This window comes from Natrix helvetica (genome assembly GCF_964273705.1).
Source record: "Natrix helvetica genome assembly, chromosome: Z".
Classification (NCBI taxonomy): domain Eukaryota; kingdom Metazoa; phylum Chordata; class Lepidosauria; order Squamata; family Natricidae; genus Natrix; species Natrix helvetica.
The window spans coordinates 66,224,192-66,295,569 of record NC_138554.1 but is presented as its reverse complement, the minus strand read 5'-3'; the positions used below and the strand labels follow the sequence as shown (position 1 = coordinate 66,295,569).

Below are 71,378 nucleotides of genomic sequence, written 5' to 3'. Positions count from 1 at the left end.
GGAGTATTAATGGAAAAAGCCTGTAAAGATACTGATATTAGGAAAATGTATTTTATTTATCTTTAATTTACCAAATTATCTCTTTAAAATATTGCCTTTATCTGTCATATCATTTGTAGCATTTACTTGAGTTTCTGTCTTTATTCACTTTTGCTTATTTAAATATTGTTAGATGGCTAATATCAAAAGCTTGGGGTAGCATAGAATTAAGAAGAAAAACATGCAAGTAGTCTTCAATATACAATTATAATGGAAAACCTGCCCTTAATGGTTGAATGTTGTAGTGGTCATTAAGAAATGCCATAGATGCTAGTTGCATCAGTAGTTCACCATGGATGCAGTTTTACCAACAACCAAAACTAACTTCCAGTTTTTGGCAAAACTATTGTAAAATGTGGTCACATGACCCCTAGATCCTGCAAATAGCCTTAAATGCCTGAAGTTTCATCCCATGACTACAGAGGAGGCTTAACCATTCAAGCTTTGGAACCAGGGTCTACCTATTCCAAGATCGGTTCATTGTAACTTTCAATGCTTGCTAAGTGACCAATCATAAATAAACATTATGAATATATCCTATTTTCTTTGTGTTTCTTATATATTTGATATGATCAATTGACAACGTTTATACCATAAGTCAAGGACTACCTGTAAGATGTTTGGAGAATAAAATGGTTTTGCCCAGTTCAAGAAGGAGAATAGAGCAAGCACTAAACAGACTCCTTAGAAAATTTGGTTTTGTAAGTGGAGGACCACCACTGAAAACAAATGCTTCCCAAACACATTGAACACATTGAGTTACACAAAAATAAACTGGCAGTGAAGCAGGATAACACAATACATACTAAAATGATTCATAACTGGTTCCATTTAGTGTTTTGCTGCTAAATTTTATACTCCCCAAAATGACTGCATCAATGACAACTCCAATGGGCAACATGCTAATCTAAATAAGCAATATCAAAGCATTAATTGCTAAAGCTAGCCCAAATTGGTAAAAGATCGTGTGCTGCAGAGAGCATGTATGAACGAACCTCTTAGTTAAAAATATAACTGCAAGCAATCATCAGGGAATTAAATATCACTTGTGAACACCTTTATAGTAACTGAGTTTATTAGAATAGAATAGAATAGAATAGAATAGTGCCTGTGTGAACTGTGGCTGTGTGAGCTGTGGCTGTGTGAGCAGCACGCATGCACAGACAGGATACGCGGCTCCGTGAGCATGTATGAACGAACCTCTTAGTTAAAAAAATAACTGCAAGCAATCATCAGGGAATTAAATACCACTTGTGAACACCTTTATAGTAACTGAGCTCATTGATAGAATAGAATAGAATAGAATAGAATAGAATCGTGCCTGTGTGAGCTGTGGCCTGTGTGAGCAGCGTGCATGCACAGACAGGATACGCGGCTCCGTGAGCAGCGTACCAGTAGCAATAGGGAGAATAGAATAGAATAGAATGACAAAGTTGGAAGAAACTTTGGAGGTCTTCTAGTCCAACCCCCTGCTTAGGCAGGAAACCCTATACCACTTCAGACAATTTTCACTACAAGAACCCTTTGAGATGGGTTGATCTGAGTTGGCTTGGCTCTCTACCAATCCATTAAACTAATCCCTGATCAATTGCCAGATTAAAATTGTTTTATCAAGCTCACTTGAGCAAATTGCACATTGTAAGATGTTCAAGTAATTTTATTCATTTATTTATAATTCACTTTTACTGTTTCTATAAATAATTCAATTTGTCAAACATACCTAACAGACCTTCCTCTTATTTTCCTCACATCAGTAACCCTGTGAGGTAGGTTGGGCTGAGAGACAGACTGGCTGGCTCAAAGTCACACTGTTTTCAAGTCTAAAGCGGGACTAGAACTCACATTTTTTTTGGTTTCTAGCTTTGTATCTTAACCAGTAAACAAAGCTGCCTTTTTCAATTGACTAATAATGATTTCGTCAATGCCAATGGTGCTTCAGATGTTTTGGAGTTGCATCTAAGGAGCCAATTTGCAACCTTGGATACTAATACTTGCTTTCTTTTGCCACAGTCATTCTACCTCTGTTTGCAGGTCTTTGCTTTTTGCGATTTTTTAAAATAGTTCTTTCATTTCTGCTGTCTCCAGGTATTTCCATGTCCACTATCCAGACTTCATCTTTATATGAAATATACTAAATAGATCTAAACAATTTGGCTTTCTAGAATCAACCAGAGGCTGCCACTTGCTGAAACACTGATTAAATGTGTTACTTAAATATTATGAAAGCCTTACTTAAATATTATGAAAAAGATAAGAACTGACACTATGTCCTAAGGGAAACAACAGATTAAACAGGCTTCTCCTAACTGATACTAGAACAAGAAACCTTGTGAAGTACTTGGATCTTTGATAAACTTATAGCGAGGACAAGAAAAGCTATTAAATAAATGGAACTGGTATTTATATATTATTCTATAGATACTATAGAAGCCTAGTTAATTTTTTATTCTTTCTGTGAAATTCTGAGAGCCTCCTACTTTTGGATAAAGGAGCAATTGATACTTGGACATTGGTTATTATAATGGACTGTTCGATTGTCATACAAATGATCACTCAGCATAGATAAATATAGCATGTAAAATAAAACCAATTGAAATGCAAAAGAATAAATGCCAACTGGTAAGGCAAAAATCTTCTAAGATAAGGAATTCTATATTACTGATTCAAAGCTATTGCCACTGAATTGCTGCTAATAAGAGCCTTATTGAATGCAACAATCTTGCTTACATTCCTGGTGGCATCTAACAAACAGAAGGAAAGTAAAGACTGATCAATCAAACTACAGCTAAAATAGGTATAATTCAGTGGTGGGTTCTGGCTGGTACGGCCTGGTACGGCTGTACGAATAGTAGCCGGGAGCAGCTAATAGCGTATGGGTATGGTGGTTCGTTTGGCCCATTCGCCAACCCATGTTCTATACCTGTTTTTAAGGCAACCAGCCAATTGCGCATACACGCATAGTGTGCGGTGCCTGTGTGATACAGTGTGCAGTGCCTGTGTGAGCTGTGCCTGTGTGAGCTGTGGCCTGTGTGAGCAGTGTGCATGCACAGACAGGATACGCGGCTCTGTGAGCAGCATACCGGTAGCAATAGGGAGAAGAACCCACCACTGGTACAATTATATTTTCAGACTCCAAAACAGAAAAAAATAGTTACTACATATATCAATTTGCACAAATACATCTTCCCAGTTATGTGCAGAGAAGCAAATGCAAAATAAAATCCTGCATGCGTCCCGTCTCCCACGCATGCATGGCAGAGACCCAAAAATCAGCTGGCCGGCAGGAGGCATGAGTGCATGCACGGTGGAACTGGCTGCGGCGACGACTTCTGTACCCGCACAGAGGGTTCCATGATCCATCTTCGGTACGCATGCCATAGGTTCGCATCACGGCTCTATAGTGATGCTTTATTTATCCAATTTAATTTTTGATTTTAAAATATTCGTTTTGTAGTAAGATGCTTTACCTTTTGCATATTTGTAAGAATACCATACTATAGGTGCAAATCTAGTTGCAAGTAGGGTTATATTTGTGAAAAAGAAACATTACATCATTTGAATTGATAAATAGGATTTAAATATTTATTATACTCTTGGTCCAATTAAATATAAGAAGGAAAAATCTTATGGATAAATATGTATATTACATACATTGCTACCTACACGGTAGAATGATAGAATAAAAATTAATATTTTAATAATGCTTGGAAAGGTATCAGAATTCTCACTGAAAGGCTACAAGAGATGATTAACAAAATCTGGTAATTGCAGTAGTTTATGCTTAGCATAAGAGTGTACAGACTAGATTTTTGTTCTCTAAATGTAAAAGTACAGTAAATTTAAATAGGTTAAAGTGAATAGACTTGAATTACATAATTGAAAATTGGTTATTAAATGTAGCATACAATTTAGAATAAAATTTAGCTAAAGACTGAGAAACCATAAATCCTGCTGAGGCACAAGGCCAAAGGGGTAGTCTTGTCCCCAGTCACTGTCTCTCAGGCCTAAAATAAGACAATGGCAAATTTACTTTGAGGGGGGGGGGGGGAATCTTACCAGTAAAACTGTAGGAACTAACAGGCAGTTGCAAGAAGTCTAAACAGATTTGAAATCCTACAGGCATATACAAAAAAAGAATGGAGTGAGCAACTGGAAAATATATCTAAATGTTTTAAAAAAACTTAGAACAAGCAGAATTGTATGGCTCAATAAATGTTTATTAAAAATTGGAAAATGGATGAAGAAATTGAAAATAGGTGATGGGTTATATGTGGCACATTTGAACAAATGAAATCAGGCATGTATAAATCAGGCATGTATAAATAAATTTTAAAGAGAGAATTTAATTTTCTTTGATCAGTTGGATTGGCTTTTTGGTATTGTCTTACCGGTTTTAAAACACCAGTGATAGAATTATTACCCCTAGTACTTACTATTCTAAGACTCGGTAATGTGTGGAATGCATAAATTTCACTCTTCAGACACAGCTGGGGGATGTAGCTCAGTGGTAGAGCGCGCGCTTCGCATGTGTGAGGTCCCGGGTTCAATCCCCGGCATCTCCATTGATTTTGTCAATCCAATGAGTGCTTTGAAATATAAAGTTTCGAAGTCTTTCAAATGCGTTCAAGTTTTTATTTTTGTCTTCATGTTACAGACTTATTTCAAATACATTGTTTATATTATTGCAAAACAAGTCCAAATTTAGGCAATCTTTTTTTCTGATTTCTGGAATGCGAATTTAGGGAGATGTTTAAGGAGAAACCTCCTATAAATTGCAATCCTTGCCTTCACCCCCCCCCCCCCCCCCGAAAAATAAGTATTGCAGTAACTGGAAATCAAACCCGGGCTTCCCACATGGTTGGTGAGAATTCTATCACCAAACCATCAATGCATATATGAAACTGTTTTAAAGTTTCTTTTTGGAAAAAAATCTATGCATATTTCAGTAAGGTTACCATTATTTTAAGTTGATTTTGTATATGATTATTCTCAGTTATAAAATCTTGTAAACATAATAGAAATACATAAAAAAGGGAGTTAAAGTAGAAATGAAATGCATATAATATTCTTTGAACAGTTATGCTAATGCTTAAATGTATAGAGAAAAATGGCAGTCACAACAGCTTTAGCTTCTAATCAAATAAAATAGCTGTATTAATTTGAATCCACAGGGATTAAAAATCATTGTTGTGATGCAGCTTTACAACTGCTAAAAGACATTATATTGTATAAAATTCAGCAGGTTTATATTTTCAGAATTTCTCTCAGAAGATTTACAGTGACAAAGCAGTTATATTCTGGTAGGTTAAAATAAAACAAAATGCCAATAATTTTATCAAATAATAATGTATTTCTTTATAGTGACAATAACTTTAAAAATAGCCATAGATTTTTAAAGTTAAAAAAAACCCAAACAATTATAAGTTGGATGCTATTGGGCCCAAGGTCCTGCAAGTCTGTTGGATAGCTGAGTGGGAAGTAGATCGAGGCCTAAAGCTGTAAAAGCTCTCTGTGTGCTGGTAACTTCTGCCTGGCTTTAGGCTCCTTTGAAGGACTGGATGGGAAGCAGACTGAGGCCTAGAAGCTGTAACCATCCCTCCCTGCATTGGTAGTTTCTGCTGCCTTTGGGGGACTGAATGGTCAGGTAGGGTTCTGTCAAAGTGGGGGGAAGAAATGGTTGTGGGAACCCAATGGGATGGGTGAAGGCTGGGGGACACTGTAGCATCTCTGTGGTCAGTTGTAAAGGTGAACAATCACAGATGCACTGCAGCAGCTGTAACTTTTAAACTGGGTCTAACCAGTGATCACCAACTGATGATCCATGGAATATTGGTGGTCTGTGAGAAAATTTTTGTGGTGTGTAGAAAAATTATTTGCATTTTTTAAACTGCACTAAATACTATTTATCTTTTTTAGAAAATTCATATTAGTGGTCTGCAGGATTTAAAATTATGAATTTAGTAGTTCCTGAGGTCCGAAAGGTTGGTGACCCCTGGTCTAATTTAGTATAAGGGTGGGTCTGTGATAACTTTGAACAGTCTCTAAGTGACCAGTGGTAAATTGAGGATTACCTGTATTTGCTTACAGTCCAGATTGAACTCTATGAAAACATGTCTTAGAAACTATTTTGTCTCACTACTAGTTTTAAATTAAACATATTGTTTCTTCCCACACAGATGCAATTAGCAGTTTTCAAGAACATTCATTGTTAATTTTGTGTAATAACTTTGAACAAAAAAGTTATTTAAATAAAATATTGGCCATATCTCCATGTAAAATATTATTCTTCCTCTGACACACATCATAGCATTTAAAAACTTAACCATGGTTTATTAAATAAACAATGTTGTTGCATTCACACAAACCCTCCAAAAGTGAAAGATATTGTGTTTTATGGATTAAAGATAAAGGTAAAGGTTCCCATCGCACATATGTGCTAGTCATTCCCAAATCTAGGGGGCGGTGCTCATCTCCGTTTGAAAGCCGAAGAGCCAGCTCTGTCTGAAGATGTCTCCATGGTCATGTGGCTGGCAGGACTAAACGCCAAAGGCGCAAAGAAAGCTGTTACCTTCCCACCAAAAGGTGGTTCCTATTTTTCTGCTTGCATTTTGCTTTTGAACTGCTAGGTTGACAGAAGCTGGGACAAGTAACAGGAGCTCACTCCATTACGTGGTGCTAGGGATTCGAGCAGCTGAACTGCCGACCTTTCTGAACAATAAGCTCAGCGTCTTAGCCACTGAGCTACCGCATTGCCCTCTTTATGGACTAGCAGGCAATATAAAATAAGTTAATTATGATTTTGTGAACAAACTGGTTAAAAAGCAAAGCCAGCATATTTCACTAAACTGACTTGATTTGTCTATAGATTACATTGTTGTCTAAAGCATGCTTTACAAATCACTATGTCCTTGTTTTTACCTCATACTGAAATAAAATCCATTCACAATATGATTTAATATGTTTATGAGCTTAGCTAGTGATGACACTGGAACAAAAGGGCGGGTTAGCATCCAAATAATGATAGGAATTTATTATTCATTTGTTTAATTGTATTCCACCTGAAAGAGAGTAACTAGCCCAAAGTCATCCAGCTAACTTTCATTCTTAAGGTAGGACTTTAACTCAAGTGTTTTTTATCTTGGTGCTTAACGATTACAATGAACCGGTCTCTGTTAAGCTCCTTCACTTTGTAGAATCACAGGTTAGGCTTACATATCATGGCAAGACATAAAACAGAATAAAATAACAGAGTTGGAAGGGACCTTGTATGTTATAAATTGGAAGGGATCTTGTAATCCAACTCCCTGTTTAAGCAGGAAACAACAAGTTTTGGTTTATTGTATTATAAGTGTATTATGTCACTGAGGTTTAAAGATTATGTTTTATGAATGTTGTGCAACCCTAGCCAGTTGTGATTTATGTGGGATAGTAGTGAGACAAACGGCAGGTCAAATTATATGAACCTAGGCTTTAAGTATTAGCAGATTTGCTAAATTGGAAGCTAGCTGTGGGTAAGTTATTTCTTGATGGCATTATCAGCAGCTATTTGCCACTTAAGAGCTTAATAAGCAGTAACTGGACCATCTTTGGAATATGTAACTGGATCACTTAGTGGTTTAGTGGATTTATTAATGTTCCCCAACAATTCTCTTCATCAAAAACCCTGAACTGTCACAATCAAGTCCAACCACAAGCAGACCAACGCTAGTCCACGGAGCAATAGCCAATGAGTCCACAAGGCACTTGAAAGTGTCCCAATCAAAATAAACCCACCAGGCAAAATTAAATCAACAATACAAGAAGGTTCATGAGGCATGATCCAAGTCAAGGCACAGTGTCAATCCAAAGCAAGACAAGAATCACAACAGCCAGAAAACACACAGCTAGAAAATGAACAAATTGTTCCAAGTATTGTTTCTATTTGTCTGCAGTGCTAAATAGCCAGCTTCTGGTGCATCCATCAAGAAGGGTAAGGCTTTCTCCTCACAAGTAATCTGACCTTCTCTGCTCCTGCCTGTTTTCCGCCCTACATGTTCTTAAATCAGATGCAGAAGGCAGTTCATCTTCCTCATCACTGACTGGCTGCAGCTGCATACTTTCACCTGAAGCTTCAGGATTGTCCTGCTGCAGCTGTGCCTCAGCCAAATCCCTCTCAGATGGCTGCTTGGAGCCATTGCCAACTCCTTTCCATACGTACCTGGAACTGGTTCATCTTCCTCTGAGCTAACATCTGGAAAGACATCTGGGGAAGTGTTCAGGAAAGCCATCACAATAGATTAAAAAGCACATGTTTTAGTAGAATATTACATTCTCCTAGATATATTAATCTAGGGGGATTATTCTCCGAGAGAATATTAATCTTTTCAGTTTAGATTGGATACCAAACCATGATGATGTGCTGTCAAATTATTTTCAACTCTGAGAAAACACAGATAGGTTTTCTCCAAGAAAATCTAATGTTATCTTTCTTTAAAAATTCCAAAGCAATACAATTATTATCACCTACTTTGGACTTGGTTGTCCTCTTTCCTTCAGCAACTAGAAATCCTGAAGGCTTTAATCTAATCACATCATAAAAACCATTGACACTCTAAAAGGTCTCCAGATCTTCCTTGGGAACATGTTAATTGTCATTGACCCGAAGAGACTATCATTGTGTCAGCATTTTATATGTTCTTTCCATGTGGTTTTTTTTAAAATTGTTTTATCTTTGCCTTCTCTGGGCAGAAGGGTATTAATGCCTTTGCCACTAAAGTGACCAAATAAAAGAGGAGATGAGTTGCCCTATATATAAGAAATAACTACATCTCTACAGAAATTGAGCACAATAATGATGAAATTGTTTTGAACAAATTTGGGTCAATATTAAAGGGGGAGAAATGACATTGCCACAGGTGTATATTATAGGTAACCAATCAAACAAAGGAAATAGAAGAACTTTTTACTAGTCAGTTAACTAAGATATGTAGGAAACACATCACAATAAAATAGGTGACTATCCTGACATCAACTGGGAGAAAAACTGTGCACTAAGTGGAAGATCAAACAGTTCCTGACAAACTTAGCAGACAACTTTGTCTCAAAAAAATAAAGAAGGAATTAGGGGATCAGCCATATTGGACTTAATTCTCACTAACAGAGATGAAATGATAGAAGCTAGTGAAGGTATAGGAAATTGTGGCGGGGAGTGATAATACAATATTGGAATTCAACATTAGAATTCTCTAGGGTTCATGGCTTTCCCTATCTCATGTGCGCTGAATGATCTGCACATTCAATTAGCAAGTGCATAGGTGAAAGCAGGGAATGATCACAGTCAGGTTGTGCAATTCATTCCTATGAATTATCAATTATCATGAATGTAATTGGCTCCATTATATTTGTAACTCAAGAACTACCTGTAGTAGGTTGACATCTACTTATCAAATGTGTTGCTGAAGTCCAAGTAAATTATATCTACAGCATTCCTCTAGTCCAGTGTTTCCCAACCTTGGCAACTTGAAGATGTCCGGACTTCAACTCCCAGAATTCCCCAGCCAGCATTTGCTGGCTGGGGAATTCTGGGAGTTGAAGTCCGGACATCTTCAAGTTGCCAAGGTTGGGAAACACTGCTCTAGTCCACTACTTTTGTCACTTTGTCAAAGAATGCGATAAGATTTGTCTGGCATGATCTGTTTTTGACAAACCCATGTTGGGGAAGGTTGTTGAGAAGGGGGTTGCTCAGCAGCTCCAGAGGTTTCTGGATGAAACAGATTATCTCTTTTTTAAAAAAAATATTTTTATTGAATGTTTTAATCTTTAAGAACAGAAAGAAAACACCACAAGAACAAATAAACACAAAACATACATAACAATATAAAGTAAATTTTACAGCCTTCTGTAGCAGCTTTCCTGTTTAACCTTTATAATTCTCCATTCTGCATTGCCTACCTATTATTTTAACCTTGTCCTATAATATAACAACAGTAGTGCTAACACTTATAATAATATTGATTATTTCTATCATCATATATTTACATTCTCTATTTTCTGTTTTAGCTTCTGTTTTCTAGCCACTTATAAATTTTATTCCATATTTTATAAAAATCTGATTCTTCTCTTTCTTTTAGTTCTATTGTCATTTTGTCCATCTCAGCACATTCAAGTACTTTTCTGATTATTGTTTCATCTGCGGGTGTATTGATATTTTTTTCCCCAGTTTTGTGCGAAAGCAATCTTGGCTGCACTGAGTATGTGTATGATTATGTATTGAGATTGTTTATCCATTTTTTGGTCTAATAGTCCTAGTAAGAATGCTTCTGGTTTCAGTTCCATTTTTCGCTCTGTAATTTCTTCCAACCATTTACAAATTTTGCACCAGTATTTCCTTATGATGGGGCACGTTCACCACATATGGTAGAATGTTCCAGACCTATGGCTACATCTCCAACATTTGGGGGATAAATTTGGGTACATTTTGGCCAATCTCGCTGGAGAAAAATGCCATCTATAAAACATTTTATATAGGTTTTCTTTGTAAGCTACTGCCGTTGTAAATTTATAATTTCTTTCCCATATTTATCCCATTTTTCTATTATGGCCAAAATTTCTTCCCTAGCTAATCATTGTCTCCTTTACCATCTCTTCCACCATTTTATATCATAAAACAAAATTATATAATTTGGTAATCATTTTTCCTCCCATTCCTAATATTTTATCTAATTCCATTTGTTTCTTGTGTATTCCATATTGTTCCAAATATTTTTTAAATCTTGTTTTAATTTGTAAATAGGGCCACCATTCTATATTTATTCCTTATGTTTTCAGATCTTGTACTGATTGTAGTTCTCCTTTTTCATCTAAGAGTTCTACATAGCTTACCATTTTGCTGAGATCTATAACATTTGGATGTGTCATTGCCTCCATCGTTGATAACCAGATTGGAATTTTGATGTAATGTTTTTTTTAAAAAATCTTCCCAGACCTTAAACAGAGCATCCCTTACTATGTGTCTCTGGAAGTAGGAATTAAATTTATTCTTTCCCTCCCAGAGGAAGCCATGCCAGCCTAGTTGGAGATCATGGCCTTCTAGCATAAGAATTATTTTATTTTTTAGGCGAATCCAGTCCTAGAGCCATGTCAGGGCTGCTGCCTGATAGTAAAGCTTCCAGTCTGGGAGGCCAAAGCCCCCTTTGTTTCTATTATCTTGTATATGTTTGTATTTAATATGCAGTTTTTCCCTTGACTAGATAAATTTGGATACCATTTTATTTAATTGTTCGAAAAAGTTTTTCTCTAATTTAAACAGTATTGTTTGGAAAGGATAAAGTAGTTTGGGTAATATATTCATTTTAATTGTTGAGATTCTGCCAATTAGTGAAATCTGTAGTTTAGTCCAATTTTCCAAATCTTTTTGTATTTGATGTAGCAATTTATTATAGTTATCTTCTTTTATTGTAATGCATTTTGCCAATAACCATATTCCCAAATATTTAATTTTCTTAGCCCTCAAAATTCCCAGCTTCTCCTCCAGTTCTTCATTTTGTCTTTTGGTTAAATTCTTAGTTAATATTTTAGTTTTCTCTTTATTTATTTTAAGTCCTGCCACTTTACCAAATTGGTTTACGTCTTGTAATAATATTAGTCCAGTTTCCAGGGGTTCCTCTATGATAAATGCTAGATCGTCCCCAAAGGCCTGCACTTTGTATTCCTGTGTTCTAATTTTCAATCCCTTTATGTCCTTGTTTTGTCTAATTTGTAACATCAATGTCTCTATTGAGAGGATAAATAACAGGAGGGATGGAGGGCATCCATGTCTTCCCCTTTGGTATTGCTGAAACTTTCTGTTGCTTACCCGTTTAGTATTATTTTTGCCCTCTGACTAGAATATATTGCTCTGATCATCCCGATAAATTTCTCTCCAGAGTTCATAAGTGCTAGTTGATTTATAAGAAAATCCCAATTCAGGTTATCAAATGCTTTTTGTGCATCAATAAATATCAATGCTGCTTGTTTTCCTGAATGTATCTTATAGTATTCTAATGTGTCCATTATTGTTCGTATATTGCTTTTTATGTGCCTGTTGGGTAGAAATCCATTTTGGTCTGGGTGTATGATTCCGTTTAGTATATTTTTAATTCTTTCCACCATTATTGTCATAAATACTTTATAATCAGCATTTAGCAGTGAGATTGGCCTATAATTTTGGATCTTTTGTTTTTCCGTGTTGTCTTTGGGAATTAATATTAGTGCCAAATCCATCCAGGATTTTGGTGTCTTAGCTTGTTCTAGTATTTAATTATACATTTTGAATAATATGTTCTCTAATGGTTTTTGCAATTCTTTACAAAATTCTGCTGGAATTCCATCAGTGCCCGGGGTTTTGTGATTTTTTTTGTTTATGGATTGCCCTTTTTAATTCTAGCCTCGTTATTCTCTCATTCAGTGTTTCCTTTGTTGTTTCTGGTAAGGTACCTTTTAATATCCTTCTCTTCTATTTTCTCTCGGCTATATAGTGTTTGAAAGTATCTTACTGCTATGCTTTTTTTCCCTTCCTTTTGGTAGTGTATCGCCCCTTCTTCATCCTCTAGTTGCTAAATTAATTTCTTTCCTTTTTTTTTAGTTTCTAGGCTAGCCATCTTCCTGGTTTGTTGGCATTTTTGAAATAATTTTGTCTACTTGATCTAATTTTCTGGGCCACTTCTTGTGTAATTAAATTTAGTCTATGTTTAATTATTTCTTTTTCTTCTTTGACTTCTTGGTTTTGTGGTTCTTTCTGGATTTTGTATTGTAATTTCCCCAGTTTCTCCTATATATCATTTCTTTTTATCTTTGTTTCTTCTTATTGTATATGCTATCGTAATGCCACGCACATAGGCTTTGGTTGTATCCCACAGGTTTTGAATGGTTGTCTGTTCGTTCCAGTTTTCCTTAGGAAAAACACTAATTCTTTTTCCATATATTGAACATAGTTCTTTTCTTTCATAATCCTCTGATTCATGGTCCATCTCTTTTTCCTTTTTGCCTCTCCTTTCCATTTGTATGTGTACATCTCGGCCCGTGGTGAGTTAAATGATGCTGTGTCCTCCCTCTCGCAGTGCCTGGAGGTTGTTAGCAATGTTCCCTCTAATTTTTTTTCGATGTGAGCAGAAAAGTATAGTGTTTGAGCGGCACATTTTCATGCCTGAGCACCTGAATTTTTTTCACAGATGTCACCTAAGACAACAACGAAATCAGTATCATTTGAAACTCAAAGTTATGTTTCTTCAAGGTACCCGCTTAATTCAAAGTGTTATATAATATCAGTATCACTTAACAACGCTCCTGCTTAGCAACCAAAATGTTGGCTCAGAAACTCTGGCATTTGAAGCACGCAACTCTTAAAGCTGTCAAGTTACAAGACCCTTGCACCCCTAACCCTTTAGGGAAAAAAAACCCCAGGGGTCTTCAAACCTGACAGCTTTAAGATTTGTGGACTTCAACTCCCAGAATTTCTCCTCCAGTCCTGTTGGCTCAGGAACTCTGGCATTTGAAGCATGGAAGTCTTAAAGCTGTCAAGTTACAAGACCCTTCCACCCCTAGAAAAAAAATGCAGAGGTCTTCAAACCTGACAGCTTTAACACTTGTGGACTTCAACTCCCAGAATTCCTCCTCCAGTCATGTTGCAGCGACGTCATCTGCGTGGATCTGCTCCATCTTTGCTTTCTTCATTGTGGGCAGGGCTTCTGCTGAAGATGCTGACGAGTACGAGTTGCCACCAGAATAACTGCTGCTACCTCCTCCTCCTCCTCCTCCAACAGAATCACCAGATTTGCTCCTGAGCTCAGCGCTGGGTTACCTCTGCCCCCTCCCCCTCCTCCGTGCTTTTGAGGAGCCATGAGGCTTTTTTTCCCCTGCTCCCCCCCCCCGCCTTCCTACTGGCTCCTGCAGCCTCATGGCTCCTCAAAAGCACGGCGGAGGAGGAGGAGGGGGCAGGGGTAACCCAGCGCTGACTGAGCTCAGCTGCTCCGAGCGGAGGGGAGGCGCCGCTGCCACGTGCGGAGTTGCCGGCTGGAGCTTTGGCGGCTTCATCTCAGCCGCAGCGCCGGGCGGCAAATCCGGCAGTGCTGCCTGTTAGAGGAGGAGGAGGAGGAGGAGGTGGCAGCAGTTATTCCGGTGGCGGTGGGGGCTTTGGGGCTTCACAACTAGCCTCAGTCGCCCCGTGCTCCTCAAAGCAAGTCTGGGGAAGTCCTTTGCAGGCGGCCCGTTCTAGCTGCCTGCAAAAGACCTCCCCAGCTTCCAAAGCCTGTGGCAATAGAAATCACTGCGCGGCAGTTGAAAACTGCTGCGCGGTGTTTTCTTGCCACCTGCGCGTTAGCGCAGCCGCGCACCTTAGAGGGAACGTAGGTTGTTAGTGGTTGGATGGGGAACAACGGGTTGAAACTAAACCCTGGCAAGACTGAGTGGCTCTGGGTTTGGTGTTCATTGGCTCAGGGAGAATTGCCATCTTTGGTCTTGGATGGGGTGGCACTATCCCAAACATACCTTGTGCGTAATCTGGAGGTTCTCCTGGATTATTCATGAGTCCTACTTGAAGAGCAGGTGGTGGTTGTGGCCAGGAGGGCCTTTGCGCAACTGCGGGTGGTGCACCAGTTATGCCCTTTCCTGGACCAACAATACCTACTCACAGTCACTCATGCCCTAGTCACTTCCCATCTTGGCTATTGCAACACGCTCTACATGGGCTGCCCTTGAAGAGCATCCAGAAGCTCCAGTTGGTGCAAAATGCAGTGGTTTTGTGCACACCCTAATGTGCATTATGTATCACTTCTGCTGGGGGAGCTGCATTGGCTGCCAATTTGCTTCAGGGTGGAATTCATGGTACTGGTTGTCACCTTTAAAGCCCTTCATGACTTGGGACCATCTCTTGCAGTTCACATCTACCTGACCGATCAGAGTGGGGAGGCAGGAAATGTTGCGGGTCTTATCCCCGAGAGATAGGACTTCAAGCCTCCCATCAACTTGCAAATGCTCTTCGTATCAAGACTGGGATGGTGCAAAAGACATTTGTAAGCTGATAGAAAGCTTGAAGCAATGTGATTTCACTACACCAAAGTCTCGTTGGCTTGCAAGCGCTCTTCATCCGAATCTGGTACAGGCCTTGATTCGCAGAGAACAGAGGCCTGCATCAGTTTCATGGCAAAAGGCTTTGTAAATGGAGTGGCCTTCCTCTGTTTGCAAAGCCTTTTGCAGCAGATCTCGTGTATTTTAGTGTACTAATGTACTATAGTGCGAGATCATGCAAGATCAGTAACATGAGATTTTGTACTACATATTTCACATGTTCTCTCACTACTTTAGACCTCTGTTTTCTGCAAATGCATTGAAGCAGGCAAAGGAACTGATGGCTTGCTAGATTGTCGCAAAGTGAATCTCCACAGGCTCAATGCATCCAACCATGATTTAAGAAAATAATAAATTAGAGTTTTCCAATATATGATTAAGGAAGAATATTTACCCTTCAACATGATCGATATTCCAGGCTCATATTTCATATCAGGCAGTGGTGGATTCAGCCGGTTCACTAGAACAGGTAGCTAACTTTTTGTTCAGTTTGGTGAACTGAATCTTGCCATGCTTGCCCCCACATTAGTGGCTAATTTGTGGCTCGGGCAGTTCCTCCTTAAGACAAACCTCCACCTCATCTGAGACACTATTGCCTCTCTTTCCTTGCTCTCTCCATCCTCCCAATATCATAAGCCGCCTCGTCCGGTATTCCAGAGGACGCACTGAAAATCTGGCAGACCGGACCGTACCAGTAGTAATGGTAGTTCTCCTGTCAGAAGCTTCTTCAGAAGCTTTTTGATTTTTAAAGCCTTTTTTCCCTGCCGGAGTCTCCAAACTGAGCATGCCTGGCTGTGGATTCTTAGAGTTGAAGTCCACAATGCTGCAAACTTTGGAGTCCCCTGCTTTAAATTGAAAAGCTGCTTGGAAAGAGGTTTGCAAAGTGACATTTAGCAATTTGTTTCTGGGTCAGCTGAACAACAAACTGGATAAAGAAGGATTCTTATATGGTTCTATGTTTTTGAAGTTTTGGGCTTTGTGCAATATGGGCTTTGTGTTTGGATGATTCCCTGCTTGTATGAATGGAGCCAAACTTTCTATAGGCTCATTATCTCATTATCTGGCAGGAATGTGGAATGAGTCTCAGGCAGGTTTCATTGTTAGCAGCTTGCTTTTTCCTTTTCTGGGAGAAAGAAGAAAGAAAGAAAGAAAGAAAGAAAGAAAGAAAGAAAGAAAGAAAGAAAGAAAGAAAGAAAGAAAGAAGAACAGCACAGCAATTTAGGGCTAAAGGTAATCTAGTCCAACCCCGTTGCAACAGGAAAGCTTACATTGTCTGGATTATTTTGGTGCCTCTAACAGAAAGGAAAATTGCCAGAAATTTGCCGAGTCCCCTTGGGGAGAGGGGGCAATTTATAAATCGAATAAATGAAAATGAAATGAGAAAGGAGAAGGAGTTAACTAGGACAAGGCTGCCATGCAAAGGAAGGCAGAGATATTCCTTGATTTATGACTACAATTGAGCCCAAAATTTTGGTTGCTAAGCAAGAGCGTTGTTAAGTGAGCTTCACCACATTTCACAAGTTGGCCATGCCCACCCTGTCACATGACCACCAAGCCACACCCACAAAATAGGCCACACCCACAGAATAGGTAGTAAATTTTTTTGAAACCCACCCCTGATCACATGACTTGGGAAATTGCGACTGTCATAAATATGAGTCTGTTACCAAGCTTCTTGATTACATGACTTTTGATCACATGACAAATGGGGATGCTGCAATGGTAGTAAATTTGAAAAGTTGTCAGGTCACTTTTTTCAGTGCCCTTTGTAACTGAATGGTCAATAAATTCTAAGTCAAGGACTACCTGTTGGTTTCTTATAGTTCAGCTAGCTTGTTCCTCCTCATCTCTTGACATTCTTTCTAGGTTCTTTCTGACATTGTCATTCATCCCAACATAAAACAAAGGTTGATTAATCAGGTATCTCTCTTCATTACACCCTTGTAAAAAATTCTCTCAAACAAGTGATGTATGAAGCAAACAAACAAGGAAACTAGTTTTTTGTTAATTCTTAAGAAGCATTTTTTACATTTATTAAGATCATATTTTTTGCAGGGATCATAACAATGATCTCTTTTTGTTATGGTGCAGTACATCTTGAATGGAAGCCCTGATCTTCTCCCAAGATATATCATACAAAGCTTTTAAAACAAACAAATAAACAGATGTTTGAACTTTGGGGGCTTTATAATTTTTTTATAAAACATTCCTTAGGTTTATTAAGACCTTACTAAAAAAATTCATTTATCACCATCGTGGTTCTCAACGTCCATAGACTTGTTTTTCCTGATTGTTTAAAACTTCAGTTCAGTTATACTCAAAGTTTAGTGATAGAATAAAGATCACATGATATCCCTTGACCTTGATCAAGATCAAGGGATAGAATCAAAAAGTGTTAATACCACTTTATAATGTCTTGGTAAGGCCACATGTGGAATACTGCATTCAGTTTTGGTCGCCATGATGTAAAAAAGATGTTGAAACTCTAGAAAGAGTGCACAGAAGAGCAACAAAGATGATTAGGAGACTAAACATATGAAGAATGGTTGCAGGAACTAGGTATGTCTAGTTTAATCATCAATCCTCAAACTGTGGCCCGCCAATGCAAAGTATCCAGCTCTTGGAGTGGTGGGATTCAGCCCCTCACCCCACCCTTCACCGTCAGCCTTATCTTCCAGCGAGCATCCACTCCAGCTACACTTCTGGTTAGTTATTTCACCAGTTGAGCTGCACCTTTGATCACATCGCTGCTGCCAAAGGTAAGGCCGAGAGGTGCTGGGGAGTACCAGCTGACTGAGGGATGATCTTGCCAGTGCAGCTACATGATTCAGGGCCGGTGGGTGAGTTGGGGAGGGGCTGCTGCTGGCTTGAAAAGCAGCTCTACGACCAGCTTGTAAAATAATGCTTTAAAAACATTTAAAAGTGCTTTAAAAACTGCCTTTCAGAATGTTTTTCACAGCCATATGCTCCAGGGCCGAGTGAGTAGGGGAGGGGCATATAGAGCAAGGACAGAGGCAAAATGGATTGCTAAATTGGCCACGCCCACCCAGTCACATGACCACCCAGCTGGTCCAGCCCCCCAACAGTCTGAGGGACCGTGAATCACCCCCCTGTTTAAAAAGTTTGAGGACTCCTGGCTTAAATGGTCCATCCCAGCTGAGGAGGGAAAGCGAATGTCCCTCAACTCCAGCTGCAGAGCTTGGGGTGCAGGGCTGTAGGATACGACTGCTACGGGAGAAGAAACTGCATGCTTGGTCTTCTTGTAAAAATATCCCAATAAAGAGGAACACAGGCAAACAAGCAATAAATCTTACTTTACGATCAGAGGTTTATTTCATGAGCAATTTGAAACATGAACAGCCACATAGCATTATTTGCATCAATGACCCTTTGTAATGAGGTCCACTGACATACCTGAGTCCAGCAAAGATTAGCTACGGCAAGTATTCCTGAACTCATCCCAAGACATTCTTTTCATATTTTTTGCACCCATTTCACAATTTACTTCCTTGTTCTATCTTACTGACAGTCATTCTCCACATACACTCGTTTACATCTCAAAACCTCTATCCATCGGCTACTTTCAGTTACCATATTTTTCGGAGTATAAAACACACCCTTTCCCCCCTCGGCTACTTTCAGTTACCATATTTTTCAGAGTATAAAATGCACCTTTTCTGCCCTAAATGAGGGTGAAAATTTTGGTGCATCTTATACACCGAATGTAGTCCTGCTCACCAGTGGCGTAGCGTGGGGGGTGCAGGGGGGGCCAGCCGCACCGGGCGCAACATCTGAGAGGGGCGCACTCGCGGGAGCGCTTGTCTGCCTACACCTGCGGCTCGTAGCTCTCACGGTACTGCCCACTCCTCCGCCGCCAGTTCGGCAGGAGGAAGGCGGGGTGTCCAGCAGTCTGAAAACGGGGCGGGGACAGCGCCTTAAAGACACCACCAGCGCCTCCCTACGCCAGACATTTGCCCCTTGTCGGTCCTTCGTGGCCGCTCTTGGCCTTCCCCCCTCTCCACCCCCGACGGACCTCCTGCGCCTTTAAGACGATTGCAGAGCTGCTACTTTTGGGGCCAACTTAGATCTGCTGGGGGTGGGTGGGTTGGGCTGAAATCCACTCGGTAGAGCTTTGCCCTCCCGTTCATGCAGCTCTTCGAAGAATAGAAGTCGTGCCAGGGTGAAACATGTCTGTCCCGGCTGACCTTTTTCTCTGATACTAACATAATTTGGGTTCCGCTAAATGTTTGTGTGGGACTTCAAAAGTCTCTTGCATCCCTCAAGTAATCTGGAAGAAACCAAAGCGGGCAAACATATTTATGCAGCTGTGTAAAACAGGTGGTGGTTTGCTTACTTGTGGCTTGTAAATCAAGATGTGCATTTAAGTCACACGTTATGTGTGAGCGGAGACAGGTCGGGCTTAGCGAAATAATTAGGAGTAAGCAAACTATGGATTTACCGGGGGGGTGGGTGAAATCTGTTTCCATGAAAAGCCATAGTTGGCTTAGCTGTGGTTTGTTGACTAAATTGCATTCATACAAATTCATGCCTAATTAAAGAATAAGACGTGTGCAATCTGTGGATTCAGGAATAAAGTAGTATGATTCTAATAAAAGAGAAATATTTGTACCTCAGGGTTGATATGAGGGGTCCTTGGTGCTCCCTGAAGTTGCTTGCGTTTCATTACCCAAGCTAGGTAACATCAGTGCTAGTGACGCCACACTCCTTACTAGCACTGATGATGTTACCTAGTTTGGGTAATGAAACCTCTGCAAGAAAACAAGCAAGCTCAAAGAGCACCAAAGACCCCTCATAATATGATTCTTCTGCAAGCAGGCGTGTTGACCAATCTTGGCAATCCAGTTTCTGTTCTTGGGAATTTAAATCAATAGTAAGCAAAATAAAGTGTTTGGACATTAGGATGGTCTTGTGAAAGTCTCTGTGTTTGGGAGTACATAAAACACAGCTGCTATTGAGTAATATAATCCTAAAGTTGCAGACACAATAACTGGAGCATATTAAATTCCCTTGCATTTATTTCTGCTGTTATTTTCTGAATCTGTCTAAATCCTTCTTAGTGTGATGCTCTAAATTGTACACAATAATTCAGCATGCGATTTGGCCAACACAGAATGAAAGGGAACACTTCCTTCCTGTGATTTGAAAAGTATACAAATTGTGCTTGCCTTTTTTGCAGCCACATTGCAACATTCACTCATATATTGTATGCAGTTATTTTATCTTTTCAAAATGCTTGCATAAGTTCTATTACCAAGACATCACCATGTCCTCCATCCTATACCTGTAGATTTGATTTATGATTTCTAAGGGAAGAAATGTGCATTTGATTCTGTTAAATATCATTACGTTATCTTCAGGAAGAAAGTATTCAAGCAAGGAATATAATTATGTAATTATACAAAATACTAGATAATTGCAATAGAAAATACCTAACTTTGATGACTAAAAAGCAGAGGCTGACATCTTAATTAGATGCAATACTCTTAAATAATAAATTCTTCCTAGCCAAGTGCAAGGTAGAATGTAGGAAATGACTAAAGAGATTCAAATTAAGCACTCTCTGTTAATTGTGACTGTATACAGAACTCCCTCAAAGGTCATTATGAAAATATTAACAAATATCTATACCTAGTGAGACAGACTGAAGTCCTTGACTTACAACAGTTCATTTAGTGACTGTTTGACGTTACAACATCACTTTAAAAAGTGACTTATGACCATTTTTCACACTTACGACTGTTGCAATATCCTCACGGTCACATGATCAAAATTCAGATGCTTGGCAACTGACTCGTGTTTATGACTTGCAGTATTGTGGGATCATGTGATCCCCTTTTACGACCTTCTGACAAGCAAAGTCAATGTGGAATCCAGATTCACTTAACAACCGTGCTGCTACAGTGATTCACTTAACAATTGTGGCAAGAAACTGGCCACAATTTCTTAACATAGGACAAAACTCACTTAACAAATGTCTCACTTAGCAACATAAATTTTGGGCTCAATTGTGGTTGTAAGTCAAGGACTATCTGTAATACTTATAAAAGGTAAAGGTTATGTCTGATTCTAGGGGCCAGTGCTCATCTCCCTTTCTTAGCCGAGCGAGCCATCATTGTCCAAAGATGCTTCTGTGGCAGTGGCGTAGCGTGGGGGGTGCAGGGGGGGCCGGCCACATTGAAAGGGGGCACGCTGGTCTCTCTGCATTGAAAGGGGGCATGCTGGTCATTCCGCATTGAAAGGGGGCATGCTGGTCATTCCGCATTGAAAGGGGACACGCTGGTCATTCCGCATTGAAAGGGGGCACGCTGGTCATTCTGCATTGAAAGGGGGCACGCTGGACACTTAGCAGGGCATAGGCAGGATCACTAAACTCAATAAAGTGTTTGAAAATAAACTTGTATTTAGATGCATTTTACTTTAATTACATCAGTATTTTCATAACAAACAATACATGTGCTTAGGGGTAAGGGTTTCTTTAACTAATCTAGTGGAAGAGACTTGAGTGCCAAAATCCACGGGTTAGGGGGCGCAAATTACTTGCCTTGCCCCGGGTGCTGACAACCCACGCTACGCCACTGCTGCTCACCACTGGCCTCTGCCTCCCAGTAATTTACCACCTTGCAGCAAACAGAGAAAATGGGGCTTGCGGAGGCAGCAATAGGCTATTGCCGGGATGACGAATCTATAGCACGTGTGCCACAGGTGGCACGGGGAGCCATTTGTCAGGGCACGCGAGGCGTTGCCCTATCAGCTGGCCAGCACGCATGTGCACACTGGCCAGCTGAATTCAGCCTTTTTAAAGACATTTTTCGCCCACCCCAGGCTCCAGAGGCTTTATAGGAGCCTGGGGAGGGTGAAAAGAACCTCCCCCCCCCCCACGGAGTCCTCCGGAGGCTTCAGGAGTTTCCCTGAAGCCCCTGGAGTGCAAAAAAACAACCCTATGGGTAAACCGGAAGTTTGGGAACTAAAAAGCTTGTAGGGTCGGTTTAAGCCCTCCGGAGGCTTCAGGGACCTTCAGGAGGCTTCCCTGAAGCCTCCAGAGGACTAAAAAGGACCCTCCGAGCAAACCGGAACTCACTTAAGCTCGGAGAGTCCTTTTTAGTCCTTTGCGGGCCTCAGGGAAGCCTCCTGAAGGTCCCTGAAGCCTCCGAGGGCTTAAACCGACCCTACAAGCTTTTTAGTTCTCCGGAGGCTTCAGGAAAGCCTCCCGAAGGTCCCTGAAGCCTCCGGAAGGCCTCTGGGGGGGGGGGGGAGGCTGATTTTGCCCTTCCCAGGCTCTTATAAAGCCTCTGGAGCCTGGGGAGGGCAAAAAAAGCATGGAAAAATGGGGGGGGGAGCGCCTCTCATGTGTGCATGTGCCCTGGGGGAGTCACACATTGCATTATGGGTGCGGTATGCCTGTGCACTATCCCCCTGCGCTCTCCCCCTTATGGCACACAAGCCACAAAAGGTTCGCCATCGCTGGGCTATGACAATCCCCCAGAGGCTGGTGCTGAAATTGAAAGTCAGGCTTTCCACAGGCTTTTCTGAAGCTTGGGGAGGGTGAAAACGGTCTCCCCTGGCCTCTGGAAGGCCAAAAATCAGCTGGCTGGCACATGCATGCCCACTGGAGCTGATGGCTTGCATGCCAGCAGATATGGCTGTGCGTACCACCTGTGGCACGCATGACATAGGTTCACCATCACGGTTCTATACAAACCTGACTGCTGTTAACAGTTTTTCCTTTGATCTAATTCTACTATTCAGTACAGGGGGGAAATGTGCTAGCACAGAAGTCCAATTTACGAATGAAGAATAACCAGTTATAGGAGCTGATGCAAGAATTCAGGAATTCCGCTTTTACTCACTCTATCACACCCCATTGACAAAAAGTTTCATGTTTTATGAAAGTAATCTTTACAGATTTGATATTGCAATAATGTTCAATCAGTTGATTTCCTGGATATTATCTGTGAAAATGGGATACTGTCTAAGGATAGTCGTACAATTATATAGGCGTACATAACTTTTGCAGTCACAAAGAATCTAATATTTGCTGGCTTCATATATATTACAGTAAACAATGTATCACAGTATGTATTTTCTTTTTGGCTTCACTTACATTTACCTCCACTTTTAAATAAAGTCCTTAATAGTATCTACAAATGCTAGTTATTTGAGCAACTTAATAAAATCCAAATTGCACTATGCTTTTTGAATATCCAATTATTTTCCTTCTACTTTATGAATTTGTTGTTTCTAGAATATTCTACAAGACCTTTTATTCTGTGGAACACAGAATAACCTTTATTATGTGTAATAAAACTTATAAAGTCACTAAATAATAGTTTTCCTTTACAGTGTCTGCTATACAGTGTTATCACTCATATTCTTAAATAATTCTTTGGAGGGTCTCTGGGCTGATATCTAATTCTTGACAGAAATTAAAATACTTCTCTGCTATTGGATTTTTTTGCCTATTTATACAGATTAATAAAATAATGTCCCTAAATTGATTTGTTTTTGTTTTCTTGTAAGACTAAACACAACATACTTTATAATGGCTTTTCTTCTGTTTTATTTAGCTATGGATTATGCTTATATTATTTCTTTTCCATAATTTAGTCAACTGTTGCTTGGCATGATACATAACAAGGTGAGCTTTAGAACAAATAACATATTGTTCCTTAAGTCATTGCTGCCTGTAGGAACAGCTATATGAAAATAAACAAAATTCTCTATGTTTAACACTTTTTATTATTATTATTATTATTAGTTGTGTCACATTTCCACTTCTGTGGATTTTATCTCACTTTTTATGAGAGTAGAGTTTATATTTCAATGTAATGTTTTTCATTTTTCTAGGAAAAATAATCCAATTTTCCAAATTTGGTGTTGCTTGCTATTGCTTTGCAGATAAATGTTTTATTTTCAAATCATGAGAAAAAATAAAGTATATTGATTTTATTGATCGTTCACATATGATACTAACACACGGTATATGTATGTAATTTTGCTTGAAATTCAAAACCTGAAGATAAAGTGTATTTATTAACATGATCAAGGGAATGTTTATCCAGTATTTTCCCCAAAATAAGACAGGGCCTTATTTTCTTTTGACTGCCGAAATAAGTGCTTGGATTTATTTTCAGGGAGGTCTTATTATTTTTGAGGTGCAGGAGGCGGCAAGTGTGGTCACTTCATGACTGCTGCTGTGTTGCAATATTTTCAGGTAGGGCTTATTTTCAGGTGAGGCTTATTTTAAGCACATGCGCTCAAAAGCCCAATTGGACATTATCCAAGAAGATCTTTGTTACGTACGGATGCGGCCCGCCCTCTTCTGCCAATCAGGCAGGGCATTAGCAGCTGATTGGTCTATTTTGGGTTGTGTTCAGGTGGGAGAATTGGAGTGTTCTTATTGGCTAACGCTCTGACAGCTGCGAGTATAAAAGAGCTGTCGGAGCGCGCGTTGTTGTTCTGTTCTGGTTTCAGTTGAAATAAAGCCATTGTTTGAACCCAGAGTCTCCGCATTCCCTCAGACGCTAAGTACATAAAAGTCTTATTTTGGGGAAATAGGATAGAATTTGCAACTAGAAGCTTTCTGGATTGGATAATAATATTATTCCTGTTTAAATATTAAAATTATAAATTTAAAAAAGAAGTACTCGAGAAATGAAAAAATCTAAACCCAATTGTTTAGAGTATATGATCTGGCTCATCAATTTTTAATATACATCTTACTATATTAGGGACTCTATTCACATTGATCCCAGTCATTACCAAAGAGAAAAGAATTCAGTATGTTAGATATGTTTTATTTCAGCCATGACAAAATTGTTTTTAATGCAAGTGAAATGAGATACATTTACCATTGTCTAGTCAAAATTTCTGAGCCCTTGTTTCTACATTTAAGACAATCATAGAGCATTTTGAGTAGCAATCTCATTGAGCAAAACATCATAATCATGCAATGTAATGTGTATTAATATTGCAACAATCTATGCAAAATATAACATTAAACCAGAAGATCCACAATCTTGAGCACATTCAATATAGTAATTATAATAGCATTTAAAATTAAATTCAGTTAAATGGTTAGGATCTAAATAGTAGCTTTTATACAATAATACAATACAATAGTAGAGTTGGAAGGGACCTTGGAGGTCTTCTAGTCCAACCCCCTGCCTAGGCAGGAAACCCTATACCATTTCAGACAGATGGCTATCCAACATCTTCTTAAAGACTTCCGGTGTTGGGACATTCACAACTTCTGGAGGCAAGCTGTTCCACTGATTAATTGTTCTAACTGTTAGGAAATTTCTCCTTAATTCTAAGTTGCTTCTCTCCTTGATTAGTTTCCATCCATTGCTTCTTGTTCTACCCTCAGGTGCCTTGGAGAATAGTTTGACTCCCTCTTCTTTGTGGCAACCCCTGAGATATTGGAACACTGCTATCATGTCTCCCCTAGTCCTTCTTTCTCTTAAGCTAAACATACCCAGTTCCTGCAACCGTTCTTCATATGTTTTAGTCTCGTCCCCTAATCATCTTTGTTGCTCTTCTCTGCACTCTTTCTAGAGTCTCCACATCTTTTTTACATCGTGGCGACCAGAACTGAATGCAGTATTCCAAGTGTGGCCTTACCAAGGCATTATAAAGTGGTATTAACACTTCACGTGATCTTGATTCTATCCCTCTATTTATGCAGCCTAGAACTGTGTTGGCTTTTTTGGCAGCTGCTGCACACTGCTGGCTCATATTTAAATGGTTGTCCACTCCAAGAAAACTGTTATGGTGAAAACTGTTATCAGAGCAATTTCTAGTTTGATTCATACTGTATTACAATACTTTGCGTAACTCAATAGTTGCATTAGTATAACCCCTACAAGATGGATAATTAAACTGCAAGCACAGCATCCATTAGAGAGAAATTATTTCAGATACATAGTACAATATATATTACCATGTTTCCCCGAAAATACGACAGGGGCTTATTTTCTTTTGCCCCACGAAATATGCCCTTGGGCTTATTATCAGGGAGGGTTTATTGTTTTGGGGCTGCCGGACAGCTGCTCCCTTGTGAACTGGCTCCCGAAGAGCCACAGAGCACAGCCTCAGGGGCGAAGCAGCCATGAGGTAACCATGCTCACGAGCAGCCGCCCGGCAAATCCCCTCTCCAGCCAGGAAGAGCGCCATTCACTGATCTAGGGGGTATCCCTAAGGCGCCAAGCCATGTGGTGCTCTGCCCCAGCTCCCGCGGCTTGGCACATTCGGGATAACCCCTAGGTCAGTGCATGGAGCTCTGCCCGACTGGAGAACGGGGTTGTGCAAGCGCCTGTTCTACCCGCAGCCTCACCAAGCCCTTGCGCAGCTCTCCCAGGCCACCACCGCAAGCCGCTGCTGCCCGCCGCCGCCCACTGCCACCCCGCGCATTACTTTCAAACTCCAAAACTCGGGGCCGAGTCTTCCAGCATCGGCCGCTCTAGGAGTGCTCTCTATGGTGGGCCGGCTGCCGGACAGAGAGTCTTCCGGACAGAGTCTTCCAGCAGCCGGCCCACCATAGAGAGCACTCTTAGAGCGGCCGATGCTGGAAGACTCGGCCCCGAGTTTTGGAGTTTGGAAGTTATGCTCGGAGCGGGGCGGTGGCGGGCAGCAGCGGCCAGCAGTGGTGGCCTGGGAAAGCTACGCAAGGGTTTGGTGAAGCTGCGGGCGAACAGGCGCTCGCGCAACCCCCTTCTCCAGCCGGGCAGAACTCCATGCACTGACCTAGGGGGTATCCCGAATGTGCCAAGCTGCGGGAGCTGGGGGATGGGCAGAGCACCACATGGCTTGGCACTTTAGGGATACCCCCTAGGTCAGTGAATGGCGCTCTTCCCGGTTGGAGAGGGGATTTGCCAGGCGGCAGCTCATGAGCATGGTTACTTCATGGCTGCTTCGCCCTTGAGGCTGTGCCCGGCTCTTTGGGAGCCAGTTCACAAGGGAGCAGCCGCCCGGCAACTCTCCCCTCTGGCCAGACAGAACGCCACTCCCCAACCTAGCGGTATCCTGAAGGCGGCAAGCAACGTGAGCACTCCCCCCCCCGGTTCCAGCGACTTGGCGCTTTCGGGATAATGCTAGGTTAGTGAGCGGTGCTCTGCCTGGCCGGAGGGGGGGTTGTCCAGGGGGTTTATTTTTGGGGGTGGGCTTATATTTTTGGCCACGTGAAAAATATGGTAAGGCTTTAGTTTCGGGACAGGTTGTATTTTCGGGGAAACACGGTACTATCATTTCCCTCTTCTGTGTTATTAGACTTTCAAAATAAAAAATAAAAAGATCTAAAGGTGCATACTTAAATATTAAGCAAGTTCTTGAGATACAATCTTCAATTATATCTTGCAATCTGAAAACAGAAGCACACCAAAAACAATAGTTATACATTTTAAATATATATTTGGAGTATATAGAGATGCTTTACTTGGTTTTAAACAATATAAATAAATATAGCAGTTTAATGTATTCAGTAGAAATTCTTCATTTGCTGAACAATATCACACTGCAAATTTACTCTTACTGCTGACAGATGGATAATGATACAAGAATAATCATCATCTCCGTGGTAACAGTGTAAAATATGTCAGAGGAATATTGCACATGGAGCTGTTGCTGCTTTTATTACAGTCCTGCCTCGGCTTCCTCAGTTGTATACTCTTTGCAAACCTAATATGCCCAGAGTACAAGTTAACTAAGGGCAATTTCAAGGCTGCAGACTTAAAGAGAACCAAGAAATTAATTGTATCAAGTTCTAAAATTGCTGATTAAATATGCTCTTGCCTACAAAAATTTAGATCACACAAGACACAATCTTGAATGTCTCGCAAACATCCATTGTTTTTCTTGTAGATCACTAGTTACCTTTTTAGAATTTTGGGGAAACATCTTTTTTTTTTAAAAAAAAAACGTTGTTGTGATGGCTGGAATTTGAACATTTTTTATAGAACAAATCATGCTGTGATGCTTGTTCTCAATATCAATCTATGATTATAATTTTTTTTTACCTGCATTCTCAGCAGCAATAATTATTGAAATAAGTCCCACCCCTGAAATAATATTACTATTTAAATACAGGTAATCCTCAGCAGTTCGTTTAGTGATATTCAAAGTTACAACAGTACTGATAAATGTGACAGGACCATTTTCCATAGTTGCCTTTGCAGTATCCCCATGTTCATGTGATCAAAATTCAGATGCTTGCCAACTATAGTAGTTCATCTTTATGACGGTTGCAGTGCCCCAAGGTCATGTCATCACCTTTTGCAACCTTCTGGCAAGCAAAGTCAATGGGGAAGCCAGATTCAGTTAACAATCAGGTTACTAAATTATCAACTGCAGTGATTCACTTAATTGTGGCAAAAAAGTTGTAAAACAGGGCAAAAGTCACTTAACAAATGTCTCACAGTAGACATTTTGGCTCATTTGTGATTGTAAATCAAGGATTATCTGTATTACAAATGCTATGGATCATAAATACTTATTTCTTCAGATTTACTAGTTATGATAGAGATCTCAAGTGTATCAATTCCAACTCAGATATTTTCATTAGTATTAATAAGGTAAGAAAATACCTGTATATTTCTTTAAAACACATAATTTAAATATCCCATTTTTTTCAATCCACTTATGGCATCTCGTTGCTAATTCCAGTATAAATAAGTCATGAGACAGACCATCTTTTAATGATAGTGTAGCAGTGTCTAAGTTCACTATAGTCATGTTTAGGTCACATTAACATATGCATTCTCAAATCATAGAAATTTAATAACCCCAATAACTGTTATGTGTTCAGAATTATGAATTTTGAACAGATAACATGTGACTCTTGAATTTTTTTCCCATGCCAAACTTTACTGTCTAATGCAAGTCTTTGCAGGTATCTGCTCCAGCATGATATGTTTAGCCTTGAGATAAGATGATTGAGTAAATATAACAAACTCAGGAAGCACATCTGGATATATACAGAAGACAAAGACAGCATTTAAACTATAAGACTGGCTTAATGATGTTAGTATGTATGATTAAATGGACACTGCAAAATTGTGACACTGCCCTTTTGGACTTCAGTGAACTTTTACACAAATACTAAAGAAGTGAATTTGTATCATGTTCCTTCTCTCTGGTAGATGTTTGTATCATCATCATCATTGTGACCATTGTCTGTGCACTGCAGGATGGAGGCCTCTTCCTCTTGATTATAAACAACACGGTCCTGAGCTTTCTTTTGCCAATTGGGCCCGCAATACTTGCTATATACATGGCTATTAAACGGGTAGGTTGCCCCCGTTTTGCACAGGTATTCAGAAGGGGTACCCCAAGCATGTCCCGTTGTTGTTGGAGCCACTTTTGCTGAATCCAGTGTGGCGGCGATGGCAAGAAGCGGCTGCCAGAGAAGCTCTCAGCGATGGCAAGAGTCCTGCCACTGCGCTGGATTGAGCAAAAGCTGCTCTAGCAACAACGGGAAATATCTGTTTTCCAGCTGCAGGAGGAAAGGAAAGAAGCCGGTCTTTGGAAAGAACCTTCCCTCCTCCTCCAGAGAGCCCATGCCCTTGGCTATCGCATGCCTCCTTTCTTTCTCCACCCGCCTGAGCAAAGAAGGTGGGCCACTAAATCGCCCGCTTGCCCACATTCAAACCAGCCCCCCCTCCTGTCTTTCGGCATGGGGTCTCTGGAGAGGGAAAGTCCCTCCCAAGACCTCGCTTGTCCTGGCGGCACCCCGGCAATAGCAGCTGAGAGGGAAGGAGGAATTCTGGGAGTTGAAGTCCACAACAGGACTTCCTGCCCCAAGCCTGTAAATGACTGCTTGGGATTGTGTTTCAGCTGCCACAGCCATTTCTGCTGCTGCAGCCACCAGAGACTCCTTCCTCGCCGCCGCTTTGTTTCGGGCCAAGAAGCGGAAAGAAAGAAGAGCTCCCCTCTCCCCTTCCTCAGCCTACGTGCTATTCGGGAGATGGGGGAAAGTGCCCCTTGGCTTCCCCTCCAGGAGGATCACCACATATCCTCCACGGATGGGAGGTTGAAGGGGTGACCGCAGGTGAAGAGCACCGAGGGTTTTGGCAGCACGAGAGAAAGACTTCAAAGTCAGTGGAGGTGGTGTGTGGCTGGTGTGCCTTGTTCTGGCTTTCCCCGGGTGCAAAATGCTTTAAAAAATAAGGTTTTAGTTTTTTGGGAGGGGAGGTTGTAAAGGGTTAGGGATGCAAGGGACTTGTAACTTGACAGTTTTAAGACTTGCATGCTTCAAATGCCAGAATTCCTGAGCCAACATGACTGGAGGAGGAATTCTGGGAGTTGAAGTCCACAAGTCTTAAAGCTGTCAAGTTTGAACACCCTGGGGTTTTTTTTCTAAAGGGTTAGGGGTGCAAGGGTCTTGTAACTTGACAGCTTTAAGACTTGCACACTTCAAATGCCAGTTTCTGAGCCAACATTTTGGTTGTTAAGCAAGAGCATTGTTAAGTGAGTTTCACCACATTTTATAAGTTGGCCATGCCTACCCGATCACATGACAACCAAACCACTCCCACAAAACAGGCCACACCTACAGAATAGATTCTAAAAAAATTTGAAACCCACTACTGCTATTAAACTTAAAATTAATTAGCTCCACAACAGAAGAAATATATAGGCCTGCTGCGTTAACCTGATATAATCATTTACTTTGAAACTGGAAAATTTGGCGACATCCATTAGGTAAGCCATTTATAGAAACCTGGGAGTTGGGAGCCAGACTGCAGTAGTCCCCGTTCCTCTTCTAAAACTTGCTTCCATCTCAGGCAAACCCTCTCCTCCCCAAGAACCGAAACAAAGAGTAACGCCGTTACAGTATCAAGATGCCCTTGATCTTATACAGACGACAGTTATGATTCATCTTAATGCACGCTACCTTTCTGTTAGTTCAATATCTGCCCAGCATGCAAAGAAAAGTGCCTCCTTATCATTCTTCTTTGGAGCAGAATTTCAAAAAAATAATGTTGTAAACTTCACATTTCAAGATCCTAACTCGCTCTATCTCCTTGCTTACTTACTCCACACGCCAAAGAAAGACCCACGCGCCCATTCCTTCACAGTCGAAAAAAAACCGCAACGATGCTTTTACAGTAAAATATTTTAAAGGCCCAACTCAGAGCGCTGCAATTGGACCTTGAGTTCAGCTAATCACAATGTAGAAGCGTAACTTGGTTCCACCAGATTGGTTCACAGCGTAGGGCTAAAATGCAGGCAGCCTTTCATAGCTGCTGCCAATATCTTGAAAAGTGATTGACACCAACTTCTACCTTTCATAGAACTACTTTGGCAAGCGGGCGGGACCAGCTGCCCCAATCAGTGCTTCTGGGTGGCCCCAAGCGTGGAAGGTGGCTCCAGAGGAGGACGCTTCGGCAAAGTCGAGGAGGCGACCCCTGTGGTGGTCATGATTGGGTCACTTTGCCGACTACCCATAGCCTTGCGGCTGGCTGGACGCTCACGACCCTCGGGATATCTTGTGCAGCAGCTCAGTCAGGGAGGACCGAACTCCAGTGGCGAGGGCGATGGGTCGAAGGAGGCGGTGGAGCGACTGGTGCGCGCACATCCGGTGGTGGTGTTCATGAAGGGGAGCCCGGCCCAGCCCCAGTGCGGCTTCAGCAACGCGGTGGTGCAGATTCTGCGCCTTCATGGTGTTAATGATTATCGTGCTTACGACGTCCTCCAGGATCCCGACCTCCGGCAAGGTAGGCGTCGCCCTTGCTCAGCCTTCCGATCCAACTGACTTGAGCCCCACAGAGCTCCGGATCTATTCAGCCATTGACAGCCCCCCTTTTAGCCCCCTCCCTGCATTTCGTTAATAGTTTTTAGGTTATATGCATCACTTTTATTTTCCTCCAAAGCAATCCGATAATTTATTGTTTTCGCCTCCGGTCCAATCTTTTGTTTTTCCTCAGTTACCTTAAGAAGCAAGTTAGACTTACTTAATGACTGGATAGGGGACAGCCATTCTTGCTGACCACACCAAGAATGTTAAACTGCAAACAATTTTCTGTTGCAAGACTTAACCATGCAGGGAATGGGGGAGTGGGGGATGTTGGACAATGGCAGTAATGGTCTCTGTTCAGGCCTGTCTTTTCACAAGAGAACATGCTCATTTGTGCTCCGCTTGCTTGGCTTCATCATGACTAGGACTATCAGAAGAAAAATGCAGACAACTGCTAGGTGAAGGCAGATACATTGCTACTATAGATGTAGCCCACATTTTGGGGGCTTAAATTTGAGATACAGAGCATTCTAGGCAGCTTGTGGTCTTTTCTGCCTGATTAAAACAATCATTTTTGTTCTCCTTTGTATTTAATTTGACACTAATTCAGAAAATAGAATCACATAAACAAAATAGCATCCATACAATTTGGCTTACTAAATATTAGGACTCAGAAAGTGCATGCTATGTTCAATGTTGGTCTTTCTTAAATAGATCACCTCCTCTCTCAAAATTACTTTTTTATTCCAGCTTAAGCAGGCTAGAACAAATGCCACCTCATATTGCACTGGCAAATTGCCACTGCTACTGTTCTGCTGAGATTGTTAAGGTATTTTCTTGTTTTCTGAAGAGAGTGAGGGTTTGTTTGTGTGGGAGAGAATATATTAACACTTAAGCCTAGCAAGACAGATAACACTATTAGGTTACTCAGGCAATTCCAGTGGTGATTTGATGTGAAATACTATCTTTGAAAGGGTAGGTCTGCAACTTGAGAGTCCTCCTTTACTACCTGGAGCATATTATACCTGTTATATTACACCTTTACATTAGGTTTGTATAAGCTGCCAAGCCCAATTTAAAATGTGTAAATTTAAAAGGTTATTTATGATTTTGCAGTATGCTCCCTTGAGGACCATATTTGCTCATTTGAATTGGCCTGACCTTGCTGGAAAAAATAGCTATGGTTCCCTGTTTTGAGGGGAAAATATTAAATCATTGCTTTATAATTCCCTGGATTGGCTTCACATTACTCCCTTAATTATTCCCAAATTTACTTGCCTGAAGATGGAGTTCTTCCAGAAGATGCTTTAGAAACGCTAAACAAGACCTGAATCGGCAAGTGATTTAAGGCATTTCTTTCATTTTCATAAAATTATAAAGATTTGTTTATTTATATAATTCAGGTTTACATTAGTAAAATAGAAACCTAAAATCCAATCTGTCCTGTGCTAACTTAAATATGGTTTTGTTTTTATTTATGTGTATCAAGGAATTCTTCCTTGTTTTCTCTTCTTCGCTTTTTAGCATAATATCCAATTACACACATATACCGTGGGTGTGCATGTATGTATGTATACACAAACACACATATTTATGGTAACTACGAATTAGTTACACTGCATTATTTATAACTGATTTTTGAACTTATGGAATAGTACCATACTTAAGAGGTTTATAGTTAAGAATGCTGTAACTTTTCTTGACTTTCTGTGCTTTGTGAAATGAGAAAAGTTATGCCATATATACATAACAAGCTACACCACACTGAACTACCCAGGATCTGTTAGAAAGAGATAAGAATTTGGATGAAAATAGATTGGCAAAAAGAACTGAAAGCTTCAGCAGGGCATGGTGACAAAACCACTCTTTTTGCAGCATTTTTTAAATTAGTACATAGTGATAAATTTTATAGCTCCAGTGGGTACCATAATATTTAAATATTTCAAAATATTTAATATAAAAACTTAGGTTTAATTTTAAGATATAGATTTTTGAAAAAGTTTTTTACACATCACATAATTTTTTAAATAATTCTGTAGTTCTTTGACAAAGCAACTCTGCTGGAATTTTAATTGATAGCCAAATATTGTTTCTAAAATTAAGATCAATTATGAATGTTAATAAGTTAATAATATGCACCAGTAAATAGGACAAATAGGTATTGTATTGGTTTTTTTTAAAAATGGGAGAGATCATACAAGGAATAAGAGTAGTAGATTATTGTGCTTGAAAGAAATAGTTTGTGGAATCTAAAATAAAAATATTCTTTTTGGAAAGAGAAATACAGTAAAATATTTTATTAATCTTACCATTTGTATATTATTATTTAAAACCTAGATTTTTCATATGCCATTCCCAGTTTTAGAATTGCTTGAGTCTGTATATTACAACAAATGCTAAAAACAAAATGATTGTTTGTGTGTAATGTAGCTGGTTGGAATGGGTACACCTTTGTTCAGACTGTAATTAACTATCTAACTGGTTTAGCCACTTTATACTGCCATCTTTCAGTATTACAGGTGAAAAACATACTAATAATTGTTTTATGAAATTATGTAAATTATAACAAAAAATATAATAACCAAGGGGGATAAAAGTTGGCATTCTTATGCTGCGCATGGAGATCTCTTTTAGTTTTCCTACATAAACCTTTCCCCACTATTAGACTCATAAATGCTTTGCTTTATATATACACTGTCAGCTCCTGTATTCTTACATTAATCCATTTCCCTATGCTGCTTCCATTCTAATCTGAAACTATTCCCTTTGCAACATTTTAAAATTAGTACGTGGTGATAAATTTTATAGTTCCAATGAATATGTTATTTAACTTCCTTTTACTTTTTGATTTAGGAATTAAAAATTATTCCAACTGGCCTACTATTCCTCAAGTGTACCTCAATGGTGAATTTGTGGGAGGTTGCGACATACTACTACAGATGCATCAAAGTGGAGACCTAGTGGAAGAGCTTAAGAAATTAGGAATTCAATCTGCACTTCTGGAATCTGAAAAAGACCATGGCAAAAAATAAAATTACTGTGACTTTGACAAAGACATCTTTTGATAATTTGTACCAGAAAAGCCTTCTGTACTTTAGTTTTTTAAAAAAGGTTTTGAATTAGTGAGGTTTATCATTAAGCATTCTGTTGTCTGTTGCACAGTATGATCCACTGATACATGAATATTTTTATTTTGCCACTGATACATGAATATTTTTATTTTTGACAATACTATCAAAGTAAAAAAAGTAATTCCCTTCTATTTTGCACTGCTTCATATTTGATTATTTAGTCCCCTTCGTGCTAAGAAATTATTCCAGAATAGTTGAGATCATTTGTCTTTTAAAAAAAAAATCTTTATGAAACATTTCTTTGGAATTAGTTCTGTGGACTTTGGGATCTTTAATTACATTTCTTTCACATTGCAGATAGTGTAACCTCTTCACAGAAACACCTGATAATAGTGGTGCTCTTCCAACTTGTTAAAGAAACAGTTTTTGACATACACACACTGATTCTTTGGGAGGCTAGGTTGTCTTCTCTCATCTTAATTTTTCTTTATGTTAACATAATTATTCATATTAATAATATTGACATTGTTTCTATTAAGAGATAATGTACTAAAAGTTGATAGCAATATTTCAAAAAGGAAAATAGGCAATTTGTTAAGATTTCCAGAATCATCTAAAGAATAAAGAGTGCAGGTTAAGAGTACAGTTGTTCATAAATATTTGAGTTTAACATTTGCCCCCTCGATACTTTTATCTGGTAGGTTGCTCTTTGCCTTGTATTATTCACTACTATTAAGAGCTATAGATTACCTCTTCATTTTGACAATAAAAAAGAATATGTAGGTTTTAAAAACAGCTTTGAATGTTGTATTAATGCGCTGACTATAAATGAAAAAAGTTAAAGATGTTAAAGATGAAAGTAGGAGAAAGCAATCTCTTTAAACAACTTCAAAACTTTAAGACTTTGCTAGCTTAGTTTTCCCTTTAAGAAAGTGAAGTGGAAAGAGAAAGAAAAGTTTAGAATTGATTTTCATTCCAAGGGAAAGCATCCTTGAGACACTAAGTAAACTTAAGATAATGGTAGAGGCTTATCAATTATTTCATTGTTCTTATTGTAACTTTCTCTAGTTTGCTTAAACAGTGCTACCCAAAGAATAACTATTATTGAACTCAGCATGACCTGAATTAACACATAAATAGGGATTATGGCTATTAGCGCCACATATTCATTGATGTATTCTTGCAAATAAGAATTAAAAATATAATGGTGAGAAACTTCTTTTTTTTAATTTGGAAAACTATTTGCTAAACACATATCCTTGATAAATATTTGAACTCTGTGTTTCTTAAATAACTCTAAAGCTTTCATTGTGATAATCCGTCTGTTTATATATATCCAATAACATGGTATATACATTAAAATATTAACTCTTTATTTTGTTAGAAAATAACAAAACTATTATTTTGTTGCTCAAATGTTTTAATGGGAGTTGGTTATTGTTGACAAGTTTTGAAATAAAAGCTTCTACCCAAAAGATTGCAAATAATCATGTTCAGCTTTACTTTTGTTTATTTTCAATTTAAAATAAAATAGAGGATTCATTTTGGAATTAAAGTGTTGTATCTCTGAATTTCTGCATTAGTACACAAACTACTTGGATATTGGTTACAAAATAGTTTTTAGTTTTAAGATTCTGAAATTGTGACAAAGACACATAGAAACACGTTTTAAAATAGAAGTTGGATACAAGGTTCACTAATTTTTTTACTTTACCCAAGTTTATGCACAGCCCTAAAGGTGTCCCACTTTTTGGTGTGCCATAGAAATTGAACATTGTGATTGATAATTTATTATACCTCATATTACGTTCATTGTAAAGTTTATTGGTCATTATTTATATAAATATTCTCTTTTATAGCCAATATTATTTATTTGAACATGTTTTATGTAGTTTGTAATTTACTCAGATCAAGCTTATAATAATCATAATTAAAGATATGAAACTATTCTTTAAAAATAATTCACTATGATGGAGATTTGACACTAAGTATAGGCCTATGTTTTATCAGGTAATTGGACCATAAATTAATGTTTACAAAAAGTATAAAGTACTCATTTTATACAATATGCCAGTTTAATGCATTCGAATGATTTTAAAAAACGTAAAGCATGTATCAGATCATGTCATTGATCATTGGAATTCAGCCATGCTACTTACGATCCTAATGGCAATGTATAGCTAATGTGACCAATAATGTCAAGAAAAGATATTATGAAAGCCTTTTTATTTATTTATTTTGCATAACCCCTGATTTCCAAAGACACTCAGCATATAGAATAGAATAGAGTTCTTTATTGGCCAAGTGTAATTGGACACAAGGAATTTGTCTTTGGTGCATATGCTCTCTGTTTACATAAAAAGAAAAATACATTCATCAAAAATCATAAGGTACAACACTTAGCTGTATGTTACTAAATAAGCAATCAAATCATACTAGGAAAAAAATAAACCAATATAAATCATAGAGATACAAGCAACAAGATTATAGAGATATAAAAACCAAGGTGTTTTTTGGAACCCTGACAAGAAGTTAGGTAATAGGAAGGATGAGAAGAAGAATAGTAATGCAGTCTTAGTCTGACAGTGTCGTGGGAATTAATTGTTTAGCAGAATGATGGCATTTGGGGAAAAACTATCTTTGTGTCTAGTAGTTCTGGTGTGCAGTGCCTTATAGTGCCATTTTGCGAGTAGAAGTTGAAATAATTTATTTTACTATCAAATTACAATAAAACTTTTTGAAAATGTGGCAAGCATACCTTGCAGCTCCTAATAGCTCTTCTAAACAATTCAAGAACAAGTTTCATCAAAATTTCAGGGAGAACCTCATTTTAAAAGGCAGGCTCTACTTTTTAGACAATTTCTGGAGTCTTCAGAGATCACATTGTGCAATCAAAGAAAATTGGAGCATACAAATCATGCAGGGTCAAATCAGTGTCATGTTTTGTCACTTTTTAATTGTTTCAGTTTTCACAGCTGTGCACGGATAGTAAGTGATGCCTTTTCCCCAAGGATTTAAAACATGGATGGGCTTATGCTGTCAACCACTAATGCTTCAGTGAACTAGGCATATTCCACACACATTTCGACACAGTTTATTTAATTTCTAACCACAGTATCTAAACATAACTAGTTGAACAAAGATCAAAGATTAGAAGAATCACCTTTCAAATTATAACGGTAGGGCTTTTTTTTTACTTTAAAAATTAATAGCAAAAGGCAAAATAAAATTCCAAGTAAATAATTACACTTTTTTTTAAATGGAAAAAGAATCATCTGAAAATTAAAGCTATTGAGTTTTTTAATCTTAGACTTTTTCCTGCTTGAAGCAAAAGATGGGGGTCTTCCAGTCTACGCACAAAATATTGAATATTATATGGTACAGTATCCTCTACTATTGTACAATAGTCTTGTTTCTATGGTAAAGGCAATTCAGTGATACGCATAACTGTCCAGCGCGCAAAGTCATGTGCAAAGGTAAATTGCTTTATTCTTTCTAAGGAATGAAATGATCATAAACAATCAAGGATTCAGGTCGATAATCGGAATTTAACAGATGATCTGAACAGATGAACAGGCTTGCTAAAATTGTAGCAGTTTACAAGAAGTAAATCCTGAGATAAGATTACAAAATATATTTTCCTTCACAAAGAAAAGCACAAACAACTTTACAATCAATAAGGAAATAAATAAAATCATGATAGCCTACAAAACTATCAAATTAAGAAAAATACAATGTCCATTATGGAAACGTAAAGTACATATAGCTACACAGTATTTGAATTGCATATACAAATTCATACTTTCACCCTTCCTACCCTTCCCTTCAAAACATGGTGAAGCATTTTAGATAATCACATTTTGCTGATAATTTCAACCTGTTTTATTAATGGCCTTTCCTATATTTCAGTGCTCATATAAGCTTTGATAAATATTTTAAGCCATTATGTAAATTGTATTTAAATCCTGATCTTCTGCTTGTTATATGGAAATATGTCAGGATGTGACTTGCTTTCAAATATATTAGGGCTGCTATCTGCCTTAATAGCTACATTAGCTATCTTAAAAATCCTATGTAACTGTACTTTAATGCAATATTATGCGAAACTGCTGCTTCACATTTGTATCAGGAAGTGTGAAATGCTGCACACCCAGTAGGTTTTTCTGATTCCGCTGTACAAGTCTAGTTTTTGCTATTGCTTTATGTTTCCCTGGTTGTTTTATAAACTTCCTAAAACTTACTGTCCTATAGTTGCTATTTTGTAATTACAAAAATGCCTTGTTTCAAATGTACACAAAAGTAGCACTTCAAATAATCATGCTGTGCTTAGTTCAATGGTATATATATATATATATATATATATATATGTATGTATGTATGTATGTATGTACGTACGTATGTATATAGTATAAAATTTAAAGCTATTTTTTAAAAGATAGCATGTATAGTAAACAAATGTTATCAAAAGTACTAAAAGGAAACCATGAAATTAAAAAAATTGCATAGGATACAGTTTGCTTCACAAAAGAAACTTTCATTGTCGGCAAAACTGACTAGTAACATTTGGAAGAGAATATGCAAATAAAGAGAAATCCAGAATATATTTTGGTAATAGCTCTTTTATAAGTTCTCTTGGAGTATTACACATGTAGTAATGCAGAGTTTCTGGACTTATAGGCTTATACCATGCTTGCCGTTCTGGGAAATGTATAAAGGATGGTGCTTGTATTCTCTCAAGAACAAAATTGGCATCTTCTTCAAGTCTCCCATAGGATCCTATGAAATCATACTTTATAGCACAGGGTTGACACAAGTTGTAAATTGGCATCCAATGTTCATTCATTTTTTCTGTTTCTTCATCTATGAGATACTGGAGAAATTCCGTAAAGGTGACATCATCACCCATGCTTTTTCCAGAGTTTTTCCTATACCTTTTGACTATTTCTACACCATATTTTAACTGATATTCTTTAATCTCACCAAATTTATTCCTATAAGCAGACAAAAGTCTTTCCATTGGGTCTCTGACAAACAAAAATTTGAAATAGTGGTTTAATCGATAACGAATCTCATCTGGTTTCATGTCATTTAAAAAAACTAAGTCCTTTTTATGATCCATCTTAAGTTTAACATCTACATTCTCCAACACACCATCTAAAACTTTCAAAATTCGTTTCCAGTTGGAGCAAGCCACTTTGGGAACATAACAATATAAAAAGCGATGCTTGTCACTAACCAGGATATGTTTGAGCACTGTCCTCCTCTGGCCTGCTGATAAATCCCAAATGGTGCGAGGCATGTTTTTTTGTCTGCAAATGGTATGGATGGTCCTATTTCGGATGTCCTGCAGCACTTGATAATCCATATCGCCTGCTGTTCTCCTACTGCCAGTTCTCCAAAACATTTCTTTAGCAGAGGGGTGGAGGGGTGGAGACTTCACCTCAGCCAAAATTCCCTTCTCAATCATAAGGAGTAAGCCACTAGATGCCACAATTACACCAAACATCAACATGGAAGGCAGCAGCATAGAGTTATTGGTACCACGAGAACGATTCTTGACAGACAAGGTCGTCCGACGCACTGAAGACACCATCTCTTTAGCTCTTGTCACTAAAGAAACAGGGGCTGTGGAAACATGACCTGGAATCTCAGGTGGTGGCAGCAGAAATTTGAGGCTGACTATGCTATTGCCACTGATGTTGCTTTGGATGGATTGGAGACAAAGGGCCCTGGCTTTATATCAATAATAGTGCTGTTGCCAACTGCCTTAATTAGTCTGGCCCAGTTCAGCTCAACAGATGTCTTTCATGGAGCAGCAGTAGGGCCCCAAAATTGGTGAGCTGGCATATTCCATGACAAAAGAAAGAAAATGGGAGATTCCAGGCTTCTTTGCGCCTGCAGGGCAGCTGTCGAAAAAGATTGGATGGCCTTATTTTTTTGCAATACCAGGAAGGGCGGCTGCCGGCAGTGACGGCTTCGTAGGGAGGACCTATTTCTACAATTGGAGCCTCATTTACCCCTCCTCTTTCTCTTGTAGCTGCTGCGTTTGCAGACTTCCTGGGGAGAACATTCAAAGAATGAGTGAGCAGGCAAAAGACAAACTCAAATAACTGCCTCCCTCCTTTCATATGCTTTCCTGCAGAATCTCTCTGGGCAGCAGAGTGAGATGCCAATTCCAGTTTATTTTAGACTTTCCAGGGAAAAGAGAAAGAGGCAAAGATCAAAACAACTTAATGCAGTCTCAGCACAATATCCATAATTTCCTAAAAAAGATCATTCACAATAGGGAAGTACAATCATAAATGGCAACAATTTGCATACCAGAGGAGATGCAAGGGGGAAGAAGGAACAAGAGTCACTATTAAATGAGTATTTCTTAATGCAGACAAATTATCCTCAGCTTAATCTATATCCAAATTCAATCCTAACACCTCCATCTTTTGGTGACAACATGCCTATGTGTTTAAAATTGCTTATTGTTACACAAATATAAATACAGTGGTTATATGATGGTATCTTGCTGCTAATGGGACAATTAAGTAGGATGTAATTGAGTCGATTTCACTGTCTTCCAAATGAACATTTGGAAATATACCATTATAGTTTATCTAACATAACCAGCAAGCAGTGTTCAACATAGGACAAATGGGACAAACTTTGAGCAAAAGGATTAATGAATAATTAAATTTTAAATGAGGACCAAAAACAAGGCTATCAGAGCATTTCAACATCCTTGGATACTCCATAGACCTAGGAGTGATTGTATCATTAGTTTGCTGAAAAGAGGAAGAACAGTGTTCTCGTGGAAGCATTTTGAACAGTCTGCCTGAATGCTTGTAAAATTCTATTTTTCTTGTATCCCTGTTTTATCAGGATACCAAAATGGCAGAAACAAAGTGCTAAGTGGCAGAGAGAACAGAAGGAATCAAACACATGGGGAGCAGCTGGATAAAGAAGTTACCAAAAAGCTACAGTGGAGAATCTTGGACTATAGGCTGCTGAGAATAACAGGCATAATAAAACAACTTCTTCAATTCTTGGCATTTCTATAGTAACACACTTCTGAACATATTCCATAAATATTTCGAGATAAAATATGCTGGGCACTGCTTTAAAAAAATATAAGAATTTGAATATTTTAGATAATCATAATGCTATCATAAAATCTGTACTGCTGGCTTTAAAAAAAATAGAAAGGGGCACAAAAGAATCTGAATAACAGCCATCTGGGCAGAAAGAAGTTCTGGATTATCTAAGACTATTCTTCAAGGAATTAAAAGAATTTGAAAACCTAGGAACAAGGAAAGGAAACATTATATTTTTAGTGTGTGAAACAATGTGATAAAGTGTTTATAAAAATTAGTCAACTGGGGAAATTGCTTGAGGGAAATCTAGAAAGAAAATAGATTGTATACTTTGTGGAAAATTCTTTTGGTAAGAAAAATTCTTTTTATATGTTGTCCTTGTAATATATATACATTGTGTACATCCATCATGACTGTTCTCCAGCCAAAGGAACATTAAAGCTCCAGAGTACCTTGCTCCTGAAATGGAGACTCTACCATATTTTTGAACAAGTCTGCTTCCTCTATTTAGCTAACTGGCACAAAAAGGAAAAAGACCACTACGCGATTTTACTATATGATTTCATGATATATTGAAAAAGGATTTTTTTTTAAATGAAGAAAGGAAGTTCCTCATGTAGTACATCGTCCCATCCCAACTTTTGTAGTGTGAAGTCACCCAGAGTCGCTTGACTGAGTTGGGAAGCATATACATTAAATAAGTAAGTCAAGAGTTCTGTGGCCTGGTCCTGCTATGATGACTGGCTTGGATGAGATCATAAGCATAAATTCTAAAACCAATAATGATAACACTGAAGAGATTTCCCTCTCCCCATTTAGTGGCTACCCATATGGGCAGGAAAGACTTTACCTTAAGTATGTCTATATGACTATTAGTTTACAGTTGCTTTCTTTGTACTAACATAATTTCTAGTATCTGTAAAACAACTATCTTATCAAAAGTCATGTCCTTAAATCTCTAGGTCTAAGTTCCAATATTGGAGTGGTGAAGCCTGACACTCATATCTCTTGTTCCTCTTTTCAAAACACAGGGGTCTCTTCCCATAAGCAGGGAGATTCTCAAGACACAAAACTAATATCTAACAATATAAATGTTTCCTTCACCAGCATCCAGCATCAGCTCAGATGCTGCTCCCTTCCTTCTGCTTGCTTTTATCAACCCCCTCCCTGCTTTCCAGACCCTCAAATGGAAGAATTTGTTGAGATAAAATTTTTTTGTGACCTATATAATGACAAAGGAAAAAAATAGTGAGAACGTAATCCAATAGTTTGAGGAACAAAGATGAATTTAAAGTTTTGAGGAAGGCTATCCTACCTAATCCACAAGAATCTGGATGACTATTGTATGGCAGCAAAGACAGAGAGAAAACTCTTAATGTATGTTGCCACTTAGTGGTCATCTGAATATTTGCAGCCCAGATATGGGAACTAGTTTTAGAAACCTGGTACTAATACATTTACGGAAAAAATGATAAAAAATAGAAACCATACAAAAATTGCAGATTAATAAGAACTATGATGTCACAATTATTTCTGAGAGTATTCGGGAAGGAATACTGCAGTATCACTTTTGTATTGCAGTGTTCAATTTTTATTTTTTGAAGTGAGATCTATATTTTAAACAATTTAAATGGCCATCTATTTCACTTGAATGGGAAATAGAAGTTTATATTCAGAAATAAAAATTATGCAATATATCAAAAAAGTATAATCCACAAATTATGTGCCAAAGGTCCAAACAAAATCATTCCATTTTACCAACACTAAAAAATAATAACCACAATGTTTGCAATTCCTTTCATGCTAAAGCAAAAAATAACATTCCTATTTTTATTTTTTTAAGTTCAACGTGGAACTGACATGAATTTTAAAAATTGCTAAAACAATTTTCCATTAATACACAAATCAGCCTGCATGTATTGTCTGGAACCATTTCTCAATTTGGATTTAGAACTTTATGACAATACACATTTTATTACCTTTAGTTCCTGCCCTCTTCCTTACACAAATTGAGCTTTTAAAGCTCCTCAGCTATCAGCCTCTTTTTTTCTTCTGTAAGATAGACCGGGGAAACTGACTATTTAAGTCGACGCATCTTTTCTACAGTATGTCATATCCGGAGGCTTCTAAAAAGGCAAGAGAAAAACCAAGCAATCATCAGATTCCCCAGCAAGCGACAGGACTTTTTTTCCTCTCAGGCTAATTAAGGGTTAACACCATAGATATGACTCTAAAGGACGTAAAAAGGGGAAGTCTGGGTAGAATAAAAAGTTTTAGATTTCAATTTGATAGGAAAAGAGCAAGGAAGGATAAAGGGAAACAACTTTTTGAAAACGTTGATCTATGCTGGAATGCTACATCTCCAATAAGAAAAGAAAGTTCCTTTGGCGTATAAGAAAAATCCCAGCCAGCCAACGATAATTACATACCAAAAGATTCCTTCCAAAATATCTTCTCAAAGATTGGTTTTCATTGCCCACGTGATCCAGCAGAGGCTTATGACTGGTTATTTTTTGCGCGTGCTATGAAGACCATTCACAAAGGGCAAATGGGAGTGGGACAGACGGTTGGGTGAGGTGAAAACTCTGGGAGGGGGGGCGCGGGGAAACCGCCTGACTCAGAAAGTTCCCGCCTACAGTTGACTGCGGAATTGCGTTGTGGCCTTTGATTGGGTTTAGAAATGTCAGGATGTAATTGTATGTGAGTGACTGACAAAGATTGGAGCTGTCGCCATAAGAGTGGTTTGCATCGCCAGGAGTTTCGTTTTCTACTGAAAACGACTCGGTTGTGGGCAAGAAACGGTAGGCGCCTTTTCATTTCCCTTTCTGATCAGGACAGGGGAACTCGAGGGGATTTCTTCCGTGCTGGCGGAAAGGGGTATCTTTTCGCTGTCAAAACCGGGATTCCACGAGAGTTGATAGTGGTAGGATTCTGTGGAGCCGTTCATAAATTGCCTTTGTGTAAATATCTTTTACTCGTTTTCTTTTTGAGATTAGCACAGCAACACGGTATATGTGCGCTAAATACACAAGTCTAAACTAAAAAAATAGGTTGGCTTTCGTGATCGAGTTCTATCATAGGCGTGTACTCCAGAGGGCTGCCTTAATTTGGGTAACCCTGTCTGAATAAGCCTCTTTGAATACAGTGCTTCTAAAGCTTCATTTTAGTTCATAGGTGTATGATTTTCATTCCTGCAACCCCTCTCATATTGCAGATATGAGTACAACTAGTCCTCGACTTATGACCACAATTGAGCCCATCATTTCTGTTGCTAAGTGCGACATTTGTTAAGTGAATTTTGCCCCACTTTACAATCTTTCTTGCCACAGTTGTTAAGTGAATTATTGCAGTTGATAATTAGTAACATGGCTGATAAGTGAATTTAGCTTCCCCATTGATTTTGCTTGTCCAAAGGTTTCAAAAGGTGATCACATGCTCTGGGACACCGCACATGTCATAAGAATATACCAATTGCCAAGCATCTGAATTTTGATCATGTGACCAAGAGGATGCGGCAATGGTTCATAAGTGTGAAAAACTAATGATATTAGTCAACTTTTTTTCAGTGTGTTGTAACTTCAAACAATCACTAAATGAACTGTTGTAACTCAATAACTATATGTACTTGATTGTGTAATTATGTGTAGGATTGCATTATAAAATGTTACTCCTTTCAAAATGATAATTCCTATAGTGAAACACTTTTTGTCTTAATGTGTGGATTTTTCTCCATCTAGGAATTTCCTTTTCAAAGTGAATGGTGTTTAAGTGGACTAATTATTAATTAATATGGCCTGTAGAAGAGAAGGAACTCAAGAACAGCTTCTTTCTTCCATCATTTCAACTATGAATTCTCATAAGTCTCCAGCATGTGCCAGTCAAGTTCATAGAATATGTATGGTGTCTGACTTTTTTTACCCAAACATGGGTGGAGTGGAAAGCCATATTTACCAGTTGTCACAGTGCCTAATTGAAAGAGGGCACAAAGTTATTGTAATCACCCATGCTTATGATGATCGCAAAGGCATTCGATACCTCACTAATGGACTAAAGGTCTACTATTTACCATTAAGAGTAATGTACAACCAATCTACAGCCAGTACTCTTTTTCACAGTCTGCCTCTTCTCAGGTACATATTTATTCGAGAGAGAATCACCATTGTCCATGCACATAGTTCGTTTTCTTCTATGGCTCATGATGCACTTTTTCATGCTAAGACAATGCAGCTACGGACAATTTTTACAGATCACTCACTTTTTGGATTTGCTGATGTCAGTTCGGTGCTTACAAATAAACTCTTGACTGTATCACTATGTGATACAAACCACATAATATGTGTTTCTTACACAAGCAAAGAGAATACTGTATTGAGAGCAGCACTTAATCCAGAAATAGTTTCTGTCATCCCTAATGCTGTTGATCCTACTGACTTCACTCCAGATGCATCTGAACGTGACAACAACACAATAACTATTGTTGTGGTTAGCAGACTTGTATATAGAAAAGGTAATAAGGTTGGAAGTGTAAGATGTATTTAAATGTTTTTTTTAATGTGTATGGATCAGAAATTACTGATTTTGCATTTTAAATATAATTAAATATTTTGCATGACAGTAATTTTTTAAAGCCCTATGATGTTTCTGTCCTGTCTGAACTTGATTTTAGGCCCATGACTGATGTAATTTAATTCTGGATTAATATATAATGTGACATGAATTGAATCTATAAATTGGATCAACTGTAACCAATTTGAGAGAGAGAGAGGGAGGAAAGAGATGGTGTTACTTTGCATGGTCTTTAAATTTTAAGCAAAGATCTTAAATGTAATTTAAATGTAGGTAACCTCTGCAAAAGGAGAGGTAATATATCATCTGACTTACTGCTCCAGGATGCCATTGATACATTCACAGCTCTAATTAGTAGCTGGATGATGCAAGGAGTTGAGCACCTGAATGGTCCCTAAAAGTTTTAGGAACTCCTGCCAAAATCACAAAATTCAGTACTCTGAGATTGTTCTTTCTGGAGCACCATGCAGCTGGTAGACTTGCTGCATGAATAATTTAGCCAAAGTGCACACAGAGGAAATTCTTTGACATGGTGTAAAGTTCACTTGCTTGTAAACCAAATCAATTATCACCCAAATTACCATATTACCTGAGCTTTCGGGCAGTTCTAAGATAATCTACTGCTATATCTTTCCATGGGGTTTTAAGTACTGCTACTGGCTGGAAAAGCCCAGGTGTTTTTCCTTGGCAGAGGCACAGGTGGGGCAGGTAACCACACAGGTCTCTATATCCTTTTTCAGTGATGGCCACCAAAATTGCCACTTGATTAGATGCAGGGTTTTTACAAAATCAAAATGCCCTGCCATTTTTGAATCAGCTTTTTTGTAGAACCATTGGCTTTGTGGGACGTATAGTTTGACTCCCACCAAGCTAGACCATCTTGCACTATACATTCCCCTTGTGGATTTGGAACCATTTATCCTCCTCCAAAGCTGCCTTCAGGGTTCTCTTTAAATCATCAGCTAGTTGGGTTTTCATTTTGGCTTGTGCCTGGTGGTGACTGGGGCTGCTAGTTTTCTGGAGGGGATGACTGGTTTAATCTCCAGCTTTGAACTATTGCAGCATTTTCTCTGCTATTTAAAATAAGATACAATAGCACTGGGCCTCTTCAGATCAAGCATTTATTTTAAAAAGCTTCTTCATTTTGTTAAATTGTCTAGAACAATAATAAGTAGTCTTTAAAAAATAAGTCTAATAATTTTAACATTCTATAGGCATTTATAGTTATTGACTTACCTCCTTGCAGGAAACAGCCTAATTAGCACAAGAAAAAAAATCTGCCTCTGCCTCAGCAATTTGCCTCTGTGCAGCAACCAACAAGTTTCACTTTCAATTTCAGCAGGGACCTCCCGATCATCAGCTGTTTCAGGCTGCAGGGATTGCCATAGCCTATTGCCAATTCTGCAAGCCCATTTTCCCTGTTTGTTGCAAGGAGGTAAATTGCTGGGAAGCAGAGGCCAAAGGGTGGGGGTAGGTGGGTTGGGCTACATTCGGTATATAAGACGCACCCAAATTTTCACCCTCTTAGGGGGAGAAAAGTGTTTCTTATACTCTGAAAAATACGGCAATTAAAAGGTGACCACTAACTACTAACTTCCAAAATTAAAATGATCTCTTGCATGATATTCTTGATATTCAGTACATTTTAAGTGTTTAAATAATAAATGCTTTATTTCTTTTTAAATATAAGGCATAGTGGTGTTTTTACCTTAAAAATTGCCAACCATTAGTCTGGAGCTTTAGGGTTTTTATTTAATTCTAAATGAAATGAAGAGTGTTATGGAAAATAAGATTGTTTTTTATAAAAAGAGTAGGTTGTATACCTTTGACCTCAGAATTTTGCTCATACCTTGTTATAATTCAGTGGGTCACTATGTTACTTGACTCAATTTTATGATTTTTTTTTAGGATAGTTATAGAACAAACCACCTCAGTTATTAAGCAAATCATGTCATTAAGCAAAATGAGCATATCTAATTAACATTTTATGCTGGAAAACAGAAGTTACCATATTACACTCTCATGACACCAGGATATTGCAACTGGTCATAATTGCAAACTGGTTGTCAAGCACTGAAAATGCAATCTACAACTACAAGGGGCGGTGGTGGTATAAGAATCATAATTTTCAGAAAGGGTTGTAAGTAGCTTTTTCAAAAAATGCAATATTAACATAATATGAATTAGTAAATTATTAAGGTTTCTAATACTTGAAAAATTGTACTTTGGTATTGAAATTCTAAGATTATTGCTTAATAAATCATTTTATTTAAAACTGAAAAAATATTTTTCTTTTAGGTATTGATTTACTTAGTGGTATAATTCCTGAGCTATGTCAGAAGTATCCAGATTTACATTTCTTAGTTGGAGGAGAAGGACCAAAAAGAATTGTATTAGAAGAAGTACGGGAAAGATATCAACTACATGAGAGGTATGGTATAGTTATAGTATATAGGTAATCTTTATTGTCATTGTATTTAAATACAATGAAATTGGTATGTTTTCTGTATTGCATTTAATATTGCTAATCAAAGATTTAGCAGGGAAATGAAGAAAGAAATAGGATTATGATTTTACACAATGGATAATATTGTTTTGTTTACACATGCATACCTTTCATGTTATTTTATTCCATTTTAAAAATGTAGAAAAGGTATAAGAACTAGTAAATAAAAAAAACTTAAAACATGGAACAGAAAAGAAATTATGGCTAAATCTAGTTTATATCAGTTGCATTTACTGTATGCCTTTCATACTCATCTTCAAAATATATTTTAGTTTTCTGCAATAATGCTGCCCTGAGATGATAACATTGATTATGGTAATTTTAAACAATCTTTGATTGTTTTATAAATTTATATTTCTTTGGAGATGTCACAGTGTTTTCTATGCATGAACCTCTGTGCTCATTGGTGGCAGTATATGTCTTTATATTGTAATAAGTCTTATTGGAAAAAGTAGAGAAATGAACTGGATCATCCTTAAATATTCTGGCATTTGTTATTCATAAGCTACTTTTAATTGTTTTCTTATGATTATTTGGAGCAGCTTATCATGCCATGTTTCTTTTTTTTAGATCATTATAAATTATCTTCCTGTTCAGGATGATATCTTCTGAATACAGGTAGTCATCGACTTACAATTCCCATTGAGCTCAAAACTTCTGTTATTAAATGAGACGTTTGTTAAGTGAGTTTTGCCCCATTTTATGACCTTTCTTGCCATAGATAAATGAATCACTGCAGTTGATAAGTTTGTAACCCAATTGTTATGTGAATCTTGCTCCCTCATTGACTTTGCTTGTCAGAAGGTCACAAAAAGTGATCACGTGACCTTGGATGCAGCATTGGTCATAAGTATGAACCAGTTGTCAACCATCTGAATTTTGATCACATAATCATGGGGATACTGACACAGATCGTAACTGTGAAAAATGGTCATAAATCACATTTTTCAGTGCTTTGAATGGTCCCTAAATGAACTGTTGTAAGTCAAGGACTACCTATATTTTCAGTGTGAAACTGCAGATGGATATCAATCTAATACTGAAATAACTTTTTAAATAACTCAGAAATAAAAACCATGAAGCATCAATAGAAATTATTTTAAATGAGAAAATTTCTGTTTCTCTTGATTATTTTTTCTATTTATTACTTAGAAAATAAATCAAATATTATTGGTAAAATAATTAAGAATTATAGTGACATGAGATGTTTGGATGAACTTAGAACTCACTATTTTGTTTCTTTGTACTTAACTATTGAATAGTTGCAATATAGCTGAACCATATTTAACATTTTAGCCTTCTTTGAAGACAAGAGTTGGGAAAAATTGAGAATTGATTTAGCTACATTCCTTATGACATTAAAGACTTTGAAAATTCATTGATACCAATAGCATTAGTAGTTTATTCATAATCGAGTTCTATTGGTTTCAGGTTTAGTTGCAAGTATTTATTTTGGATCGTGATTTTCTCAATTGATAAAAATACTTCTATCAATATTTTCTTTACCTGTTTCCCAAAACTTTATAGAGTTCGTCTTCTAGGAGCTTTAGAACACCAGGAAGTTAGAAACGTCTTGGTTCAAGGTCATATTTTTCTTAACACCTCTCTCACAGAAGCGTTTTGTATGGCAATTGTGGAAGCTGCCAGTTGTGGTTTACAGGTAAGCTTATTGTTATTCAAAGAAATTAAATGGACCATTTTCTTAAGAATTTAGTAAAACTACAATGATAGGAACAAAATCCACGTAACAGCTCTATGCTAAGAGCTGCATTATTTGCCAGTTAGCTTCTGGACATAATTCAGAGTGCTGATTGTCACTTTTAAAGTCTTGTCACTTTTTCATAGTAACATCTGTTTGCTTGATATAAACTAGTATGGCAAGCTTTTTAAATGTATCTTTGATTAGAGATTGCTATCTTTAGGGCCAAGGAAGCATTGCCTTCTTAATTAACTCCTACTCCCCTCAACATGTCAGTTCTCTTATCATTTTCCTTCTGAGGAGTAAATTGTTGAGGGTTTCTTTCTTCATGTTATCATTTATATTATAATACATAATTTGTTTTAAAGTTAATGTGTATTATTTTAAATCCTTATTTTATTTATGTTTATACACACATACACGCGCGCACACACACCGTGTTACACACAAAATATGGATTGGGCCTTATTATGAGGGGAGGGTTTATTGTTTTGGGGTTGCCGGGTGGCTGCTCTCTTGAGAGCGGGCTCCCAAAGAACCGGGAACAGCCTCATGGCCGAATGGCTGTGTTGCGCTGTTGCAGCAGCACAACACAACAGCCATGAAGCGACCACGCTCACGAGCAGCCACCCGGCAAACCCCCTTTCCAGCCGGGCACAGCGCCATTCACTGACCTAGGGGTATTGCCAAGCCGTGTGAGGATTGTTCGCCGCTGCCCGGCTCCCGCGGCTTGGCACCTTCGAAATGCCAGTGAATGGCGCTCTGCATGGCTGGAGAGGGGGGTTGCGCGAGCGGCTGTTCAGCTCTCGCTCACACACATCCCAGGCTCACAATGTCCTGGCCCAGCTCTCCCTGCAGAGCCAGGGCACATTCGCTGCCACTGCCACCACCATCCAAGCATGGCTTTTTCGGCGGCTTCCAAACCGAGCCTTCTGGCAGTGGCTGCTCTGGGCATATGCTCTATGGTTGTACGCTCTGCCGACAGCCAGCCCACAACCATAGAGCGTACGCCCAGAGCGGCCACTGCCAGAAGACTCAGTTTGGAAGCTGCCGAAAAAGCCATGCTGGGATGGCGGCAGCAGCGGTGCCCTGGCTCTGCAGGGAGAGCTTGGCCAGGGCATTGTGAGGCTAGGAGGCATGCGAGTGGGAGCGGAACAGCTATTCCCGCAACCCCTTGATCAGCCAAGCAGAGCACCATTCACTGGCATTTTGAAGGTGCCAAGCTGTAAGAGGTTGGCGGCGACGAACAGGCGCTCATGCAGCTTGGCGATACCCCTAGGTCAGTGAATGGTGCTGTGTCCGGCTGGAAAGGGGGTTTGCCGGGTGGCTGATGTGCCCGGCTCTTTGGGAGCTGCTCGCAAGAGAGCAGCCGCCTGGCAACCCTCCTCTTTAGCTGGGTACAGCGCCGCTCACCAACATAGCGGTATCCCAAAGGCACCAAGCAATGCAATCACCTTCCCCCCCCCAGTTCCCGCAACTTGGCACCTTCGGGATACCGCTAGGTTGGTGAGCAGTGCTCTGCCTCGTCGGAGGTGGGGAGTTGCTCAGGGGGCTTATTTGCGGGGGAAGGCTTATATTTTTGCCCACCAGAAAAATGTGGCATGGCCTTATTATCAGGTCATGTCATATTTTCGGGGAAACATGGTACATACATGCATGCATACATACATACATACATACATACATACATACATACATACAAAAACAAAATACTACTCATGCAGCATCATGAAATCTCCAGAACCGTAAAACCCACAAACTTGAAAGAGGCACGTATGTTCCTCTTCGTTTCTCAATTCTTTGAGAATGTTAGTATCGAAAGTAGCCAATCAGCAGTGAGCTTTGGCTGACCAATCAAAAAGCACAGAGGCTAAATCTATGAGCCAATCAATGTTATCATACTCTCTGACTATAAATAGGCATGAAAAGCAGCGAGAAATTTAATTTAGCTCTGGCTGCGGGCAAGGATGAAGGCCTTTGCTTTCACCAGTCCTAAGCAGCAGCATCGCATCATTGTGCTTCATGAAGAGGGCTACTCCTGTACAGAAATAGCCAAGAGAGTGAAATGCCATCGCACCTCAGTGAGCAGAGTGGTTGAAAAATACCAAATAACTGGTTCAGTTGATTACAGGCTCTGCTCTGGAAGACCAAGAAAGTCGATAAAACGGCAAGATCAGGCTCTGCAACGCATTTCAATGGATGACAGGAAGCTCACCTCACCTCAGGTTATAAGAATTTGGAGTGAAACGTGATATAAAAGTGTGCACAACCACAGTGCATGGCAGACGGCTTGCCAAAGGGCTCAAGGGCTGCAGAGCTCGAAGTAAACCTTTGCTCACAGATGCTCACTGCTCTCGTCGACGTGCATAGGCCAAGAAGTATGCCACGTGGACCAACGAACAGTGGGCCAAGGTCATCTTCAGTAACAAGAGGCAATTTCTATTTGACTGGGAATCAGTGCAATAAGTATGTCAGAAGATTTCCAGCTGAAGAATTTAGGCCGTACAGCCTGAATTTATCCGTGAAGCATCCATTGCATGTGATGATCTGGGGCTGTATCGCTGCTTCTGGTATTGGTTGGATACAAATCGTGCAGGGAATCATGAATTCCAAGCAGTATGCTGAAGTCCTGAAAAGACCATGCTTCCTTCAGCTCAGCAACTTGTAGGGAAGGACTTTTACTTCCGAATGACAACGTTCCTTGTTATCGAGCCATCCGTCCAGCAGAGGATGAAGAAGCATGTTGTTCAACTCCTGGATTGGCCAGCTCAGAATCCAGATTTGAACCCAATTGAGAACTTGTGGGCCAAGATTGGTTATGAAATAAGCAAGAAGCATCCTAAGACCAAGCAGGAGCTGATTGAATCCATTATTGCAGCCTGGCACCACATTTTCACCACAGATCACGTGCAAAGGCTTATACAGTCTGTGCTGAAGCGATGCTGCCTGGTGATAAGCAATAAGGGTTGGCCAATTTCAAATTAGTAACCATGTTTGGTTACCTAAACGGTCCTTTTCAGGGCCACAAACAATAAAAATGTTAATAAAACACTAGCATCAGCCTTAGTAATTGAAACATGTATGCCACTGGGTATGCATCAGTTAATCTGTTTTCATAGCCATTGTAATCTCCATCCAAACAGCATCAAATTGCAAAAAGCTTATGTTTTTCACTTAAAAACCACCAGTATTTATTTAAATGTAACAATATTTGCATAGCAGTTAGCATAAAATATAAAATCAATGGCCTATCCAAAAAATGTCATAAACCGTAAAGAATGCAGACTTTTTCACACAGCTGTAGTTAGCCAGTCGACTTTCATGTTTTGTTCTGCCAATTCTTCGATTGTTTTTAAATTTCCCTGTCCATTAATTAAGTCTCTATCTTATGACTTTATTCATATCTGTAAAGTTGGGTGCATTGTCCTTTCTGTCGGGGATAGCCAATTCGGGATTTTCACATAGTGGGTTTTTAAAATTTTGAACCAATTTTGCAATAACGTGTTTCTAATTAGATATTTTTGAAAGTATTTGTGGCTTTTGTTTTTCCCATCCCATAGGAACATGTGCCAACCTACTTGTAGATCATGACATCTAAAGTCAAGATTCTTTTATTGTTTAACTCCAACCAACCATGTTAGTGTTACTGCTTGTGCATATAACTCCCAATCTAGTAATGCTAAACCTCCTCTTTGCTGTCTTGCATTGACTTTAGTTTAATCCTCGCTTTTCATCCTTGCCAGATGAACCTAGATGTTAGTTTGTTTAGTTCCTGGAAGAAAGTTTTTCCAGGATTTATAGGTGCAGCTTGCAACTAAAATAAAATTCTTGGTAAAATATTCATTTTAACTGTGGCTATATGCCCCATTAGAGATAACTGACTATTTTTCCAATTTTCTAAATCTTTATTTGTGTCATTAGTTTATTATAATTATCATCTTTAATTGTAGAACACTTTGCCGACACCCAAATCCCCGAGCATTTCACTTTCTTAATTGTTTGCATTTTAGTCACTAATTCCAATTCCTCTTGTTTTTTTGTCATATTCTTAGTTATCATTTTTGTTTTGCTTTTATTAATTTTTAATCCTTCTACCTCCCCATATTCTTCTAATTTTTGAATTAATTTTGGACTAGATTCTAATGGATCATCTAAAACAAATACTAAATGATCAGTGTAAGCTTGGGTCTTATATTCTTTATTTTTGAGTCTTAAACCTTTTATTCCCTGGTCCTTCCTAATTTCATTTAACAATATTTCCAAAATTAATATAAACAGCAAAGGAGAGGGGGCATCCCTGTCTAACTCATTTTTTATTTCAATTTTATCTGTTAGGTGTTATACAGTTTTTCTATCATTTTTGTGAATTTTTCTCCGAATTTCACCCTATCTGAGTTGTTATAAACTTCCAGATTAGGTTGTCAAATGCTTTTTGTGCCTCAAGGAAAACTAGTACCAATTGTTTTTCTTGATGTGCCTCATAATATTCTAATACATCTAAGGTGATTCTCGTATTATTTTTAATATGTCTGTAAGGTAAAAATCCATTTTGATCTGGATGTATTCGTTTATTTAGCACTTGTTTAATTCTTCCTGCCATAATTGCTGCAAATAATTTATAATTGGAATTCAATAGTGAAATTGGTCTGTAGTTTTGAATTTCTTGTAAGTTAGCTTCTTCTTTGGGGATGAGCGATATTATTGCTTCCGTCCATGATTCGGGCATCTTGCCTTTTTCTAAAACTTCATTAAACATTTCCAATCCTAGTTCTTCCAATATTATTTGATTATATTTGTATAACTCCACCGGGATTCTGTCTGGTCCTATAGTTTTATTCTTCTGGTTTTTCAGGACTAATTCTACTTCTGCTGTTGTTATTGGTCTGTTTATTGCCTCCCTTTGTTCTTTCGCGATTGGATTTATCTTTTCTGGGTTTAAATATTGTTTTATTTTAGTTTCCTCCATACTACCTTGCGCATATAATTTATATAAATAAAAATGTAATATTTGTTTGTTCAAAATCTCAAATCTCCAAAAGTTCTTCACCAATTGCTTTGAAATTTTGACACAACGTTGCATTCAATTATGTGTATGTTTTTATATACGTATATTATATAGATGTCACACCTGTGACAGATAAAAACATGCTTTTTTGTAAAAACATGCTTTTTTGAAAGCCAGCACCATCTGCTGGACGTAAAAGCAACACACGCTATACTATAGCATTCATTTCTTGCATATAGTATATTCGGAACAGTTCAGCCTCTCTCCAGCTTTGTCCCGACGGTCCCTTTATATGTATGGCTGGGCGGCGGCTGCACCCTTTCCCCTTTCCGCCCCTCCGATGAGCTTCGCCATTTCCACCAAGGGGAGCCAAAATCTTTCGGGGCCTCTCTCTCTCCTCCCCTCCCGCCAGGCCTTTACTGTCTCGGGCGGGGCGGCGCCTGCCCCATCCCTCGGCCTCCTCCTCCCACCCTTAAGCCGGCCTCCCCCCGCCCACCCCAGTGGAGCTCCAGAGGAGGTGGAGTGTCTCCTCAGCCCGGCCAGCTATGCGCGCTCTCTATCCCCCTCAAAGGGAGCCAGCTACGGCCTCGCCAAGGTGCCTCCGACCGGGCGGTGATGGTGTCAGCCTGAGGCGCAGTGGGGCTTGGGTGGCTGCTGGATGCCCCATGAGATGGCGACTGTAGCGGCAATGACATGTCTGGATGGGGCTGTGGCCAGTGGGGGCTACCTCGCGTCTGTGTCACCAGGGCGGTTCCTTCCTTCACCTCAGGGGACGCCGGCTGCCTCCTCTCGCCACCACCGCTGAGGGAAGCCGGGTCGGGGGCGGCGGCCGCCTACTCCTCTCTTCCTCAGCTCGGCCAGGCCGCGGCCTGTGGGAGCGTCCTCTGTGGCGGCTCTTGCAGGGGCCACTGTGGCTCACTTCCATGCGGGGGCCGCCTCTGCTAGGGGACTTGCACTTTCTCTTTCTTTCTTTTCCATTTAACCAGACTGGGCCACAGCAATGCGTGGCCGGGTACAGCTAGTTTTGTGAAATATTTTTGAATAATTTGCTTTTTTCTTTCGATTTATGTTGAATATTTCCTTCGTCATCTTTTAGTTGATACATCATTCTTTTTTCTCTTTCATTTTTCAATCTATATGTCAGCCATTGTCTGGGTTTGTTGGCTTGTTCAAAGTAATTTTGTTTGGCCACTTTAATTTTCTGCGCTAATTCTTTTTGGGCTATTAAATTAATCTTATGTTTTATCATCTCTCTTTTTTCTTTTTTAGTTTTATTCTTTGGGTCTTTCTGTAATTCAGTTTCAGCTTCACTAAGTTCTTTTTGCATACATTCTTGTTGATCTTTTTGTTTTCTGTTTTTTTCTTGCTATATAGGCAATCATGAGGCCTCTTATGTATGCTTTCATGGTATGCCAGAGATTTTGCATTGAGATGTCTTCTTTTTTGTTCGTTCTGAGAAATCACTTTAATTCATTCTCTAGCATTTGAGTGTATTCTGTTTCCTTTATGATATCTGGGTTCATCATCTATCTTTTTCTTCTTTTTTGCCTTTCCATTTTAATTTTATTGGGTTATGATCTGCCCACTCATTTGTTTCAATTTCGATTTCCTCTAATTGGTTACATAGTCCAGATGATGTCCAGGCCATGTCTATTCTCGACCATGACTGATGCGGGTTCGAATAGAAGGTGTACTGCTTTCTTGTTTTGTGCATTTCTCTCCAAATATCGTGTAGTTTATATTCTGTTGACATCTCAAAAAAGGATTTAGGTAATGTATTTTTCTTTCTCTTGTTTTTTTTTTACTTTCATAGTCCATCTTTTTATCCGCTATTGCGTTATAATCCCCAATTAAGCAAATATTTTCATAATCTAATACATTCATTTTATTGTGCAATTTCCTATAAAATTCCTCTTTCTGATTTGGTGCATTTATCACTATTAATAAGATTGGATTTTGTATTGTTTCTAATTTAATCATTAGAGTCCTGCCTTCTTCATCGGCATAGACTAATTTGGAATTTATTTTTTCTTTTATATGTTGCTATCCCTCTTTTATCTGCCAATGCTGTATATAGTTTTACTAATTTTGTGTATTTCAGTAAGTTAAAATTTTTCCTTTTAATGTGCACTTCCTGTATACAGATTACTTCAGTTTCCTAAGTTTATTAAACAACTGTGTTCTTTTCTTTGGTGCATTCAAGTCGTTCAAATTTACTGAGATAATTTTTGTTTCTTGGTCCATCGTTAGTTGGCGTGTTTTTTATTACTTCTGGTTTGTATCTGACTTTTCCCTCTTGCGCCTTCCCTTTCCTCTCTCTCTTTCTTGCTTCTATTCCTCTTCCCTCTTTCTTTCTTTCTTTCTTTCTTTCTTTCTTTCTTTCTTCTTCTTCTTCTTCTTCTTCTTCTTCTTCTTCTTCTTCTTCTTCTTCTTCTTCTTCTTCTTCTTCTTCTTCTTCTTCTTCTTCTTCTTCTTCTTCTTCTTCTCTTCTACTTTCTAGGTCCTCTTCTTTGTTGTTCTTCCCTTGTGAAGTATTTTTCACAGAATTCTTGAGCTTTTTCTATGTTATCTATTTTATATCTTTTTTCTTTCCAAGAGCCCAATATCCCTTCCGGTACCAACCATCTGTGAATTATTCTGTTTTATTTAACTGGTTAGTTAAAAATTGGTACTGTCTTCGTTGTTCCCTGACTCTCCATGATATCTGTTTAAGAGTAATCAAATCTTTTCCCTTGTATGTTATTGTCTCTTCTCTGGGTATTTTGTACACTTCGTCTCTGGTTGTTCTTTTGGCAAATCTTTTGGCAAACCAATTTCGTTGTATTTAAGTACAATGACAATAAAGATTATACTTACTTACTTACTTACTTACTTACTTACTTGTATCATCTGGAGCATTATTTGCATACTTTGCATTGTTTGTGCCGGTCCTGCTGTTCCTGCCACCGATCCACCTTTCTCCAGCCCCAATGCACGCTCGATAGATCTTTAGTTTGAGGTGAGGATACTGCTGATGCAGGGTTGGATGTTGTTTTTTTCCCTGTCTTTGTTAAAGTAGTAATAGTTGCCATCTTTATCCCTCTGTTTATCCTTGCCCACAGTTGCATACAAGTTCTACCTTACTTCTACCTTATCACAAATATCAGTACTTATATATATATATCAACAATTAACAATTAACATTGTTGTTTCTTTAATATTAAAGAAGTGAGTGGATTTGACAAAACAAAGATGAATTTGAGACAGATTGTATGACTAATTATGGAGAGTCAAAGGAGACTTACCTGTATTTTTTGGAGTGTAAGATGCACTGGAGTATAAGATGCACCTTAGTTTTGAGGGACTAAATCAAGAAAAATGTTCTGCCTCTGCCTACCAGCATCTATCAGTATTAATCTGGCTAGCATCCTTGCAGCAAAGGGCCTGGTCATCTTCAGCCCATTATTGCAGCCTGATTCAGCAGGAACAGCTGATTGGTGGGTGGAAAACCCCCAATCAGCTGTTCCAGGCTGAAGGGATTGCCGCAGATTATCGCCGCCTCTGTGCCTTGCCTTTTCCAGTGGTTCGAGACGGTGGGAATCCTCACTTCCACTCAGATTTTGTTAACGATCTTTTTATCAATTTAAAACAAACCCTATCACCCTAGGCATATTTAACTGAAGGGGGTGGGGTGGGGTATGATTTTCATGGGGGTAGAAGCGGGACTTGGTACCGAAGGCTCCACTCCCGAGATGCCCTGTCTTCCTACCTATGTAGGAAGATGGGGTGTCTCAGGAGTGGAGCCTTCAGTGCTAAATCCCTCCCTCTGCCTCCATGAAAATCATACTCCACCCCACCCTACCCCCTCTAGTAAAATATGAGTGGGTGATAGGGTTTGTTTTATATGGATTAATTATTATTATTATTTATTTATTTATTTATTTATTAGCGTTTATATACCGCCCCCTCTCCCAAAAGGGACTCGGGGCGGTGTACAGTCCGTATCAAAATACAACAAATTAAAACATAATAATAACTACATAAATACGTATATGAGAGGAGGATAAAATATGCCAAACTGTACAGCTAAATAAATAAATCGAATTGTACAAAATTTAAAATCCCAATGTCATATAAAATTGAATTTAAAAGACTATCCCTCTAAAAACCAGTAAAAATGTGTATGCCAGGAGGTAGACGTTATAAATTATGCCAGACCAGCCAGTCGGAACAGGTGTGTCTTCAATTTCTGTCGGAAGGAGCGGAGGTCAGTAGTGGTTCTAATGTCGGGGGGGAGGTCATTCCAGAGGGTTGGGCCCATCACAGAGAAGGCCCTACTCCTCGGTGTCGCCCGTTGGCATTGCCTCATGGACGGCACCAGGAGAAGGCCCTCCCTGTGAGAGCGAATTGGCCGCAGGGATGTATGTGGGAGGATGCGATCCCGCAGGTAACTAGGCCCTATGCCATGGAGCGCTTTAAAGATGGTAATCAGAACCTTGAAACGCTTGTTATCAAAATCCAAGTGGAAGTAAGGATCCCCGCCTCCTGGAATCACCCGAAAATGCAATGAGCGGAGCGGGTGGGTGGCGCTACATTCTGAATATAAGATGCACCCAGATTTTCACCCTCTTTGGGGGAAAAAGGTGTGTCTTATACACTGAAAAATACGGTATTAAGGATAAAGAAAGGCAAAACAAAAAACAAGGAGGAAGCCTGTAATTCAGACTTATTTGGAATGCTAGCAAGTTTTAAGATTAAGAGTTAGCAGACAGAAATGCTTACAAAAATAAAGGATCAAACAAATGATAAAGAAAATTTTGGAATTGAGAAAAAAATTAAATATTTGTGTATCACTATCACAAATATTAATTATATGTTATTGCAAAATAAGTATGTAAGATATGGAATGAAATTAAAAGTACATGCTAATGTGGTAGAAAATAAATTTGCCATGATTGGGAAGAAGTTTTATGATAAAAATAAATGTTCTGCCTGGAATGATATTTTTTTTCCAGACACTACCTGTTTTGACAACTGATAGACCATTTAAATAAGACCTAAAAGGTATCTCTAAATTTGCATGCCATGGAAAAAACTACGTGTTAAATATGTTATGAAATGCTAACTAAAGAAGAGGACTGAGTTTACCTAATCTGAAATTGTATTTTACAGTTCATTGTTTTGCTTGGGTATTGTTGAAAATTAAAGACTAAATAAAAAAGTTAGGAGAACATGACCTGATATTTGGCTGTATGGATATTTGTGGTATGCCAAAGTCAATGCAGATTTCAAAAATCATTATGTTAGATCCGCTTATAGAGAATGTGGAATAGGTACAAATCCAGGTTGTTCCTGAAAACAGCTTTATGGCTGTCAATACAAGTATTTTCTGCAGAAGGAAAAATAGGCATTTATAACTACTGTGAAGAAATTGGAAGCTGCATATTTACATTCTTTATATTTTTTCTACTTCTACGAAAATATGAAAATTACATTTTAAAAAATGAAATGGGAACAAATGACAATTGTATCCTTTCCTCTGTGTGTGTGTGTTTGTGCCTTCAAATCAGGGTTGACTCCCAGCAACTGCCTGGACTAGTCACTGCAGTTTTCTTGGTTTTTTTTTTTTTTTTTTGCAAATGATTTACCATTGCCTTTTTTTAGGAATGAAAGAGAATGAATGGCTCAAGGTTCCCCAGCTGACTTTGCATCTAAGTTGTGTCTAGAACTCGTGGTCTTCCAGTTTCTAGCCTGGTACCTTAAACTTTATACAAACTGGTACTATTTTAAAGAATGGTAATGGTAAATCAATTGCTTTCTTTTCTACTTTGGAGTGGCAGGACAATCTAAACAGACTTATTTAATGCAGGTCCCCATTGTAAACATTTTTCAAAGCACTGGGCTTTTAAATGACTGAAGGTAATAAGTATTTTACAAAGGAAGAGTGGATAAGAAGATTAAGAATGAATATAATACAGTCAAAGGAAGTAATGTGAAATATTTTAACAGAATAATAGTAGGCAGAATTATTGGGATAAAGATTCCTACAAACAAAATATCAAAATAATGCTGGTTATAGTTAGGAAATAGTTCAGAAATGAGATTATGGTTTTATGATTATATTAAAAAACTTGTATAGTATTCAGAAAAACAATAGACCTCTTTTTTACGAAACAAGCTATTATATATTATCTGTATAGTATTTGTATTTTGGGGGCACAAATTGCCTAGCAAAAGCATAATAATTTATCTGTTGTTTCAGGTGGTCAGTACAAGAGTTGGTGGGATTCCTGAAGTACTTCCAGATGATTTTATAATTTTGTGTGAACCTTCAGTGAAATCCCTTTGTAATGGATTGGAAAAGGCTATTAGTCAACTGAAGTCAGGATCATTATTGTCTCCAGAAATTATGCATGACAAAGTTAGAACATTCTACACTTGGAGAAATGTTGCAAAAAGAACTGAAAAAGTGGGTGGACTTTCTTGTTTGGAAACTCTACATTCATTTGAAAACATCTTCATGTTTTCTAATAGTTTATCTCATTGTGGACATTTAATTATGGTATATTGTTTTCTTTATGCACTTAACCTGTGGCCAGCTAGGATCTTACATATAGGGAATTTGGGGTGCCAGAATACGTATAGACAAGGGACTTATCTATTAATGGTGTACTAGCTCACATGGCAAATTTCTGCCAACAGCAGTTTACAGATCCCTTCATATCCGATACCTCAGTCTCATTTTGTGGGCTTCTTGTCCAGTATATCTTACTTATTTTAAAAGCTGCTTGCTGTCCTATTAAGATTGGAGTTACTGCACATGGGTAGGAGAAATTTCTTCCACAACCCTTTGCTTTGGAAAAATAATCTTTGGGAGCCAACAGTGTGGCACAAAACCATGACTAGTTGATGCTGCTGTAAAAGTTATTTTTTTATGGGTTGTTTCTAACATCTGATTTTATGTCCAGAGATTTGAGGAAAGAGTTATGATGGTCTAATTAATTCATTATCCATATTCATTTGTAAATGTAATTATATTCTGTAAATTATTTAATAATCATACGTTTGTAATCTTAATCCAGTTTGGATTACATGCCCATACCTACTACATTATGGATAGGAAATGTATAAAATTACTTGAATGACAAATTTTAGGAATCTAGATTATTCTAGGAAAACATCTGGAAAATTAGGGAAATAAATTCTTGTAGCTGACTCCTTTAGATATATTAAAGGATATTCCCTAGAGTATTCTAGTGTTTCATTTATAATATATTTATGATTAAGAATGAGTGTCTTTGAGTTAATACAATTTACATATTGCAAACAAATCTAATAACCCAATTTATGTATGTATCTTCCTGCAGGTGTACAACAGAGTGGCAAAGGAAACTGTATTGCCAATGGGCAAACGACTTGAGAGACTTATCACTCATTGTGGCCCAGTGACTGGTTGCATTTTTACTCTTTTGGCTATGCTCAGCTTTCTTTTTTTGATATTTCTGAAATGGCTGATACCAGATGATTTTATTGATACTGCAATAGATGCCACGGGTCTAAACGGAGCATGGACTAGAAAGTATTTCCACAATAAAAATAAAAAAGAAAACATTACAAACTCTTAAAGTTGCTGAAAAAGATTTCATTCCCTTACTCACCTTCACCATTATGCATTTTGCTGTTAAATTTACATTTATCAAGAAAAATTGCTTATATGTTATTGGACAGCTTTCAGTAATGAATGGAAAGAAACTAAAATGAAGTTCTACCTCAACACAAAACTAAATTGGTTTAGGAAAGACATTTTCCTAAGATATACTGCGAAATCTGTTTACATTTATTTCAGCTTGAAATAACCTTATAAATACATGGCATGGCATGTCAATTAATGAAAGAGTTCATCTGAGGAAATAAGGGGAAAATAGGTGAGTAGGTAGATATTTTGTCTATTTTTCTGTTTTTCTCTTGCACCATCATAATGTTTAAAAATTATATGGAAAAGTAGCAGTATATGTTCCAATCCAGTATAATACAACAAAGAACGTGACCTTTTAGGTATAGATCCTAAGTGTGCTTGTTGAGATGTATGATCAATTCAGTAGGTTGATATGATCAACTAAAATTGAAAAATGCACAACTTGTAAAGTTGGAAGAATATTCTTTGTTTAGGCATCTACTGGTAATCATCGAGTTACGACAGTTCACGTTTGCAGTTTCAACATAACCTCTCCACTCAAGTACTTACGACACAGTCTCGAAATTACAAATGTTGCAGCAGCTTTACGAATGATTGCAGAGGCACTGTAATATTTGCCCTGCCTATTCTGCCCCACGACCAGGTCTCCATAGGCACTGAGCCTGTGGATACTCACCTTGCGAAGATCTAGTGAGCCTTTGGCTTCTTGGCTTGCTTTGGTGAGGTGCTTCAGGCCTTTGATGCATTTGCAAAGAATAGAGGCTTAAAATACCGAAGCCTTCCCTCCCTTTATAAAGCCTTTTGCTGTCTTTACAAAAAGCCTTTGCTGCTAAAAACAGAGCCGGGGAAGGGGAACATGTGTCCTTTTGTTCTTCCATTTGCATCTGCAAAGGCCTTTCCTCAAGGCGTTTGCCACCGAGAATGGAGCCCCTTCCAGTCTTTGTTCTCGGCAGCAAAGGTTTTTTGTAAAGATGATTGGAGCCTACAGGCCTCATCTCTTCAGGCCTTGGCAAGTCTTTGCTCAAGGCAAAACCACAGTGGAGAGGCTGGAGAAGAGATAGCTCCCTTGATCATCAAGATGTACGTAAGGTAAGTGACCTGGTTGGGCAGGAAGCATGAAATATCTCAGTGGGTCAGGGCAGGCCTTGTGTGGTGAGAAGCACTAGGCCCCCCATGACGTTCCCCACCTTGAGATACCTCACGAATGCATGGACGAAATTAGGGAGTGATCACATTCAAGTTACATGGTTCACTCCTATGAATCCTCAGGTTACAAATGTAATTGGCAGGCTCCATTACATTCGTAACTCGATTACCTGTATCACTCATTTTGATAGTTTGAAAACAAGTATAATTGACATATTCTGAATTCTTCTCTGCCAATACTTTTGTAGCTTTTGGAAGAAGGTTCCAAGGTCCTCCAAGACCCAAGAGTAGGTCTTTTGAATCTATAAAGAGCAGGCCTTTATAACTCAGTTGAGACATGATGAAAAAACACTCTTTTTACATTAATAAAGCCCAGCATTATGTTCATTTTTCTTTTCTTCCATTTTTAAATAAAATTAAAATACATTTTAAATAAAAATTCCCTTGAAGGTATTAAAACTCATTCCAATCAATACTTCCATGACAAGATAGTCAAATTTAAAGTAAAAACAGGTGCGTCAGTCTTTTCGTATATGTGAACTTTGTCTGAAATTTCTGTTATTATATTTCTACTTTTTCAAAAACCAGAAAACATGAAAATTATTCTATCATAATTATTTTGAGAAGGAAAAATCACCCATACTGAATTAAAGCAATGATGAAGTATGTACAACTAAGATTTCTAATTTTTATTTTCATTGTAAAACACTCCCAGAGAGTTGGGAGAGTTAAACACTCCCAATTTGCAAATGAGAGAATAATTTTTTAAGTTGAAATCAGTTATAAAGATCTAAAAATATTTTGAGGAAGAAAATCTAGGATAAATACAGTTTTCCAACACAAACTTGCCAATGCCAGTAGAGTATGCAGAGAACATAAATATGATAGATATGCAGTAGAATTTGTGTTGATATTCTTGGACCTCCAACTAAACCACTGCAAATAAACTTAACTAACACCATCTTTGGAGGAATATTAATCATAAACCTGAACTACTTGATAATGTATTTGGCATTAGTTTTTAGTTTTAAAAAGATTAACTTATACAAGTAATTTAGATTGCTACTCCATAAGTTGGCAAATGCAATTTCAGCCTTTTGCCATTTACCTAGGAATTATATTTCAGTATTTTTCAGAAAATTTCTAAGCATACTTCTATAAGTTCAATGTTACAATGGTCTTTATATCAGTCTTCTGTGTTTTCAGTCTTCAGTTAATTTCAGGTATCTTTTCTTAAGAGACCAATATCTGTAGAATAGGAATTTTTACAGCTTCTTATGCCTATTCTTCCATTGGCCTAGCCCCAATATTATAGAAATAGATATATTCTTATGCAATATGACTTTACTCTACAGAATTATTTAATCCTGTGGAATCTATATAAAGGGCTGCAGGAGAAGGACCAATTATGCTAAAGGTGCTTATTCTTCTGAAAGAAGAATACTATTTCTAAATCTATAAATTGTATATTTGAAGATACTTTGGAACTTTTCTTCAATGTCTAAATATCATAGCCTTACTCTGTCAAGTGATTTGCTTTTCTCTACTTACAATATCTCTCTTGTATCAAACATAATTAATTATTTTTGGTCTGCCACTGTATATGAGCAACTCCTAATCCTGTAGATGATAGAATTAACCAAAATTGTTACATTTGATAGTAAGAAAACCATTTACATGTTAAAAATAATGGTGACTATATGCTTTGATTTGGTATTTGTTTCACAATAAATAGTAGTTCCTAATGTTCTGTACTTGTTTCCATTTGTTATGGCTACATTCTTTATTTATGATTTTTTGAATTGAAGCTATTGTAATCCATGTCTGAAGCCATGGCTCCTTGGCTATTAAAAAAACATAAATTGAATAAGTTCCTCAATCATGGCTAATCAATTAAAATGTATCGCAATAAAATTAATGCAACATTTTCTATTACATATATATTGCTATTTTTGAAGTTAAAAATTAGGTGATTTAAAAATCTTTGCAAGATAGAACTTCAATTCTTTAATGGACTTCATAACAATTATGGAATGTAGCAGTATTCTTGTTTACACCAAAGACTGCATTCTATTATATAAAGTCATGTGTTTATCTACAAATAAAACTGTTTTTAATACTCTGTTGATATGGCTGTAAATGGTTATTTTCAAAAAATTATCATGAAAAAGTAATTTGCAGGAAATTTGTTAGGCAATGCCTTAAAGAACATTTTTGAATACTATTTCACCTTACAGGAAACATTTAAGAAATTTTAAAAAACATTTTGAAATTGTGTACTGAGTGATAATATATAGATGGGAACTATTAATACAGAAATATTGCTCTACTTACAAACTTACAAACGTTTGAGTTATAAACTTTCAATGATATGAACAAATTGGTTCACAAGTCCATTCTAGAAGGTTCCAGAAGTCAGAAGAAGGCAGGAAAGAGTTTCTATCAACATGCATATGTGGCCTGCTGAAAATTAACCTTTTCTCAACTTCCTTTCCTGCTTTCTCTCAACTTTGCCAATCTTCCTCTCATGTATTGTTCTCAGATCCACTCGGACACAGATCAGTACTGTTGCTGCTAAGTTGTATGTGGTGTCTGGCAACTGTATGTCTGTAATGAAGTACCGGGGGATGGTGGGGAGAGAGAGCAGGGAGTTTCAATTTGACCTGGAGATTAGCAATTACCATCAGCCGAGAGCCCAGGGCAGGGGCGGGGGGTGGCGGTGGTGGTTATTAGGGAAAGTCTTGGACCTCAGGAGGTTACTGTGCTTCAGATAGGCGGGTGTGAGTCCCTTTTTGTGAAATGGGGCCTTGGAGTTCAGGTGGGCCTTTTTATTATGTACCTGTCTCCCTGCTACGTTTCATCGGCCCTGCCGGAGCTGCTTGATATGTTAGCTGGATTGGCGGTTGATTTTCCCAGGTTTATGATCTTGGGGGATTTCAATCTGCCCTCTATTGGCGAGACATCCGAGTCAGCTCGGGAGTTCATGGCTTCCATGATGGATATGGACATAATTCAGTTAATTCAAGACCCCACCCATAATAGGGGACATACGCTCGACCTGATTTTTGTCTCTGGGCAGTGGATGAATGTTCTAGATTTAGGGGATATTTCTATTCAACCCTTGTCATGGTCGGATCATTTCCTCATCAGGCTTGACTTCCATACTACTACCCCTCGCCGCAGGGAGGGGGATCTGATTAGATGGTTCCGCCCCAGGCACCTGATGGACCCTGAGAGGTTCCTGATGGAGCTTGGGACTTTTCCTGAGTCCCTTGCTCACAACTTGACCGAAGCCCTAGTGGAAGCCTGGGATAGGGCGGCCACTGGGGCCTTGGATCGCATTGTGCCTTTGCGGCCTCTGACCCGGTGTCGATCCTGGGTGGCTCCCTGGTTTACCGAGGAGCTCCGGGAGATGAAACGCTGGAAAAGATGCCTAGAGAGTGATTGGAGGGCCAGCCGGTCCGAATCTGATCGAACACTAGTATGAATTCATATTAAATCCTATTTAGTGGCGATAAAAGCGGCAAAACGGCAACATTTTCCCGCTCTTATCATGTCCACAGATAACTTCCCAGCCGCCCTGTTTAGGGTGATCCGCTCCTTACTTGACCAAGGAACTGGGAAAGACCCCTTGCAGGGTAGGGCTGAAGAATTTGTTCAGTATCTGCAGGATAAAATCGCTCAGATCTGGACAGGCTTGGACTTTGACTGGGTAGATTCTGGTGAGTCGACCGGGATGAATCTTGTGGAGACAATCTGGGATGAGTTTGACCCTGTGACCCCCGAGGGCATGGACAGGATTATGGGGAGACTCAGTTCTGCCATTTTTGTGCTGGACCCGTATCCCTCTTGGTTAGTTTCGGCTTCCTGGGAGGTGACACTAGGCTGGCTCCAGGCGATTACCAATGCTTCATTGAGAGTGGGGTTCTTTCCCACCACCTTGAAGGAGGTGGTGGTGAGGCCCCTCCTTAAGAAGCCTTCCCTGGACCCAGCTTCTTTAGCCAACTATCGTCCGGTCTCCAACCTTCGCTTTGTAGCAAAGGTTGTTGAGAGTGTGGTAGCACATCAGCTTCCCCAGTACCTGGATGAAGCTGTCTACCTGGATCCATTTCAGTCGGGTTTCAGGCCCGGGTACAGCACAGAGACAGCATTGGTCGTGTTGGTCGATGATCTCCTGCTCCTCTGTACTGGTCCTATTAGACGTCTCGGTGGCTTTCAATACCATCGACCATGGTATCCTTCTGCGACGACTCGAGGGATTGGGAGTGGAGGGCACTGTTTTACGGTGGTTCTCCTCCTACCTATCGGATCGGTTGCAGTTCGTGTTGACTGGAGGGCAGGGATTGACCCCGAGGCGCGTCACTTATGGGGTGCCCCAGGGGTCGGTTCTCTCACCCCTCCTGTTCAACATATATATGAAACCGCTGGGCGAGATCATCCGTAGTTTTGGGGTACGGTATCATCAATATGCTGATGATACCCAACTTTTCATCTCTACCCCAAACCACCCAAACGATGCCCTTGACGTGATGTCCCGATGCCTGGAGGCTGTGCGGATCTGGATGGGGAGGAACAGGCTCAAGCTCAATCCCTCCAAGACTGAGTGGCTGTGGTTTCCGTCATCCCGATTTGTACATCTTGTTCCATCCTTGACGATAGGGGGAGAAATTTTAGCCCCCTCAGAGAAGGCTCGCAATCTGGGAATCCTCCTGGACATGCGGCTTAGTTTAGAAGAACACCTGACGGTCGTGACCAGGGAGGGCTTTTACCAGGTTCGCCTGGTATGTCAGTTGCGCCCCTTCCTGGATCGGGATGCTCTATGCACAGTCACTCATGCCCTCGTCCTTTCTCGCCTGGACTACTGCAACGCTCTCTACATGGGGCTGCCCTTGAAGAGCACCTGGAGGCTTCAGCTGGTCCAGAATGCGGCCGCGCGGGTTATCATGGGGGTACCTTTACATGATAAATATTTGAAAACATGTCTTGCGGTAAAATGCTATTGATTCAAAAAGAGTTACTTGGAACTCCATGCCATAGTACACAAGGAAGCCTGATGCTCAGAGTTTGCTGTTTGTGAATAATGAAAGTCTAACAACAAGAGGTCTATTGAACCATATTTATAAAGTGACTTTTTAAAAATCTGGAATGAGCGATGAAGGTTTATAGTGTGTCCAGAATGAATTGTGCCAAATTTTGGAAGATAAAATCTGAAGTTGGTGAGTTTTCCTCTCAGAATAACTCACATCGGTGGAGCTAAACACATGTAGACTTATTATTCATATTGGAGTTATATAATGTTCTTCCATTGCTTGCTGCATTGCTCAGTCTGATTTAGGAAAATCACTTTGTTTTAATGTGTAACTTTTAAGAAGAGTAATCTTAGCAACAGCATTTTTGTTCATTAGTGCTCTGTGTTCTTGCCTTTTATATGCAAAGCTAATCAACATAATATATATAAATGGACATTTTATGGAGCAAATGGTCCTAAATGGAAGAACTCCAAGTATTAAAGAGTCATTAAAATCCAACAATGCTGTGTTTTTGTAGCTAGTAAAATTCTTGAATATAGTTTTACTCATTTGTCTTAAAATTTTTAACATTTCTAAAGAATTTCTAGTGTTCCTCAAACCATTTATTGTTATTTTTTTCATATCACATTTATGTACTGTGTCATTTATGAAATGAATGAAATAAGGTTTTTACGAGTACTTTCCTGTGTCTTGATGCTCTCTCTACTTGCCTGATTAATTGGCAAAAGTGAGGAAGACTTGGCAGGATTGGCTGCATAAATTCCCTTATTTTAACTGTACACCATTAAATGTTTCTATTTAGATGTGAATTTTTACACTATTTTCCTTAATTCACTTCATAAGAACTGCCTTCCTAATAAACCCAGTTGTTGTCATAATTTTTAAACATGCATCTCTGGAATTACATATCACTGTTCTACTTTTTCCCATACTCTGTACTTGAATCACTGCTGAAGTTTTGGAAGCCAGATTTGAATTTAATTGACTGCTGGTATAATGGACAATGTTAAAGATACAGAGTTTAGAGATATTAATCATATTTGCTCTGAAGCAAATATGATTAATATCCCTAACTATGTATCTGTATATTGCTCTGAAGCAAATATTCTCTGAAGCAAATCTGACAAGTGACAAATTTGAAGTCTATACATTTGAATAGGATGCAGTTTAAGGAAGTATTGTATTAAAAGGGAATAATAATCTCACACTTTATTTCAAAAAAATGTTATTTTTTATTTTGCTGAGGACAATGGTTAATCCCCAATTAATTTTATGAAAATGTGCAAAATTACAGCAGATTCCCAGTAAGGCTAGGGTGATACTTAAATATCTTGATGTTCTGTAAGAATATATATATTCCCAACTCTTCTTATTCATGCTTTTGCTGGAAAAACATAACACAAAAATAAGTAATATTATAGAATCAAAAAACTAGAAAGGACAATGGAAATCTTCTAGTCCAGCCCCCCTCTCCCAAGACAGGAGTCCTTATTCCACCCCAAATAGTTGTCCAACCTTTTCTTGAAAATCTCCAGCAATAGAGTACCCACAACTCCAGGAACCAGCATGTTCCATTGACCAATTGTTCTTAGTGTCAAGAAATTTCTCCTTAGTTTCAGGTTAGAGCTCCTTCTGATGAGCAATATCATCCATTGCTTCTTGGCTAGCCATCAGTTGATTTGGAGAATAAATCAACTCCCTCTTTTCCGTCACAGCCTTTCAAGT

The 71,378-nt window shown here is 38.6% G+C and overlaps 3 protein-coding genes and 1 long non-coding RNA gene across 6 annotated transcripts; 2 read left to right on the top strand and 2 right to left on the bottom strand.

Annotated features, from left to right (window-relative positions):
* Positions 1 to 17,161: 17,161 nt before the first annotated feature.
* On the bottom strand, positions 17,162 to 31,205 carry LOC309382177. Of its 2 annotated transcripts, XR_014173635.1 has the most exons (4): positions 31,028 to 31,205; positions 28,303 to 28,417; positions 27,446 to 27,496; positions 17,162 to 17,261 (listed from the first exon to the last, which is right to left on the bottom strand). It is a non-coding gene; the product is annotated as an uncharacterized lncRNA (long non-coding RNA). The 2 variants fall into 2 exon arrangements; XR_014173636.1 differs by lacking the exon at positions 17,162 to 17,261 and having other exon boundaries at positions 27,149 to 27,496.
* Positions 31,206 to 31,466: 261 nt separating this feature from the next.
* On the top strand, positions 31,467 to 36,428 carry GLRX5 (glutaredoxin 5). The gene is made up of 2 exons (XM_081933234.1): positions 31,467 to 31,850; positions 34,724 to 36,428. The coding sequence occupies exons 1-2, from the start codon at positions 31,553 to 31,555 to the stop codon at positions 34,900 to 34,902; spliced, it is 477 nt and encodes a 158-aa protein (XP_081789360.1). The 5' UTR covers positions 31,467 to 31,552; the 3' UTR covers positions 34,903 to 36,428.
* Positions 36,429 to 37,215: 787 nt separating this feature from the next.
* Positions 37,216 to 44,019, bottom strand: CHST14 (carbohydrate sulfotransferase 14). Its single transcript, XM_081933723.1, has 2 exons — positions 44,006 to 44,019; positions 37,216 to 40,998 (listed from the first exon to the last, which is right to left on the bottom strand). The coding sequence occupies exon 2, from the start codon at positions 40,532 to 40,534 to the stop codon at positions 39,476 to 39,478; it is 1,059 nt and encodes a 352-aa protein (XP_081789849.1). The 5' UTR covers positions 40,535 to 40,998; positions 44,006 to 44,019; the 3' UTR covers positions 37,216 to 39,475.
* A 535-nt stretch (positions 44,020 to 44,554) lies between these two features.
* PIGA (phosphatidylinositol glycan anchor biosynthesis class A) lies at positions 44,555 to 66,722 on the top strand. Of its 2 annotated transcripts, XM_081933721.1 has the most exons (6): positions 44,559 to 44,827; positions 45,764 to 46,533; positions 48,891 to 49,023; positions 50,626 to 50,758; positions 62,044 to 62,250; positions 63,149 to 66,722. In XM_081933721.1, exons 2-6 carry the CDS (start codon positions 45,816 to 45,818, stop codon positions 63,404 to 63,406), a joined length of 1,449 nt encoding a protein of 482 aa, XP_081789847.1. In that variant the 5' UTR covers positions 44,559 to 44,827; positions 45,764 to 45,815; the 3' UTR covers positions 63,407 to 66,722. The 2 variants fall into 2 exon arrangements, with proteins under 2 accessions (XP_081789848.1, XP_081789847.1); XM_081933722.1 differs by lacking the exon at positions 62,044 to 62,250 and having other exon boundaries at positions 44,555 to 44,827.
* Positions 66,723 to 71,378: the final 4,656 nt, after the last annotated feature.

Coding starts and splice junctions, on each gene's coding strand:
- GLRX5 (XM_081933234.1), top strand. CDS start 31,553: ATGATTGGGTCACTTTGCCGACTACCCATAGCCTTGCGGCTGGCTGGA. Junction 31,851..34,723: donor GGATCCCGACCTCCGGCAAG/GTAGGCGTCGCC, acceptor TTTTTGATTTAG/GAATTAAAAATTATTCCAAC.
- CHST14 (XM_081933723.1), bottom strand. CDS start 40,534: ATGGTGTCTTCAGTGCGTCGGACGACCTTGTCTGTCAAGAATCGTTCT.
- PIGA (XM_081933721.1), top strand. CDS start 45,816: ATGGCCTGTAGAAGAGAAGGAACTCAAGAACAGCTTCTTTCTTCCATC. Junction 49,024..50,625: donor AGATATCAACTACATGAGAG/GTATGGTATAGT, acceptor AAAACTTTATAG/AGTTCGTCTTCTAGGAGCTT. Junction 62,251..63,148: donor TTGCAAAAAGAACTGAAAAA/GTGGGTGGACTT, acceptor ATCTTCCTGCAG/GTGTACAACAGAGTGGCAAA.